This window comes from Clytia hemisphaerica, unplaced genomic scaffold (assembly GCF_902728285.1).
Source record: "Clytia hemisphaerica strain Z4C2 unplaced genomic scaffold, Clytia hemisphaerica genome assembly, whole genome shotgun sequence".
NCBI classification, from domain to species: Eukaryota; Metazoa; Cnidaria; class Hydrozoa; order Leptothecata; family Clytiidae; genus Clytia; species Clytia hemisphaerica.
In genome coordinates, this window is record NW_027103727.1 from 307,114 (window position 1) to 379,202 (window position 72,089).

Below are 72,089 nucleotides of genomic sequence, written 5' to 3' on the forward strand. Positions count from 1 at the left end.
ATTTATCTATTTATATGAAAGGCATCTCATTCGGTACAATTAAAATATTTCGTGTAATAAAACCAATAAAGCTTGCAGGTGTCACACTTGAGTAGCTTGTCAATAATTTTGTCAAAAAGGGTCACGTTGTCAAGAAAATGACAGGTAACGCTTACGTTATTAATAGCAACATCAAAGATGTTTCTTGTGGAAGAAGCGCACGCATTTCTTTTCAAAACTTAAAGTTATGAAATGCTCTGTTCATACAAAAATGAGCGAAAAGATGTGTGATTTGAGTGGTTACACAACTTTAGTCACAAAAAGTAAACAGTTTGGCTGGGTTTATCATGCTTTGCTTTGAGTTGTAAGCTATTTTTGTGCTGTTATTATTTGATAACAGGCTCTGACTTGTTTTTAATTTGCAACTCGCACTTTTAATTTTGCAACTTAGGAATTTTTTGTGTTAAAATGTAGCCTGGATATCCAAGCTCAAAATCTTAGAAAAAACAAAAAATATCTCACCTCTCAGTTCTAAGATTATAGAGCTCGGTGCAGGTAGATTAGTCTGACACAGAATGTTATAAACAGTCTGTGTGTGAACCCTTGTTGACAGACTTTCTGAACTTTGGAAACCCAGGCAAACACACATAATCAACTTACCATAAAATCTCTTTCACAAGCCCTAAAAACTTTCAAAACTACTAAAACCCACATCAAAACATCTGCCGCATGTAATTAGACTTCCAGCCAACAGCTATTTGTTTTCATTTTCATTTGTTTTACTTTTTTCTGCAGAGTCAGTTTTTCCATAAATTGTGCGTGTGCATCGGAATTATCAAAATGCGCGCGAAAGTACTGCTAAGTAATACGCCGAAAGCTGGACAATCAGCTCGAACCTGCATTGCAGGGAAAATGTCCCTGCAGGCTAGTTGCCTGTCCCAAGCGTTAAACAAAAATATCATAAACTAGACTGTGAACAAGGTTTAACGCTTTGATTCCCAGGCTAGTTAAAATGCAACTCGTAACTCGTAAAAAGTAACGCGCAACTCGTGGTTCTAAATGCAACTCGTAACACGTAACTCGTAACTTGCATATGAAAAATCCTCTCATGCCCGTCCTGTATACATCAGATTATAGAAATACAGGACGGATCTCCTGTCTAGAAATGATGCTGCAGACATTAGTTAAAAAACAAGAAGCCCGTTAGGCGTGAAGGCCCAGCAAAAGCGAAATTTTCGCGAATTTCGCGAATTTCGGGATGTCCAAAAATTCCAAAAAATGTTTAACAAGATTTCAAATTTCCCGCAGGAAAGGGATGGCCAAAGGCTAAAAAATTTTACTGCGTCGACAGGGGCGGATACAGGAATTTTTATCACTGTGTGAAGATTCCGGTTTACCCCGATTTTCCAATATAATCCCGATTTTTGAATCCGATAATTGAAGGAATACTCTACATGCCACACACATGTATATAATATCTTTGATTCACTCTACTTATAAGAGCACAGAATCATAGTTTCAAAATGTCCTCATGTTAGTTTATGTTCTTGTAAAAAACTTTAGATCAGACTCAGAAAGAGAGAAAACTTCGTGATTTGTTTACACGTAAATCGCGATAGTGTGAAGGGTATGAAAAAGTGGTTTCACACAGTCTGAAGGAATGAAAATTCGTGAAAAGTATGCAAAACTATGTAATTATCCTCACGAAATTCTGCCAAAATAATCTCCACCGTTGAGGTATGATAACAAGATGAATGCGACTCCTTCAGTAAACTTATTACGATGGAGAGTCTCTCTCACACAAACAAAAGTTTCTTTGACGTCATTTTTTCACAGAAAGTGAAACGTATCAACAGATGTACCTTTTGAACATTGTGTACAGAAAGCATTTATGTTTCTTTGAAAGAACAAAATATTTTTTCTATAAGAAAAAATTTATAGAAAACAATTTTAGTGTTTTTATTTTTTCGAATCGAGAAAATTGAGTGTGTGAATTCACCACATTCACATACTCTGTATCCGCCCCTGGTCGAGCAAAACAAAATGAAAAATAAGTCGACAAGGATAATTCTCCCTTTCTTTATTTCTTAGAACAGGGAAGTGAAAAAATAAACGAAACATAATGTAGTCAATCAAAAATTAATTGAATGTTGAAAGCTCGAAACTTTCTACCTGAAGGTGAACAATCAAATTCAAAATACCTTAAAGGAAGAAATTTTGGCGGGAATTTAATTTGGCAGATGGCCAAAAAAGTTTATTCAGAGGGAATTTAATTTGGCGGATGGACGAAAAAACTAAATTTGGCGGGAATTTAATTTGGCGGTCGCTTAAAAATTGAACCTTAAGATGGCGTCAAAACAGCGAAGAAATAGCAAAAACACCTTAAAAGAGATCATATTTTTAAAATGTTTAATTTGGCGGGAATTAAATTTGGCAGATGGCGGAAAATAAAACCATTTCTAACTATAAGGTGGAAAACTTTGACAAAAATTTCTGTGAGACGGAAATCGGTCTGAGACGGAAGAACTTTGATCACTGATGACTGAAGGGTATATGACTGGTTTCCATCTCAAAATTTCATAAATTTGAGGCTACCATACAATAAAAACATCCAAATTCAGGCAACAACTCACGGCTGTTTCAGTAAGCCAAAAATCGAACGTCTGGAATCGAACCAACACAAAAATTGACGAAAATTTACCTTACTCATTGATCTGTAGGTCTAGCTCTGAAGATCATTTTAAAATTCTGTAAAAAGCCTCTTGAAGCCGAAAGATAGTTCTTTCCGAATCATTTTACTTTGTTTTGATTCGATCACGCAATCTCAAGTTATAAGATTTCAAAGGTCTGCGAAATCGTAACATCCGGTCAACTTTGAAACCTTGTCGCAAAACGGCTTTTCAACTTAAGACCCTGAAATTTTCACCAGTCCCTCGCAAAATATAAGGTCGTTACACAGACTATAGTTTACGGGCCCGGGCCTGCCCAGTTTAGCCTGGACTACGAAAACTCGTGTTTAATGCCCTGTGGAAGCTTATGAAGACCTTTGACTATCGGTAAACGTACATGAATCGAAAGCTGAATCCTTTTTCTTTCAGAAAAAGTTTACTTCAAAGGATATAAAGGCAGCGCCATTATGCGACAAGCCATAGAAGAGACATAGGTTCACACAAAATTTTCCTCGCCTCGAGAAAAATTTCGTACGGCTTTTTTCATGTTTTGGTCACGTGATCGACGCCTTCCATTTCTCGAAAAACAAGCCAATCAGAGTTGACGATTTTCCCGCGGCACATTTTGATTGGCCGATTTCAGCGTAACGGGTGGCAACATGGTAGCCAAAGAAGCGATAATTTCATTCAACTTGCTATTTTGGTGGTGGATGGAGGTTTTGTCAAACTTTTTCAAGTTAAGTGAATCGATCTAATTTTTAAACTTCAAAAAGCTTTTTAGCAATTTGATTGGCTTGTTTTTAATGTTTCTCTTGGATAGAACCAGGGGTTGAGTGACTTCAAATCTCTAAGATAGCCCTTCAAACAATCTTACTTGTTCCCAGATATTTTCTAGAATTTCTGTTGCATAATCACCTCATCAGCCTCTAATATTCTGACTTGTGGTAATAGATACTAGATTAGAATTTCATAGCTAGATTTTGTTTTCCTTCAATATCTTTTCTTTCTTCTGTCTTCTTCAGGTCTGTGATCTGGGGGATGGAGGGTTCAACAACCAACAACTGACGACCGAGAAAGCTAAGTTCGACCAAAAAAGTTACACGAAATGAAAGACTTGACCCTGGATTTTAAGGTAGGACTTATTTGAAATATTCTTAAGAGAATTAAGGTACTATTAGTTCTTTTCAAGGCTGAGGGAAATGGTGATTGGGTATGAACTGATGAAAATAGACATAGTTTTTTTGTTGTTTTTTATTTAAAATGTTTTCTTCATTTTGTAGGACGACTTGTGCGGTCCTGCAGCAACATGTAAATTTATGGCTGGATAGTTGGACTCCTTGACTAATACTGCTCAGCTGCTTGCTGATTTCTCCATATCCAAGTGTAGAAGATGGAAATATACCTGTTGTCATGCTGGAATCGTATCAAGAAGACAGAGGCAGGAGATCCTCAGAGGCAGAAAAAGCGAGAAAGAAATTTTTCTGCTTAGTTCTTGTTAACTTAAAATTATCCATATTTTCTAAATAAATCAAGAAGAAATCATTTATTACATTAATACATACAGTTGTCTGTCAAATTACTTTCATGAGAGACTGATTTGGAACTAGTTGGAACACATTATTTAGTGAAATTCTCCTCTAAAAAATCATTAAATTCCCGGAAATTTATCCCAAGTCCCAAATTTGAATTTCTAAGGTAAAAACTGAGCTTTATTCAAAGTTTCCTGATGTTATATGGGTATTGATCATTCCCAGGCATGTCCTCTATCCTTCCAATGGAGTTATAAAAGCAAATAATGGCCTAAAGTCCTAATTATAAGCCTATATTTCCGTTGTAAACAAGTCCGAAAATTTTGAAAAATTACCTTCGGCGTCTTTGATCCCGATTTCTAAAAAGAGAAAAAGAGAAAGTGTTTATGAAGTTATATTTTTCTTAAAGCTCTATCCTTCCCTGAAAAAGTGTTTTTTACAGAATTAAAAAAGCTTCTTTAGTTGTTGAAATATTTGGGATTTTGTATGGGAAGGTAAAAATTTTTCGCAAATCTGACGTCAATTCAGTTTCTCCGCGTTGGAACAGCCGTGAACTACCAAGAAGTGGTGTATTTACCCCCTGATTTGCCCACAGTGACCCTGATTACAGACAATGAAAACCACAAAAAACTTTCCCATTGCTCCTACTACAAAATGACTGGTCAGAAATAAAATTGGTACTACACCATAAAACCGCTTTATGGGTGAAGTAGGTCCAAAAACGATAAAAATCGCCTAAAATGGGCATTTTTACCCCCTGGTTTGTCCATTTGCACCCTGGGTTTGTTAGTTTTAAGTCAGCATTGTCATCTATCAAGATATATTACACGAAAATCAAGTTTAAACTAGTTTTGATGACGTTTTTACCAAGATTAGTGGTGAAAATTGCTCAAATAAGGTAAAAACCCATAAAAATGGGCAATTTTACCCCCTGCAGCCCTGAAATAATACTAAATACTGTTTGTTTGAAATTTTTCTGATGTATTGTATCAAAGTCTATCATAACACCTAGTTTGTGTCTCATTAAAAGTTGTTTGGGTAGGTCCCAGACTTAAAAAGGGTCAAAATTTAGTTAAAATACCCAAATTTTCCCTCTTTTTCCCCAGGCAAACCTATAAAAATAATTTTTCACAAAAATTATTTGCCGAAAATAATCATCAGCCTACCTTGAAACTTTTTGCAAAGTTTCAAAGCAATTGGTCAACTGATTAACTAGATACAGCAAATTATATCATCCCTGGAATGGCATTTTCCTTAACAAATCCTTACAAAGGGTAAAAAGTACCCCCTAAACTCGGGCCCAGTATGAAAAATTGACCAGGAGTTAGCTTTGGGGACCGACCATTTCTTAAACTAGGATAATTGAGGATTCCAAAAATATATAGTTTATCCTGTAGAATCTTGGGTTAAGCAAAAGTGCTTATTTAAGGAGATATAGGATTTGGCTCCCGGACTATACCTTCTGTAAAATATACAACTATGAAAATCAAAATGGCGACAAGCATTTTCAGTGGATCATGGATTTTCTTCATCATCCAAAATTCAAATTTACAGCTTTCTACCCTTTATTTTCTGGTAGAAATTGGTGTATTTGTTTTGTTGAAAGGCTTATCTTTAAAATTCTCCTCATTATAGGCTCTAAAATTGACATTTTTCAATTATTATGCATTATGCATTATGCAATATGCATTATGTTTTATGCATTTTGGACCTGCCGTTGCCATATTCCATTTAATCGATATTTGAAATAATTCTGTGTCGAGTTTGAAAAATCAAGCCACCAATTCGTTAAACGAGACAGATCTAGAAATAACCATTTTCACACGTAGCATCATCGAATAAGTTCCAATCTTGTTCTAATTTACATATGAACTCCATTTTAGTGTCCATCAGCAAAATTCCAGAATCAGCTTACTTGAAATGATTCTGTGTCAAGTTTGAAAATCATGCTACGTCCTAGCCTAGATCTTTGTTCACAACGACAGATCCAGAAGTAACCTTGTGTAGCTTCAAGAAGTATGTTCCAATCTTATTCAAATTTACACATGAGCTGCATTTCTGTTTATTTATATTTATATTAGAAGCCATTATTTCGGGTTTGAACAAAAGCTGGCTCGCCAAGTTGGCCCGGGCCATTTGGCCTACCATATGGCCCACCTTTTGGCTCGCTGATTTTGCTGAATAAGCAGTTTTTAAAAAAGCGAGTAAGAGTCGATCGTCGATATAAGGGGAAAATTACGAAATTTATAGACCCGATTTATAAGGTCTATTATTTATTACGGCTTATTACGGCACAATATTTTAGGTCATTGAACACACGAGGTTCTATGTTCAAGGTCAGTTTTATAAGATTATTATATATATGTGAAGAAATTCAAAGAATTTCTGTCCAACTATCTTCTTTCAGGAGATTTGGGTGGCAGAGCAGCATATGCATTTCGTCCTTATTAGGACTCGTCAGCACTGCATACTGCACAAGGTAACAGCTGCCTTCCTTCCAAAAAATGTTTTACGCACAGGGTGAAAGGGACGATATTATTGTCCATACGTTCACAGGGAAGGGGTCAGTAGTCATGTGTCACGCCCATGTAAAGATATTTTCTGAAACAAGCTAATCGAGCTAAAAATCACAAGAAAGTATTCAAAGACGGAGGTCGATAAAAATTGAATAATTTCGAACAGGTCTAAGAAATAACGAATACACGAATGAGGTATGGAATGACCAATGGGACTTTAGTAATAGGGTACCGAAATTCATGCAAAGGACATGAAATTTTCTCTACCCTAGCCCGCCCTCACCCTAAATCTATATTCTGGAAGTAGAAAAATCAAGATCAGTGTTTTCCAATCATTATAATATCTTTAACACTATAACATTGAAGAATATGTAGTTTTCAATAAAAAACAAAAGCTACATCACATGTCTAAATAAGTATCAATATGAAGAATTTTAAAAGTTAGCCTCAGTAAGACCCTTAAACGTTCTGATGCTATACTCGAGCTTTTTGTAGTAAATATTATCCAAAGTCTAAAAATGAAATAAAAAATTTTGTTTTTGGAGACGAATAAGAACAGTATTTTTAAAACGAAAAAATGTCCCAGGGTGAATGGTTGTTAGTTTGCTACGCTGAAAGCCCAAACTTACTATGATTTTGACTAATAGAAAATTTGTAAAATGTTAGACATGACAACGGTAAATCAAATGGTCAAGACAATTTACCAACTGACAAAAAGCGTATACCTAGAATATGAATTAAAAACAAAACAAAAATACCTTACGTGGATTAATTTTCGTGATTCTCGCGAATTCTGGCCATTTTCACGAAATTTAGGCCACATGAAAAATCCGGGAACCAATGAATCGCAAAAATAAGTCAACGCGAAAATTAACCCACTAAAGTTAAAAACTAATCAAAACCTTTAACAAATAAAACAGAATAAATTTTGTAAAATTTTTACCTCCTTTCGTTTTTAGCAGAGTGTTATGGAATATTTTACAGTCTAAAAATATATGGCAAAAATAAAATAAAAACGAAAAAAAGTTTAAAAATCTTTGACAAATAAAATAAAATAAATTTTGTAATCTTTACCTTTTTTCGTTTTTAATAGTCTTATAGAATATTTTACAGTCTAAAAATATATGGCAAAAATAAAATAAAAATAAGTTTAAAAATCTTTGACAAATGAAATAAAACAAATTTTGAAATCTTTACCTTTTTTCGTTTTTAATAGTCTTATAGAATATTTTACAGTCTAAAAATATATGGCAAAAATAAAATAAAAATAAGTTTAAAAATCTTTGACAAATAAAATGAGCGTCAGCATTGTTATAAGTTTTCTTTTAAGAATTTGCAAATCCAGCTAATGTGTTTGTGTGAAGTTAGCATTCCAATGCCTTATCCTTCAAAATACAGTTGTTTGTGAAGGGATATTAATGTCCAGCCTGAGGACTTCTTACATAATAGATCATTTGGTTTGAGCGATAGAAACACAAGAGACTTTTTCTATGAAAACCTTATTACTATTCTATTGAAACTAACTTATTCTAATGAAAAACATCAAATGATAACGTTTGGGGAGAGCACATCAAGCGTTACTAAGATAAACAAAACATGTAGATTTTTAATCATTATACATGGTGTGGAAATATGTTAGCTGAATACATCGACTTGTAAGAAGGCAAAAATACTAGGATTTTGAAAAACTCGTCTTATCTTTTCTGAATAAATGTGAAAGCACTGAGACAAAATAAACAAAAGGGAGAAAATCAGAACACAGTAAACAGCACTGTTAAAAATCTACAAAAAGATAAAATGAAAGAGTGGAAATTTACCAAATCAAAACAATCGTTCACGGAGGAAATCTATCAGACTCTTTGTCAATGTAAATGGCAAAGCTGACAAAGAGATTTTACTTGGATCAAATGATGGGTTCCTTGATCGGATACACGCTTCGTTCATGTGATAATGTTTTGCTTGGAAAGTTTTCTTCCAGAATGGTGACTGTCCTTTTACCAAGAACGTGTCGCGCTCTTTGTGACGGATACACAGTTCCTTATCAAATTGAACAAGATTTTTACCCTCTGGACCATCGTTCAATCTACCAGTACATCCAGCACACACAGAAATTTTGCCGTGAATTTGAAGGAGTTCAAAATCAGTGGTTGTTGTTTCAACATACTTTGGCTTAGGGGGCAGCTTGTTTTTTGTAAAGAGAAGTTTCATCCCATTCGAAGAAACACTAAAATTATTTATTGTGGCCTCATCATTACATAGGATGTCACCAAGGGTCGACGAACCACCACTGAGAGGGTTACCAAGGGTCGACGTACAACCACTGAGAGGGTTACCAAGGGTCGACGAACCACCACCGAGAGCGTTACCAAGGGTTGGCGAAACACCACTGAGAGGTTTACCAAGGGTCGACGAACCACCACCGAGAGCGTTACCAAGGGTCGACGAACCACCACCGAGAGGGTTACCAAGGGTCGACGAAACACCACTGAGAGTGTTAACAAGGTTTTCTTTATTCGCCACAGAAGTTGATTGGTGCTGATGAAGATTGTCAGGAGATTTCGGTCGATTTCGTTTTCTTTTAGGCTTTTTTCTGCCGGCTTCAGGGTTGACGTTGAAGGTGGTGAGCTTTGTCAGGTTTCCAGTAAATTTCTTCTCCATGAACCAATGAATGTATCGAGGTACGATGTCTTCTTTCATAGCCACTCCTAAAGTATGAGCGCATATTTCTCTGGTACCAAACCCTAAACAATTTCGGTCACAGGATATACCTCCAGACATCAATACCTTTACAATGTGAGGATTGCGGCTGTCGGTGGCGCTTTTCACAATGAGCTCATTCTTGTTGAACCCAGGGCGTATGCCATCTTTCTGAAGGGCTTCGGCTTTATTTTTCAACAGCGATACATCTTTATCACCAAATAATTGACTGAGATTGTCGATGCATTGATGTGGGCATTCATTCAAGCTTGAACTAGATGCAGTTGGTGCAGTGTATTGGAACGCTTTGACCATTTTGTACTGAGCAGGGTCAACCAAAACAGATGCTTTTCTGATAGAATCAGGAGTGATTGGGCCATCACCAACAGGAACTTTCTTGGAGACATCTCTTAAAATAAATGGAGAATCAAGACCAACATAAGCACAGCCCACATCATATTGCTGTTTCTGGACAATGGATTTCATGTCGTCAATGAAGGATGCTATGTCTTTCAACTCAAAGTTCTGCCATCTTTTAATCTTTGCATTTATCGATTCTGAAAGATTGGTTGTTTGGATGCAATCTCCGAAGCCGTTCTTGCGACTATTCTCGAGAAGTGTATGGTTAAGCACATCTTCCTTTTTGTGGGTAATGAAATAGTTTGAAAATCTGGGTTTTCCATTTTTCTCAGATTTTTCAAGATCGTCCCATTTTGGAATGAGAAGCTCAACTCTCTCATGATAGGCCTTGGTGGATTCAGCATGGACAAGTCCATCTACTCCAAATATATCATCAATAATAACATCACTAAGTCCTTGTGATAGACGTAATGTGTCATTACAATACATGGAAATGTTCTTTTTCACATGTATAAAACACAGGAAGGCAAGTGATCGAGGGAACTCACGAGCAAGTGCATTTCTTAGGGCTTTTTCCGAGTCTGAACAGTAACCTTCCAAATGTTGACGGATTCCTTGTATTTTGGCAGTTACTTTTTGAAACAAGGATAGGTAAGTCTCCTCATCTTTCAGCAGACAGAGCATCATGGGACCAATCATTGCTGGTGAACTTTCAGTATTCTTCACATACAAAGCTGTATTTTTGTAAGAAGACACTAATAGGAAAAAGCTACCTAGCTCAAAAGTTATGTCTGAGTAGTACAATGATTTATCTTCTGTAGCGTTGCAACAAAAGTTTACAATATCATCAATTTGGCGATCATTGAATAATATGACTTTCATTGACTGGTCGTCGAGTTGATAAGTTCTGATGAACCGATCTGTGTTGCTTTCAACGTTTCTCATAGCATTGGTGATTTGATACAATGGATCAACAGTCTTAGTTTTCTCTTTGGATTTCTCATACTTAACTTGGCGAACATTACGCGGTAATTGACCAAGTGCACCAACTTCCTCCATCGAACTAACAACATCATAGTGGGCACGTGATGGATTGGGTATTGATTTTACTGATTTTAGTATCTTCCTGCGAGTGCTCGTGTAAGTGCGCAAAAATGGTATTGGGGCTTTTGAATTTCCATGCTTTTGAACTTTTACTTCGTGCTCAGGACCATTGAATTTGTAAGACAGAAAAACAAGATTATGAATTTGGTTGTTCATTGAAAGTGACACAAATGCTCTCTTTAATGTTCCATCTGATTTATTAACATAGGAACGTCGAGTAACGATTACCATGTCAGTGCTTGGATCATCTGCATCATTATCATACAAGGATATTCTGGAAACATGTCCTGATTTGGTGCGGTGGACTTGGTATTTCTTTGTAGCGGTTTTAGATTGCTTCCAGCTACCAAGGTCATCACAGAGGACATCAGCAGGATCTTCGAGTTTATCAAGGTCGACGATGAAAGCACCATTGTTTTTAACATTTCTTGGAACGGATGTTGACACCAAGTGATTGAACACAAAAGGGGTATTCATCAAGATCGGAACAACGGTATCATTTTCAACACAAGTCAATTTCTTGGGGTCAATAAGAAGGACTCCTTTGCTATTGTATTCAGTGGCTTTGACATACATTAAGTGCTCAGATGGTATATTCTTTATGCTGCTCCTAAAAATGATCAAAGGCATAGTGATAACTTTCCATTTTAAAGTATTTAATGAATACCATAAATTTCTCTAATGTCTTTATTTTTTATAACTGGTCTTGTAGTTCCTCATAGTGTCTTTAGGGGTCTTAGTCCCCTCCAAAAAAATTACCTCAACCCTTTTATCTTAGCCCTTCCAGAAAATCTAAAATTTCCAAGCCCCTCCCCTCCCCCGGACACATGTTTTGGGGATTTTGTGGGAACACTACTTCGAACCATCTGAGGTTGAAAATTACAGATCAATAAAAAAATTACTTACAATTTCCTGTCATTGATTAGTTCAGTTGTGTCATCAATTGGCAACGACATTGCATAGTCCAGAAAATCTGATTGCATGCTATAATATAAATTGATAACCTTTCAAGACTATGATTACAAGCTCTAACACAATAAGAAAGCTTAAACCTTTTCCTAACATTGACCTATTTAACATTTGGTGATGTATTTTTTATTTATTAGTTATTTTTGTAAAATTCCTTTTGAGATGAATAAATTAAAATTTAAAACCCTAAACTTAAATAATGATTCTAAGAGCTTTTGAATAGAAATAATCCAAGCAACCCCCAAAGTTGAAACCCAATAGGCAATTTTGTGAATTCTAAAAAGCCTCTAAATCTATGAGGGGTGGAACTTTTTAAGGAGCTTTCAACAAAAGGAACAAGATTACTCTTACCCAAGTACCCAGTTCTTTGCTCAAAAATCAACCCCCCTGAATCCAGGCGTAGAAAGCCTTGTCATACCCAAGCTAATAAAGGAAAAAAAATATTAAAAATTAGAGGGGAATTTACCTATCATCAGAGTCATATGTTCCAAAGAAACTAGGCAAATCAACTTCCAAGTTTACGTATCTGAAAAAAATAAGTAAGAAATGATATACATATCTGGATAATGTTCTACTTCCAGATCCTTGATCTGCACTTTCTTATACAGTGGGACAACAACATTGAAATAAGAATTAACTAGCAACCTTTTTACCCTATTGTTCAAAAAAAAATTCCTTGTTATATCTTTTCACTGGATAAATAAAATTAGCTGTTCAATTATTTCAGTCACCATTTAAGTTTTTTCACCTGTTACTTGAAAAGTAAAGTTGTTTCACTCTTCAATTTACCTTTTTGGTTGTTCATTCCTTTCCAAAGCATCATTGCTATTTTCAGAATCTGTGGAAACCAATATGACTTCGTCACTGCTTTGATTTTCCATTTATTGAAATTTGAAACTAAATGGGCAACAAGGTTACAGATTATTACATTAACGTCAGTGTCGTACTGAGTTCTACTTTATAACTTTAACCCAATAGTATAACTGGTGAGAAACTTGTCCCCGGCCCAAACAATAAATATTTTTTTAAATGAGATAAACAAACTTTCAGTCAAATTCAAGTATAAATTTTAAGGCCTTTTGAAATCTTTTAAATTTTTGTAGTTTTCGTAACTTTACAGAGGATAAAAATTCCTACCTATAAAGGGACCATTTTTGTTGTTTTTGTAACTCTCAAGGAGCATTTGGAATGTGTCCTTAGAGGGCTGAAAAAACAGGTCACCCCTTAATAGCCCTTCCCATCCAACAAGAAAACATCCATCAAGAAACAGGCCCCTCTTTGTAAACCTTGACTCAAAAATTGCAAACTTAACATGTAATTAACAATGTCGTAGCAACCGGCAATGCCCCCCCCCCCTAAATAATTTTTTCAAAAGTGATTTTCTGGAAAAACAGAATTTAATAATATTCCTTTTCTTCCTATATCACAACTATTAAGCAGCTATTTTGATGCATTCTTAGGCTAAAATTTTCAAAATCGCCCCTCCGGCCAAACCATTGTTTACCCTCGCAGTGTAACTGAACTTTAGCCCCCCCCCCAAACACAATTTCAAGACTTAATCACACACAATTAAGCTAATTAACTCTGCGGTTAAAGGTCCTTCCTTAAATCAGAAATTTCATCTACTGGGAGGTACAAAAAGGATCATTATAAATCTCCAAACTTTTGAAAATAAGAACATCTCTGTATAAATTCTATGTGAAAGAGTGTAAAACAAGATGATTATGACTTGTGTGGCCCTAACATTTTTGGGCCTCAAGCTGAATTAAAAGTTGGAAAGGCCCCCAAGCCTAGGAATGGCCAGGACCAAAATCCCAGCTGACGTGCATTTCAAGACTTAATCACACACAATGTTTCCCTGAAGTCTGCAGAGTTTTATTTTGAAGCCCCTGAACATGGTCCAAAAAGGCTCACTGTGGGTCGTGGATTAGATAGGGGTGGACAGGATTAGTCAAACTGATGAACTGATGATACACTGTACACTATACAGTAGGTCTTTTTTCAAGATCTGGAATATCTTGGAAAGTTCAACTTTCTCCCTCGTTAACCCAGGCTTTAGATAATTAAAACACCTACCGGTTAAGCATTGATTCAAAAAATAATAACAAACATGTTTCTTCGTCAGTGCTTTCCAGCGTGGACTTTTTGAGAAAATAAAATTAAATTCAGCAAGTAGAATTTTAAAAACATGAACATCCATAGAAGATTCTGATTGGCTAACGAAAATTAATCAACCAATCAAATTCGTCAAAAATGTAAACAAAAACCCGTATCGGGAAAAAGCGGGGATAATCGGAATAAAAACTCAGGGATGGAGTGGTCAATGGTCCTTAAGAGGAAAAGGAGCGCGAGCCAAAAGGTGGGCCATATAGTAGGCCAAATGGTCCGGGCCAACTTGGCGAGCCAGCTTTTGTTCAAACCCCATTATTTCCTAAAAATAAAGTCTTTTTGAAAACAAGAAACTAAAAATGAAAGTGATTTTAAGGTAGAATTTTCACTCAGAAAGCTTTATGCAAACTATAACATGAAAAAGTTTAAAAAGAAAAATCACTACAAAGTTTCTTTGGTTTGAAAGTCTCTTGACCACAAAAGCAAAGAAAATGTTCAAGAAAGTATGAATCAACACACAAAATCAATCTCCTCGCTTCAACCGCCATCTTGTTTTGTTTTGAAAACGTTTGTTGTTTAAGGAGCGCGGAATCAGAAAATATATCTTTTTTAGCCAGTACCCGACTTTCGCAAGCTTTTCCCTGTCCAGACCACAGATATCTGGAAAGCCCGAAGGGCTAGATTTGCAGCTTTGTTCAAAAGTGAAGCTCATCTTTGGAAGGATTTCCTACCAGAGTCACGTGACTAAAATATGCAATTTCACCGGTTTGAGAGATGTGAAATAGCGTTTGCCGCCTACGTTTTTTGATCTCGCGCTCCAAAAACAATTAAAATGCTAGATCCTATCCATCGGCACGAAATTTAAAAAGTCAAATTTTTGCTTCACTTTTTTTTGCTTGAGAAAGCTTAAAGTTGCAAATCTAGCCCTTCGGGCTTAGATATCTGTGGTCCAGACGGCAAAAAGTGTGTTACTGGTATTAAGCGCCGTTTCTACCAAAACGGACAGACAGAAGGAAACACGGACACAAAAATAGTGACACTCTCTTTAAAGGCCCACTCGCTAGCGCTGGGCCAAAAAAAAAGAAGATTGTAGTTGGATATAAAAGAGAGATACGGATTTAGAAAAGTTGGCCGAGAACCCGGTTCGGCGTCCCGTGTTAAGAATAATATGTCAATATTGTGTTTTAGTTTAGTATTATTTATTGACCCTGACTGAAAATAAATAGAATAGGATAGAAAATTATAAATTATAAATGACATATGTACCAAATGTAATGGAAAAAATAATAGTGTCTGATATATGTTTTTGTATATCAGGGTTTAGATGCAATTGGTTTGTTTTGGTCTAATCCGGACTCTTGATTTAGCCTCACTTTCATGCCCCTTATAAGGCCACAGATTTTCCACATGGGCCTTTTTCAGTTCTTCAGTTCTTCAGTGCAGACTGCTGTTTTTTTTTGCTGTTTTCATATTTATCTCCTGTTACTGTTTATCTGTCAAAATGCTTGCTGAAAGACTATTCTTTTCATAGTCCAGGAGCTGGAGCTCAACTACTTTTTGCCTTTGAAAATCTGATGGTGGAAAAAGTAGAGAGTCCAGTGGAACCCACAAATTATGTAACTGAAATTTTCAACTGCCACACCAAATTTGAATTTAAAACCAATCAGAATTCCCTCTCTTTTTAATTTATTACTATGGTGTTCGCATATTTAAGGGGGCTAACACCTTAATTATGTAATCTAAAATGGTAGAAAATAATAAAAAAATAAAAAGGGAAAGTAAATTCTATCTGTTTTAGCAAGAAAAAGTTGGAGAAAATAGCTCATAAAAGAATAAGTATTTCACTTCATTTCAATGTCAAATAACTTACGATTAACAAAATATCTTTCTCGCCAATTATTTCGAACATAAAAACGAAGAATTTTCTTTTAAAAATTGTAAATTGATCGCACTTTTCATTATCAAAAACAAGCATCTTAAATACCATCACCAACAGACCAACCACCATGAAAGGTTTCTTTTAAGCTCTTCCATAACTCAAGCTACCATATTTCCTTCAATCTCGAAATGGTTTATTTACATCCCCTTGGTTGAGTCTTCTAAATCTATATCTCTCAAATGTACTCAAAGCAAAAAAAACATTTGGCCAAACGCGTGTGGCCAATGCTTTCTCTTCTCTTTCGGTTTTTGACACAACGAGCGAGATCTATTATTTATCTTAACATTTTACCGTTTTAGTTTATAATTGACACTCCAACGCAAGTCTTTGAAAAGCAGCCGTGCCTAATCATAGCAGCCGTGCGATACTTGAAAACGAACAGCTGAGTAATCAGATCAGAAAAAAGTTTTTCTTTTGGTGCGAAGAAAATAAATTAATTGGTTTACAAACAATGAAAAAATGAAAACCTTAGGACAACCAAACACCCTCCAGTTTCGGGTCTCTTTAAAACAGCAAAGGCGATGTAAGTGTAATTGATCTAGAATACGTTGGAGATCTTGAAAATATAAAACAATAAGCAGACTGGGGACTAAGTTGCCTGACTGAAAACATGCATTTTCAATCCATGCGTTTTTCTCCTAAGTCAGTTTAGAGTGGCACTTCGAAAGGAAGAAACATGGTTGGAAAATATGAGTTTTTGCAAGTTATGTTTAGAGAAATATAAAACAAGCTCTGACTCACGATACAAATTAACAGATACAATAATAGGACGGCTCCAAAGCCAAGGAATTACTTTTTTAAATAACAATGCTTAAAAGAATCTACGACCGTGTGTAGAAATGTTACCGGGGAATCGATACCGTTGTGAAAGCTGAAACCCTTAAAAGGACATGGGGACGATCAACGTCTCAAAAGCGCAGGCACGTTGATCTAGATTCGGAACTCGAACCTGGTACATCAGAAATCCAGGTAACTGTGTGTTATAATTTTACTCTTTTTACGTGAGTAGGGGAATCCCACCAAGTCTTTGTCGGTGAATCCTTGTTAAAACAAATCGAAATTGAAATCATTACCTTTAATGGAACCAATTTTGGCGGAAATTTAACTTCGAGATGAGAAAACTGAACTCGAGGGAAAATTAATTCGGCGGATAGTGAAAAAAATTAATTTTGCGCGGAACTTATAATTTTCTTCCCGCCAAAATTAGTTCCTTTAAAGGTATTCAATCTTCGTTTCTTTAGTTGACTGAAAGTGACGCGGAAGATTTCAAAAAGAAAGTTGCAGACGTGTGTGAATTTGAGTTGGGTAAACTTGAAAAACAAAGCTTTGTAACAGACGTTTCGGTCGAATCCTTGGTATCTTTTGATGACGTTGCATATTACAAAGAAGTGGAAAAACTTTGTCCAGTACTGACACACGCCATAAATGGAGCAATCAAAGGAATTGGCGACCCAAACAAGTACGGAGTTATTTTCACTGTGGTATTTTTTTGAAATTTTGAATTCATGCATAATTTTAACATTTTGAATTTTTGTTGGTTGATCATTAAAACTTAAAACGGGGTGTATTTTAAAAATAATCTTCTTACCAAAGTTAATTATAAAAAAAATTGTAAATAAAGGTTGTTTTTCCAAATTTAAGGCACGTTGGAGCCCGTACTCTTTGCATTGGATTACTTTTTAAAGCGAGATATTTCAACAGTCGGTCAAACGTAGTGACACATCGCAATGATCAATTATTTTTTGCATCTGGTGCCAAGCGGAAATCGTTCAAATGGTTTAACCAAATGTGTGTCACCAACAGTTATCGAACGGCGTTGAAGAAGAATAAAGAGCTAGCTAAAAACCACGACGAGGAGGTTCTCGAATGGAAAAGAACAATAGAGGCCAGTCCCGACGAACCAGCATCTGTGGAATAGGCGGTAATCTTTCATTTATTTAAAGCAATTAGTTCAACTCATAGATTTGCTAAATCCTATCATCTGGACCTTTTCCAGAATGTTGACATTTTTACATTCAAACTGAGTTGATTTTTTTCTTCAGGATGTTTCCGATAATCTTGACATTAGAGTGACAGCGAGGCATCAAGGAAACGACAGTAGAAATCAAGATCTCCACTGGCTCCATCACATTGCAGTCAAAGATCGAGTTCTTTCTTCTCAAGGTAATCAAATGTTTTTTGTTTTAGACTAACGTGTTAACCCAACCTCTATAAGGATTTTGATATGAACTTGATATGAACAATTGATGGGAAATGAAAGTGAAACTCATTTTTACATTTAAGATCATCGACCCAAAGATTTTTACACAAGCTTTGGAGTATTACCGAACACAGAGACTTGTCAGCGTGTCAAAGAGGAATTTATTTTTCTGTGTCAAATGCGACCATCAACCGTTTAGAAACGAGCGAGAACGAAATTTACACGAAGAGATGATACACAGTTTTCATCGGTGAGGAAACTTGCTCGAAAAAATATATAATTTTGATAAAGAAATTTAAGTAATAAACATAAATAATAATAATAATAATAATACACAAAGGGGTCATAGTTAAAAAATATGGTTTTGAAAGAAATATATTTTAAGCAGATAAATAAATAAATAACAATTCTTAATTTTTTAGGAATCAAGCAACAGAAGCGAATTCAGATAAAGACCACATCCTCAACTATCAAGAAGCTTTATTCACAATCAACCTTCTACTCAGAAATATTCACGATGCCATCAGGGAGGGTGATGGAGAGCGGCTCTTGAATTCTTATAAAATTGTTTTGTTATATTTCAAAGCTACGAGGCATCATAAATATGGTCTAGCCATCTTGAAGCTACTTATCACAATCGAAAGAAAACCTGACAAAGCATTCAAATTCATTTGGGGCCGATTCGTCAACACCCACGGATATCGTGGAAGAAGTATATCACGTGACCTCCACCTAGAGCATTTAAATAGGTTTCTAAAGGGGCTTATCAAAATAATGTGAACGAGAAAAATGCCAAAAGAGTCGCATTGACTATAAAAAACCTACAAAAAATTGTAAAAAATTTTGAAAAAACATTTACAATAAAGGAAAGTAAAAGTTCTAAGCGAGCACAGTCATCTATCAACGATATTAAAAAACTAACACTTGCATATCAAGAAGCAGACACTTTTAAGAGAGAAGCTGGTAGGGAGTACGAGTCCTTTGGTAAGTTTAACAAAAAAATCTTATCAAATCTTAACGATAATTTCATGACTTGGTTTGCAAGAAAACGACGTGAATTCAAAGACAATATTTTTGTATTTGATGATGATGAAGAAGAAGAGACTAACGAGGACAGCGAAAATGAGGAAACTGACGACTCTGATATTGAGACCGACGACTCTGACTCGACTGACGACGAAGTACCTAATTCGAATCGTCTTTTATCATTATGTGACAATTTGTTAGGAGAAATAGGAAAACTAAAGAAAACATAAGGTTATCATATTTTTTGTAAATAGATTTTGTAAAATGTTCATTGTCTTAGATTTTTGTAATGAAAAAAAATTCACTTAAAAAATTAAAAAACAAAATGACAACAGCATTGGTCCTTATTTTTTGGTATACTGTATTAAAATAACATTTAAAAAAATATGTAAAATCCTAACTCCTAATCTTCATCAGTGCTACAATCAGTAAAATGGGCTGAAGCAAGTGAATCTTGATCTGAAAAATAATTCACGGTATCTAGGACCATGTTTTCTATGGGCTTATTTTCAATATCCAGTGTCATATCATTAGGGAGCGGTCATAAAGTATCTACTAGGGGGGGTGGAGGATTCTAGGGGGGGGGGGTTCGAAATTTTTTTTCGAGGGTTTAGGGGGGGGGTTCCAAAATTTTTTTGACGGTTTAGGGGGGATTCCAAAATTTTTTTGAGGGTTTAGGGGGGGGGGGTTCCAATTTTTTTGGGAAACTCAAGAGAAAATGTAGGAAGACTAATTTCATAGTTTTACGTTTGAAGATTTCAAAAATTTTTCGGCCTTACCGCCGACCATAATTGATCTTATTGGATATATGTACATTTCATATTGCCATTATTTGGGCATCATCGCCTTGCCCTTTTGGTTTGTAACATTGAGCTAGGTGAGGGAAGTAGATTAGTGGCTCTCACAGCTCATCAGAGTGGTTTGAAAAAGTACTTCTTAAAGGAAATTTGTCAAAACAAAGTGTCTTTTACCTAAAATGGAGGTGAAAAATATTGAAATTTTCGCGCGTCGGCGCAAACCATGGTATGAATTCTTTTTCGCGTAAAAATTTTACTAGTAGGGGGGGGGGGTGCGAAAAAATATTGGGCCTTATGAGGGGGGGGGTTCGAAAAATTTTTCCAGGTTAGGGGAGGGGTGCGAAATTTTTTTTGGATTTTTCAAAATATCCTCCACCCCCCTCTAGTAGATACTTTATGACCGCTCCCTTAAAAACCAAGTTCACAATTTGAAGTATTTTGTTAGCAGCTTTGTCATTCACAATACATAGTTTTTGGACCAGAAAGGTTTTTGAGTCCATTTTTTCCAGATTCTTAGCAATTTTGCTAATCATTTCAGGTGTTAGCCCATCAGCAATGGCAGGCGGTATACATAGTCCAATCGAAACACTTTCGACATAACCTTCCAATAACTCTCTTACCATTTGTCTTTGTTCAGTTGAAACAACACGAAACAATTTAATCTCTTCTTGTGGGGTATTCAACCTGAAGGAAAATAAGTGAGCCTCTTTAAAATATAAACAACTCTACTCAATTTCGCTTCATAGCTCGTTCACACTTCTAGTCTTTCAAATTTATTAGGTTCGAATGTTTGTTAAACTATAGAGCTTTATCTTTGTTTAATGATAAAATTAAAAACCTGTTTTCACAAGACCCTATTATAAAGATTATATTACGTAACAATTATGAAGTAAAATAATTAAAAAATACCTCATAATCATATGTAGGGCATTCCTCGCAATCACAAGTAATGGAACAATTCGAGCAGCAGTTGTGTTTCGGTTCAAGGGGTGGGATTGTTTTTTTATTGTTTTCATTGAAATCCGAAAACAGAGATGACCTGAGACAAAGTTGGGATTTCATTCCCATATAGTCCTTCATTTTCTGGGAAATGTGACGTTTTGAATTTGCATACTGGTATAAAATGGTATGGCATTGTTTATCTGTATTTCTGCCTGCACGACCAATTTGTTGACAGTAGTCAGTAGTGTCAAATGATGGTCCATAATGAATGACATACCGGACTCAAGGGCACTTGTGCAGATGAAAATTCTAGCCACATAATTTTCATTTTGAAATGACTCTTGTACAACATTTTTGCAGGAAGGAGATGTTTCTGCATGGAACCTTTTAATTATCTCGTCAGGTGAATTGGTATGGTCTTTGAATAAAGATATCAAGGCAGAATAAACCTTTCCTGACAAAGCAACTGAACGACAGTAAATAAGCACTTTGAAGTCTGTTTCAAGATTTATTAAACACCGCAATGACCCATAGTTGTCTTGACTTTTGATATTGACAATATTAAGTTTTATATTTGGTCAGTCACTGCAGGTCGATATAATTTTGACGTTCTTGGACAGCTCACAACTGCTCATGATGAGGTTGGTTAAGTCTGCATTTACAGTTGCACTGACAGCAAGCACAGGAAGGTTTGGTCGACAAAATGATCTCAGCTCGCATATACGGGAGAATGATTCTCGAAACGTTTGAAGCTTCTCCCCTGAAACGTAAGAAAGTATTAAATCGTCAAACATCAGATCCTTGAGAGACTACTGGTGCAGTAGAAATTTTTATTAAGTGTGCCTTTCTTTTAATCGAATATGTAATCAAAAAGCCAACAGTTTTCATTATACTGTATCTGTAACCAAAATATTCAAACGCTAGATTTTGAAAAAGGACCCTTACGTGGGATAAACTTTGGTTTAAATTTTTGGTTTTATAAGAGGTTTGTTTTTACTAGGTACTTTCAATCAACAAGGGGTTAAGTTTTGATATTATATATCCAAGATTAAGAAATGTTAAATGGAAAATTCTGATTTTTCAGCCCAAAAACTGGGATTGCATCGGAAATCCTGTACTTTTGAAATACTTCTTTCTATCGGAAAATCTGTGTCATCCACAGGGGGTAAAGGATGATAAAACTGGAATAGCCCAAGACAAAAATAAAGTCAATAAAAAAAACGGAAAGAACAACAAAAGAGGATAAGCATACCATGTAACTTTATGAACTTCATCCACAACCAAGCACATCAGGTTCTTCTTTGCAAAGGTCGATTGCAAAAACTATTGAGCAGAGCTATTATGATTCAGCCAAATTTCAGGAGTACCGAAGATGATATTGTACTGCTTTAGGGCTTCTGATTGGTGTTCTTGGGCAGCACAGGGTTTGAGATTCAGTGGTGACTGATTAGCTTCATAGATCTGATCTTTGATTAAAGCTACCAAAGGTGAAATCACGATCAACAGAGGAGATGCTGCCAAATGTAATTCTTTAGCCAAATTTGGAATAATCTGGTAAATCAAGCTTTTGCCAAATCCAGTTGGAAAAACACACAAAGTATCCTTCCCACGAACAATATTGTATACAGCATCCAACGGTTTTTAACGGAAATTAACAGCAAAAATTTCCACGTTTTAAACACACTTAAAAAAATGTCTAGATTCACAACCTAAAGTTTTCCACATGTTAAATGCACGTGGAAGAAAATGTCCAAATTCACATCCAAAAGTTGATAAAATGTCCTGTTTTTCAAGAATACAAGAGGTTGCATCTCCCATGCCAAACCAAACGAAGCATCAAATCCAGGAAAGAATAATAAAACTTCATCATCAACTATTTCTTGTAACAATCACACAAAAATCAAATCAATTCAACTCATTAAAGCATAATGCATTAACAAATTGAACAAGCAAGGTTAAGGTTAATGCATTAACAATTTGAACAAGTGAGGTTCTTTTAGATCTATGGCCACATTTGACTTTTCAACCGGCAAGTACAAAACGCCTACTACCTACTACTTAATACTTACTACCTACTACTTACTACCTACTGTAAAATAGCTCAAAACGGCTCGATATTACCTTTAAAATATTCAGCATGTTAAAATTAGCAAAATCTGAAACTTTGGTGGTAAAAAAGTTAAAACTTCTTCTTTTATCGTACTTTGAAGACTTCAAAATATTTTCTCTCTTTTATTTTGTTTATGACTTTTTCCCGCGCTTTTTCTATAAAGTTTACAGACGCACTTCTTCGTAGAAGAGAAAAATATTTCCTTCGCACACTTATTTATTCATGTCAGTTTTATTTATAAGAATCGACCAATCTAAAAAGTTAAAATACTTTAAGTAAGTAGAGCCCTATGTTTCACTGGGTACTTGCTGAAAATCCTTTGACATGTCTTTGACATTTATTGGCAAAATGACCCTTTTGAACCAAACTATTGACAGGGTCGTTAAATATGACCTTTGCAGACTTCATTTTATGTAGCAAAAATTCTTATTGTGCTCAATAAGATGTTTTCAATATCGCAAGGTAGAAATTTTCAGAGCTGTTTTAGAGGTGTCAATTTGACCATGTCAAAGTATTGACGAAATGAAATTTTTGATAAAAATATTGACACAGTTAATGAATATTAAAAGCTTTGCAAACCAATTCCAAGAAATATTTGGCAACATTTGATATGATGCAGATCATACAATAGGATAGAGATAGATTGACCCCCTATTTATATTACAGAGCCTTTTTAGACATTTACGTGTATTCTTATCGTCTTATAATAAGAGACATAAGAGGGAGTATGTTTAGGAAAAAGGAAAGTTCTTATAATAAGAGTCATAAGAGAGAGTAGGTTTAGGAAAAAGAAAAAATCAAGATAATGGCCTTTTGTTTTATACTTCAGTATACTTATATGAGGCGAAGAGAATATTTACTCACTACGTAAATATACTAAATATTATTTTAGATAACACTTTTTTCAAGTAAATATAAAGCAAAGACTTGTGTGTTAGCATTCAGATATTACAAAACCAATTTTTTTAGAAAAGAGATTTCGAACAAGAGAAGGAGAGCTCTGGTCTGTAAAGTATACAAACTGAGTAGGTAGTAGGTAGTAAGTAGTAGGTAGTAGGCGTTTTGTACTTGCCGACTTTTCAACCCTTTATACCAAAATTCCACACAAAAGTTTACTTGATGTGTTGAACACTCTTTCTGATTTTTGTTTTCAAGGAGGTGCTAATGATGTGATTTCTGTTTCTGGTACTAGTGCAAGACAAAGAAACGTAATGCCGGTGTAAAATTTTCAAAAGATCTTTTCAAGGAGGCCCTGTTAATATCGCTATGCGGAAACTCTATGGAATGTGGAAACCACTAAAATATTCAGGTGTGATCAAATTAAATAAATAGAGCTATTGATGTGTTAAATAAACATGATCGTTTGATACTTTTTCTTTTTTTTTCTCTCTGTCTTTTTAAATGCGTATGGTGTAAGCTCTTTTCACACTAGCTGGGAGACCCGTCTACTCTGTTCGTGTGATTTCAGAGTATAGCATTTAGTTAAAACGAATAAAAATATAGAAATAACAGAGTAGCCGGGTATTTTTGTAGATGCCAAATCTGGTCGCAGAATTCTATTGGCTGTCAAACAATTGTTGAAATCACGCGATATTATTGTTTTAATTGGAAGTGCGTGAACCTGATTGGCCAACCTTATCAACGGCTTTTTTGGCACGAAATTCAAAGCAAATGTAAACAAATTCAAACTGGGTCAAAAATACCATACTCTCAATGAGTAGTTTTTGATGGGATTTTTGCTTATGTGGTGTAAGTTTGAATAGAGAGTATGGATCTCCAGACTATTTTCACACTTGACACTTTTGTTTCGTGAACTTTCCCCCTTTTATTTGCCTAAAAATTTTTGGATGTTCTTATAAAAGACGTGTACTTTATCTTTCTAATTCGAGTCCGAATGATTCTTAATATTATTAGTATCTATGCTCTCTCTCTAATTCGAATGGTTCTTTTTATCAATTGATCTATGCCTAATTAATCTATATTTTCTCTGCTCTCTGCCATTTATCAAAGCCGTAATGGGTGTTGTCAATCTATTTTGTTACTTCCTGGTTCTTACAGAGAGATAATTTATTGAAATTCTATGGCTCTTGTTCATGAAGTTCTAAATTTAGAACGCCATGCTCTTGTTCGATTTATTGGAACAAAAATCATAATCAAGTAAAAATATGTTTGACGTTTTGGAAAATTTGTTTGCAAAACCAAATAACGAAAAATTCTTTTCTCCTTAGTATAATAAAACTATGGAAAAGAAAAGCGAACTAAAAATTATATAGCATATACAGTAAAGTGCAAATGGAGCCAATGACATAATGCGTAAAAAATCTCAAAATAAACAAAACAAATTTTAGAGCTTGAGCAGCAATTGCACAATATCTCAATATGAAAATCTTACGAAGACTTCAAATGCAAGTGAAGAGTAAATCTCTATGAGAAATCGCACTTAAAAAATCATTAATCAAAAGAAAATTTGAAAAAATCTAAATCAACAAAACTTAAAAAACCTTAATAAAATCAAGCAAAATTCATTCAACAAAATAAGTAACATCAAGAAAAGCAAGTCTCAAATCAAAAATAAAATAAGCAGAAAAAGATCAAAAAGGAAATTAAAATCAAAATGAAATGAAAAAAAAAGTAAAAAGATATCAGAAAAAAATCAAGACTGACTTATCTAAGATACGTAAAAGATACAACAAAAAAAATCGCTAATTTTTGTCAAATGTCAGACAAAAATAAAAACAACAAGACGACTTGTAAAGTCGAAAATTTCGCACAATACTTGAACATCAACGACGAAGACGCGTGAAACGTGACTCCTGCAGCATTATGCATTTTGAATGGAGCGTTACAGAAAATATAGAGAATGTATTGTACACACAGGTCATAGATACCATGTTTTTTTTATGAAAAATCTCAATCCATTAAAAAAGAAGATTCCTTAAAAAATGCTACTAAAGAATTCCATTCTATAAAGCCTAAACAAAATTTTTCAATTCAGAATAATTCATAGAAGTGCTATATACTTGAGAAAAATAATTTGAAAATGAAGAAGAAAAAATGAACTTTTCATTCTTTGATGCCAGAAACCTCTTTTTGTGCTTTGAAGGAACTTGTGATAATAAGACTTCTTTCACTTGCGCAAACTTCTTTCTATAAACAGTAGAATTTATCTAAAATTGAGAAAAATGGCTAGTCAGAAAAATCTGTTGTATACTATCTTCGCTTTCTGATATGAATGATGGCCCACCACCATAAAAATCATTGGACTTTTCAAGAAAAAAATTGAATATGGGGGGGGAGTTGAAAGATATAACATTTTTTGTAAATTTACCCCCCCCCTTGGACATTGTGACTTTTGATCCCCCGGACAGCAGGTCTAACCCCCCCCCCGCCCCGGACAAGCATCAGTTGACCCCATCGAGAGCAAGTTTACCCCCCCTCCCAGGACAAGGTAAATTTTGTAGATTGTTCACTTACTCCCCCCCCCTCCGGACACTATATCCTCCACCCCCATGTACGGACATTTTCTGGAAGAGCCCATTAAAGGCAAAAAGCAGTTGAGTAGTTGAGCTCCAGCTTCTGGACTAGAAAATGGCAGGGTAAAAACTAGCCAACTTTAAGCTTTAAAGAAATAATACTGCTTGAGATTAAACTTTGACATATATATAGGGGAAAGATTCCAGAAAAGTAACAAGAATCTTAGTGCGGAAATGGGAATCTTCTACAAACAATGGTACCATGATTCAAAATGAAAATCCTAATTAGCGAAAGGTGTATCAAGATCGGTAAAGTTTGATTGAAGCTCGATTAGTTTGATTTATTACCTTGTTGCTTGTTGTCCATTCTTTTTACATTCCGACGGCTTATTAGCAGACGCCCACGCTAAAGCTTAAAGAGCGAGCCAATATCTATCATCCCATCAGGGATGAAAAAATGGGACTTTTACTAACCAAACTCATCGAACACCATTCAAACTTCATCGGATAAAAAACTGTCATCATTAAAGAGGGACCGCTGTACATTGTGCGGTGGGTGGTGTACGGTGGGGCTGGATCTAAATGTCCTTTGTACGGCGTTGAAAATAGGTTAATTTTAAATCTGCTGTACACCCCACCGTACCCACCGTACAATGACAATCCATAGGTAGGGTCGTTTCGATTAAACAAAAATGACAATTGACATGATTTCTAAGAAATACTTGCTAAAACTGACTATTTGTCACAACTGGTTTCACTATTAACACATAATTATCTGGTGAAAAAAGGAAAAAAGGATCATACCTGTGCTGTTTGTAGTTTTGGTGAAGAAGAGAAGAGAGGGGAGGGTATAATGATGTTGTTGTTGTGGAAAATTAACTCTTTTTACTGAGCATGATCAATTCATTGGTGCATTCACTAACTACACAAACATAAAATACTTAGTAGTAAACACTCTACAAAAGACCAGAAAACATGAAAAAATTTATACAGCAGCAGAAAGTTTCCAAGTTTCAAAAGTATGTGCAACTGTGCAATCAAGAAACCATTAAAAAGTGTTCACAATGAATGTTTGCAAAAGCTTGGTTACACTTCTTGCACTAGTGTATTTTATTTATTTAGAAAAGCCCTGTTTTTTATCACTTTTTATCTTTGTGAGTGAGTCCACCTTTATAATATTTGCCGTAGTACGCCCGCAGCCAAACGCCCACGCCATAATTTGCGCCCCAAAAAATTTCTCGATACATAGAAAGACTATCGTAATACTTTCGCTATGCGAAATTAATAAACGAAAGAAAACCTGGCTTGGGGGGGAGGGGGTTTCATGGTTGGCGGAGGAGCGGAATCGGCCCTTTTTTCGGACGGAGTGGCGGAATTTGGACGGAATTACGGAAATTGGGTTCTCTTACGGATACGGAAAATTAGACAATTTTAGTGCGGAAAAACGGAATTTAGCAAAAAAATTTGCGGAATTTCGGAATAGGTAAAAGATTTTCAAAATTTGCGGAATTTTCGACAAAAATATTGAATTTCAAAGGAATTTTTGGTGACGGAATTTTGGTTCAATTTAAGACGGTTTGACGGAAATTGGAGAACAAATTGGCGGAATTACGGAGTCGGGTACCCCCTGAAAACCCCCCTGGCTTGTTGTCACCTTTAAAACTTACAAAAACCTTAGAAGAAACTATAAATTTCAAATATAATCTAATTACGAAGTAATATTAAAAGTTTTATCCAAGAATCCTTTGTAGAGGCTGAAGTACAAATCAGCTCGGCAACGAGCGAACTGCGTCAGCCCAACTTTTTCGATTATGTAAGAGAGGTTTTTATCGACAAAATTGATCCAAATCTCCAGAGGTCTTTCCAAATCTTTCACACTATCGTTATAATCATCATCATAATCTTTGAGTGCAGGCAGTTGATCAAATTGAACGGTATCACTCGCTTTACGAGTGAGTAGAACCTGTTCGATTTCCTTTTGGCGATTGTTAAGAAATTTTAAAAAACCTGTTTCGATTTCCGGGAGAACGTCTGAAGGGGCGATTGCTTGTTTTCCTTTTGGTTCATCATCTGCGCTGTCAGACATTCCAGAGCAATCAGCTATCGTTAATGTGTTCACAGGTCGGGTTTCTTCAATTTCCAATTCCGAACTCTCATCACTTTCTACTTCCCTTTCTGGAGAGCTTGCAATTGAACTTGCAGGGAGTTCTCGATAGTCAATATCAGGCTGTACTGATTTACATAGGATGTATGGGGTGCTAGCAGATTCCCGAAGGTTCGTCAGCGACTTCTTAACGTAAACAACGAAACCAACTTTTTGCAAGTCCAAGTATTCAAGCTTTTCCATTTTCATGCACAGTCGTTTTAAACTGTCATACTTAAACCAAAAATGATCATTCGATTTGATTTTGGCGGTGAAATGTGTCGAGGACTTTTGGATCGTAATAAGAACAGCAATAAAAACGTGAATAATTTCTCCGACAGTCAATGTTAGAAAAGTTGGTATTCCCTCTCCAAATCTGCAGTGGTCTCCGGGCACTATGATTACAGGAGGGAGATTGTTTATCTTGTCTTGTCTGTCTCTTCCGCATATAGAGCATGGTTTGTTCTTTGGATTTAATGCTTCCTGAATTCGGTCCTGCATGGGTGCGTAACCAGAATTGAATAATGGTGTGAAAAGTCGATGCCTTGGATATTCATCGGGCATCTCATTTGTCGGACAGCCATCGGAAGTGCAGATGCTTGATTTCGTAATTTTTGCAATAGGTGAACGCAACAAAGGTTCGAAGAATTGCTCCGCGGCTGAACCATAACAATTCAACGGCTTTTCGATATCAAGTTTAGCAACATTTCTTAGCCATGCTAACTTTGTATCTGCATCGTTCCTTCTTTCCAAGCGAGTGTTAACCTCAACGAATCCTTCCAAGTTATCAACCAATCCATCCTTCAAATTTTCATAAGCTTTAATAGCATTCAAATGCCATGTAAGTGGACCATCAATAGGACAAGTGTTTCTAAGTGACGCCCGTTCTTCCTCGGAATAGCCTCCCCAGGTCAAGTGAGGCAGTGTAGGCTGCGCTGAAACATAGTGTGCCTGGTCGACATTTCCAATCACCAAATGTTGCATAGCAGGATCTCTAGGTGTTATGTGGTTATTGGTTAGATAATTTTGTCTACCAGTTCTGTCTGATGTAATTATTTCTATCGATATCCTATATGCGTTTGCCGTTGCTTGGATCATCAAATTGTCTGCATATTCTCCGTCTATCCTATTTTGTCCCAAGAATCTCTATAGCGAATCAGGATCTTCTAAAGATTCACCGAAACCAAGGAACTCATCAGGATGGTTTGCAATGTAGCGGATAGCACTTTCTCTAACTTCAACATCACGACCTGGATCTCCAAAAAGTTGATGCGCAACGGCATGGTAGAAGCAGTTTCCATCCCCAAGATTATCGTAAACCTCAAGATCACGCTTAACCATTTCATTCTCGATTTCTGTAAGATCCCATTGGGGAGAATTTTCTGCTCTGGATTTTTCGATTGCCCGTTTTAAATCCCGCTGATATTGTTGGTAGTTTCCATCTAAATCAGCGTACGTTGTTAATCTCCTTTTCCTTAGACAGTCTGTGCCACTAACTCGATCGGGAAGATTCTTCCGAAATGGGAAGAACCTTCCCGAACGGGAAGAACTTACTCTATTTTTTTCTGCCCGTTTTGGAAGATTCTTCCTCTTTGGGAAGTTGAAAATTGACTGAATCTCGGCGAAGCTGTACGATGACCGGCGAAAGTTGAAACTTTTTGGAGGTGAAGAAGCATGAAATTTTAAGGTTTCTCACCGAAAGAAAAGTAGACTTTACCGTAGAAATCTTGTTAAATTGTGAAAAAACTGCGTAAACTTCCCAAACGGGAAGTTCCAACCCGATCGAGTTTTCCTTAGTTTCTCGCTTCTTCCCGATCTGGAAGTCCGTTTACCCGTTTGGGTGTTAAGTTAATTTCCCGTTCGGGAGGATTCTTCCCATTTCGGAAGAATCTTCCAATTTTGGAAGAATCTTCCCGATCGAGTTAGTGGCACAGACTGTTAGATTATACTTTAGGCGTTTCTATTTCCGTTTTGGTGGTAACTTGTTTTGACTTAGTGTTTTGTTCGGCTGGTTGCTGTTCATTCCTTTCGGGTTCCTCTGCACTTGATTTATTCTTGCTTGACGTTGTTTTTGGATTTCCTTCGTTCTCGTTTCCGCGGTGACGCAAGATACGGGCAGCCATCTGGACGTCAACTTTCTATTTTCTTTATACTCAACAACGTAGCCATCATTCTTTCGTTCTATTACTCGTGCTTTCGTTTTAAAAATAGTTCCTTTTATTTTTTTTTTGCCTTTCTGGATCTTAACGATAACAGTCTCGCCAATTTATACCGTGATGGTGGATTTTTTTGACGATGACGATCAACCATCTTTTTGAGATTGCTGTGCTCTTCGCATCCGTTTTTTCTCTGATTTCAGTCACTCTCCTACACCATTCTTGCAGGTTCGAATCCGGATTTCGAGCATCAACATCATCTTGCTCGGTTTCAATTTCTTGAATGCGATCGTTCAATTTCCTTCCGTAGAAAACTTCGAAGGGGGAGATTCCTCCAAGCCCTTGATGTGCACCGGTGTTGTACTGGTGGGCATACAGATCCAATTCATCGCACCAATTTCCTTTAGAAGATAAAAATTTAATTATCTGGTAAGTAGCTTGCAATACCGGGAAGGGACAATTTCTCCTCGACTTAAGACCTTAAGACTAAAAACTGTTTTTAGGTAAAAGAGGAAAAGGAGCGCCTAAATTAGTTTTAAAAGTGTTTTGAAGGTCTTCTTTTTTCGGCTGTTAGCTAGGTTTATCTATAGAATTCTTAACAAAAGAAAAGATGTTTAAAACTAACAGCTGATTGGGTTACTTCGAAACCCTCTAATTTTTCTTTCTAGCAGTGATCATATCCCGAAGATAAGAAGTTTTACGCTCGAAGGGAAGGAGATTATGACGTAGCTTATTATGAACTATTTTATTATAAGCTCACCTAAATTATTATTGCTTATATCATATACTAATTTCTTCTTCCATGTTGCATGAGAACGCTCAAGCTTCCCTTGAGACTGTGGGTGGTAGGCTCTACTTGTGGGTCGAGGAATATTCAGCTTGTCGCAGAGACTGTTCACGTATCCTTCAATAAGAAAAATTAAATCAATGTAAAAAACTTTTTACACATTTTCCCAAGAAGCAAATTTGACGTGTGGGAATTTAGCCCCTTACCGCAAAATCAAGTTTCCGATCGAAAAAGAAAATAAAAATCAGTGGCCAAATAGTTCATAGAACGGATTTTATTTTCTCCAAAGCCAAAGAAACCTTAAAACTTGATTCCTCAAAAGAAGTTTCAAAATAGCTCTCCGTTAAACTAGTTCCCACAAAAATAAGTTCCCTTAAAATGTTTGGTTAACTGCTTAGCCAATCTTGACTCCGCAGAATAAAGCCGTGAAATTTCTGCAGTAAATCGAAGAAGCAACAAAGCAAATAACTAGTCTAGCAATTTAAATACGATGAACACAAGTGTAGGTCACTTTGTTGGCACCGCGCTCAGACAGCCAAGACGCACTATTTAATAATGTAAACTTCAATTAAAGATACCTTTAAATTCATTTCCACGGTCACTTTGAATTGTTTTCGGATAGCCAACTGATAAGAATATGTCGATAAGTTTGTCCATCACAGGACCAGGCTCTTTTGATTCAAGTGGATGGAGGAAAACAAAGCGAGAGAAAACGTCAAGAATCGCTAAAACATATTTGAAACACTTTCCGTCCTGCCTGTACGATGGTGTTTTCTCAAAGACAACCAAGTCAATCTGTACTTTTTCCATCGGTGCTTTTGCGATTACAGGTTTCAAGCGATCCTTATTCTTGAAAAGAGGATTTTGTTCACAGTGACGTTTGTTTGAATTGATCCAAGCTTGGATTGTTTCCTGAGAAATACCAACATAATGATCTCTGATGCGGTTGAATAGCTTGAGAGCATTTTCTCCTTTGAAGTGTTCATAAAAGTAATGAATGATTCCGTTTACCTCTGAAGACTTTGGTACACTAATCTTTCTACCATCAACAACAGCCACCTAAGTATTAAAAACACAGTAAGCACTTAGTACTGGGTTTGAACATGCTTATAGTTAACGTGGTTTCCGCATTTCAGAATACCACACAAGCGCTTAGAATGAATGTTTCCGCATTACAGAATAGCGTACGGACACTTAGAATAAAGGTTTCCGCATTACAGAATACCACACAAGCGCTTAGAATGAATGTTTCCGCATTTCAGAATACCACACAAGCACTTAGAATGAAGGTTTGCGCATTACAGAATAGCGTACGAACACTTAGAATGAAAGTTTCCGCATTACAGAATACCACACAAGCGCTTAGAATGAAGGTTTCCACATTACAGAATAGCACACAAGCACTTAGAATGAAGGTTTCCACATTACAGAATAGCATACAAACACTCAGAATGAAGGTTTCCGCAATACAGAATACCACACAAGCACTTAGAATGAAGGTTTCCGCATTACAGAATAGCACACAAGCACTTAGAATGAAGGTTTCCGCATTACAGAATAGCATACAAACACTTAGAATGAAAGTTTCCGCATTACAGAATACCACACAAAAGCTTAGAATGAAGGTTTCCGCATTACAGAATGGCACACAAACACTCAGAATGAAGGTTTCCGCATTACAGAATAGCATACAAACACTCAGAATGAAGGTTTCCGCATTACAGAATAGCATACAAACACTCAGAATGAAGGTTTCCGCATTACAGAATAGAACACAAGCACTCAGAATGAAGGTTCCCGCATTACAGAATAGCACACAAGCACTTAGAATGAAGGTTTCCGCATTACAGAATAGCATACAAACACTCAGAATGAAGGTTTCCGCATTACAGAATAGCACACAAGCACTTAGAATGAAGGTTTCCGCATTACAGAATACCACACAAGTGCTTAGAATGAGGGTTTCCGCATTACAGAATAGCACACAAGCGCTTAGAATGAGGGTTTCCACATTACAGAATAGCACAAAAGCAATCAGTATGAGGGTTTCCGTATTACAGAATATGGATAATATGAATAATATTTTGATTCGAGAAAGAAAAGATTTATATACTTACAATTCGTCTTTCTTTCTCCTTTGTGATGTAATCAGTGATATGATCGACAATGAGGTTCTTCTGTTTAAGCCTCCAAAGTTTCTTTTGGAACGAGTTATACCCTTTAACGAGCTTAACTTTTCCATCAAGCTCTATGAACCTCTCATAAACATCGTCATTTATAGGGCGATATCTATTTTCACAATTAACAACATATATTCCAATAAAAAAAAGTAACAGTATACACCAAAACGACCGAAACATTTCCATTATTCTTCAAACGTTATAATATTTCACATTCCTATTTTGATGCTCACATTTTCTTACACAAATGATTTACTTTGCTTGGCCTTTCCGTTTTTTTTCTCCAAATTTTAGCGTTATAAAAAATGATTGTTTGTTTAAGAGTCTTTCTGTATGATACATCGAAAGAGGAAAATAAAACACATGTATAAATATACGTGTAGATAGGCCTTTATATTTTGTGATCAATCGAGGATTTTATTTACTTTTTAAAAAAAAAGGAAGAAAATTCTTGTGTAAACATAATTGATCTTTTACTTTGGTAGAGTTTCCGCAAAGCGACATTAACAGGCCCTCTCATATCTCATGGGGAATTGTTATTTCACGTTTGGGGTTAAAATTTTTCGTCAGATCATTGGGATACCGATGGGGTCTGACACAGCTCCATTTATGGCTAATCTTTTCCTTTATCATTTTGAGTCGAAGTGGATCAAGAGCTTGAAAAAAGAAAATCTTCAAAAAGCCAGACGATTTCCCTTAAGAAAATAACTGAAGTATGCACAAGTCTGCATCAAGTATGAGAAATGAAGTATGATTTGTCTCAAATGCATACTCAAAGTTTCAGACTTGATTTAGTATGCATACGTGCATACTTGAGGATGCAGACTTGCATACTTGATTTTGGCAGACTTGCATACTCGATTTCGGCAGACTCGGTATTTTTTAGGCAGACTTGATTTAAGTCTGGCCAAGTCTGCATTTGAGACAAATCATACTTGAAAGTCTGCAGCAAAAAATGCATACTTGTGGTGAAGTATGCCAAAATCAATATGATTGCTACTTGGATATCAGACTTGAGCAGATTTGCGAGTTGAAAATAATGGCGTACTCAGGCATACTTGGCAAGTCTGCAATGTTCAAATGTATACGAATGATGTTCGTCAGCTCGAATGTACACAAAATGCTCATAAAAGTTTGGAAACTGGGAAAGAAAATCAAGCTTTTTATTTGAAATTACATTTTGTTACTTGTATTCTGAAGCTTGAAAATCAGGTGACATTAATAAAATGAGGTACAAGGTGAAAGTTATAACATATATAAACAGCATAGAAAAGGTTATGTTGAAAAAATAAATATAATTTACTGACTTTCCTCGTTGTTTGTCGTTTGTATTTCTATAAGTTCCTTTTTAGGTCTCCTCCTTGCCGGTTTTTCTGCAAAATAAAGAAGAGGTACCCGTCACGGTCAACGTTCTACCTACACGTTCTTCTAGCGCGGCGCACTTTCTAGCGCATCGTCGCTGCTTTAGATTTATCTTTCTTGAAGGGCGTTTAGGCGGCAACGGGCGTTTCAATTTTTTTTGATTTGTGTACTTTACAGAATCGCGCTAAGAAAGCGAGTTATTCTCCAGAGTGAATCATTCCGTAAAATAATCAAAATAGAATGTTTATATCGACCCAGTCTACCTCTTAAACGTGATCTCAAAGTCGAATCTTTCTTCTCGGGAGCTCAAGACGCAGAAGTTCAACAAAATGGAGTACATTAATTCCACGATTATCATTACAATCAACAACTTCTAAAGGAGCATACCTGATGCCGGAGGTTTACGTGCTGATCCACATTTCAAGTTTATGACACGATTGATGTCCTCATCTCTACATCCGTTGGCTTTCTCACCTTTAGTTGCTGGTGGGATGTAAGGCCACTTCATTTTTGCATAATCTGTGAAACAAGAATGGCACAACCAGCTAAACCTCGAGGTAAATTTTCTTATGAAATTGGATTTACCTGACATTGACCATCTCCATCGATTACTTAAGCAGACCTCCTCCAGCACAAAAAATCATTAAATCTGAATGACTTACAGTAAATGATTTCAGCTTCTCATTTCTCTATAAAACTCAATATCGTAAGCATAAAGTTGTCTGAAGCATCATCATAAAAATTTAACTTACTTTTCAAATCAGCTATTAGCGTGGGGTTGAGTGGAGGTCTTTGATTACCAGTCTTTCTATCCATGGACCCCATTGCACATGACCTATTGTGAGAGTTTTGATTGTAAAAACTTAGAAATCTTATCATTGCATTACATCGCAATCACAAATAACTTGTGTTCAAGTGTTATTATTTGCGTGCCCTCATGGGTCTCTTGGTTCGTGCCCTTGCCGGTGGGTCTGAAGCCATTGTGGTTCTCGTGGCTTTGTGGGTCCAAAAAAAATTTCCTCGGGTATTTCGTGGGTGCAGAAATATATTACGTGGGTCCAAAAAAAAATTTGTGGGTCCTAAACAACTACGTGGGTATCTCCTGGGTCCAAAAAAATTATGTGAGTCCTTATAATTTGACATTTCATTTTTACGAATTATTAAAACAGCGGCAATCACAAATATCTTCGTTTTGAGTCCCCCGTAATTAATACGTAATTAATTGAACCAATCGAACGGTATTTTTAATCGAACTTTGTTGGTCGATTAATGTTCGACTAAGTTCGGTTGTTGAACTTTAATCGAATACTCACAAATTTCTCAAAATACAAAGGGGCCGTTCACGGTGGTACCCAAAGGAGGTCATTTTTTTGTTGTCGAACTTTTTCGAACAGAGTTTATTGTCGAATTTGTCGAACATTTCTCGTTGTTGAACTTTGTCGGACTTAGTATGTTTTGTCGAACTTAATCGAATACTCACAAAGAATTTAATCAAACTTTTGACGTTCGATTAAGTTCGACAAAGTTCGATTAGTTTGGTAATCGAACTGTTCGATTAATTACGTCTGGTTTTAGTAGAATTGAGTCAATGAGGCGGTAAATTTGTCGGACTTTCTGTCAATGACCTTTCCTTCGTTCAAAAAATTATTATTGCCAATTTTTTGCGAACAATTTCTAGCGCATTCGCAGCATTTTGACTTTTTTTATCATTACATGCACCATTTTGGGGTCGGAGGTCAGTGTTAAAAGGTCTGGGTTTAACCACCCATCACACGCGTTTGAATTGGCTGCTGGCTGGCTGGCAGTTTCCTCCAAAATGGAAACTCGTAAATTTTTACGACCGACCAACCAACTCACTTTTTAGACTCAACAAGGACGCGAAATGAAGATATTTGTGATTGCCGCCTAAACGAACCTAACCGATAGCGTCTGATCTAAATTTGGTTTTATTATCTTGATCCCGAGGCTTTTTTCTTTCTACAATTTAATTAAGTAGGATTATACCGCAGATTTTTTTCCTCGGTGGATGGAGGCTGTAATTTATTTGTAATAAAAAAGTATTCACACTTTTGAGGAAATAGATTAATATGTCCAATGACTAAACTGAAAATCAAGAAATTTACTTTGCTAATTCTTCTTTGGTGAATAGGATGTCCAGAATTTCATTGAGGAAAGGTCGCCATTTAGTAAGGTTCGAAGACTGGATCTGTAACCTTTTCATGTCATCTGGTGTCAAAATAATGTGTGGAGCAAATTCATTCAATTGTTTAAACTGAAATAGAAAATAAGTGTTGATTTATAAAAGCATCAGGAATTTCCTCAGCATTAAATTTTTGTACGCAAAATTGTTTAAAAATGGTAATTTGACACTTCAGCTTAAGCAAGATTTTAGCATTTTACTTGTACAATTGGAAAATACGCATGAACTTATTATTTTTGCAAATCAACATAAAAATGAATAATGGCCACATGAAAATTGCAAAAATTAATCCACTTAAGGTATAGGGATGTACTATTTTCATTTTTGATTGAAAAGTGAATAAATAACTTACCTTTGCCCCTATTGACTGGGGACTTTTAGAAGAAAGTTGCTTTGGAGCGGAATATGCAGGCTGCTATAAAATAAGTTTTTAGGTGCTGAAATGATTTGATCTTGGCGCCTGATTTCTTTGAAATAGAAAACCTTGGCCTAATTTTTATGGATTTTTACTGCTTGTTTATATTGGCTCCTTTTTTGAATTAATAGAGTTAACAAAGTTCTACAATGTTCTCTCACCTCTACTACCGAGGGGGTTGTTTTTCGGATCATTTTTGGCTTGTTTACCACACTAGGTCTTGGCGTTGACGTCTTATTGGAATACTAGGAAAAATGAAATAATTCCTAAATGGTTAAACCTTTCTCATCTGATTTTTAAAGACCTTTCACATATGACCATTAAAACATTAGAATACAATACTTAATGAAATAAGTGCAAAAACAGGACATTGGGTTTAATACTGATAATAAACATTATCATACCAAATTAGAATCGGGCAGTTCTTCGTGTCCATGGTCTGATTCTTGACTAACTTCAACATACTGAAATTAAATTGACATTGTCAACTATATACAATTTTCCACTCAAGTTTTATGTGATACAGTGCCAAAGAAGCAGGGTATAACAGAGGCTAGAAAGCATTTGTAAAATTTCAAGCCATTTTACATAATTTTGACAAATTTAATATTTACTGCAAAATATATGAAATTATTATCCGACGCGAATAAATAGTGAATAAAAAACTACCAAGAAACCAGATTTATGAGCTTATAAATATAAATTAGAATTAGGTTTTGAATGGATGCAGTCTCGTCATATTGCCATGCATAGATAATGCATTAGATTCAACTTTGTCCCAATAACTGCTTAATGTATTTCATTTGTACCAAAAATTTCTTTAATTTAGATTTTAACTCACTGGGTTGTCACTTTCTGCATGGTGCGTAATTTCTGCAAGTGATGTCAGGATATCAGGAACCAACTTCTTAATGCAATTCAATTGTTTATCTAATCAATGGAATATGGAATATTTTCATCAAAAAGTAAGGAATTTTATTATTTTTTTAACATATTAATTTGGAAGCAATTCTGAATGTCATCTCTACTATATCTCCTTGTGTCTTGTTTGGTTACGTAAAAAACTATTTTGAGTACATAAAGGAAGACATTTTGACAGGGAATTTAATTTGGCAGTTAACTTGAAAAATCAAATTTAGTGGTCAAAGGAAATGGCACTTATCTTCCTTTGATGTACTGTCACTCTGTCTAAAGTCAAAGTTACCTTTCTGTTTAAGTTTTTCTTTCAACTCTCTCAACTCCTTGTTTGTTGCAAGACATTTGCTACAAGACACTGTTAAAGAAACAGAGTTAAGAATATTTTTTTTGTAAATAAGTAAATGGCAGGGCTCGAAATAACAGTTGGACATCAGGCATTGTCCGACCCAAAAAGCATTATGTCCGACCCAAAAATTATAATTTTCAAGCTAAAGCAACCCTGATCGGACATTTTGTCCGACCCACTTGGAATCGTTATTTCGAGGCTTGAAATGGCAAAGGAAAATTGATGGTAATGGATTTAGTTTAGGCAAATTTTATAGAAACAGTGAAGCCTTTATGGATACTTTTGTTACATTCTTAACAATGATTTCTACAAGTCAAGCTTTTTGATGATACATACCTTTTTTTGCTTCCATATGGTGATAAACAGGTGATCTTTCTGAAAAGTGAAATAAGTTATATCACTGACTATTTTGACAACATTTAAATGAATTAAGAGTAAAGGGTCTCAAAAAACACATTGAAAAGTTTTGGTTGGATAAGTATTTACCTCAAGAGCTTTTTTTTTGAAAGAAAACTTTAACATACCTTGAACAGAATCAGAATTTGGTAGTTTGAGAGGAGCTGGCGAAAGATCCCTGCTTCCTAAAATAAAAAATATAATTGATATATTGAAAATTTTGAGGAGTGAATAAAAACACCATGTACACAAATTAAAGCACCTCAGTATTCAATGCCTACATATATTCTGATCTGAGATGATTTTCTCTATGAAAATATATCGGTTTGAATAGCATCAATTTTGTAACTTTTCTTTTGAACAATGGGATGTTCCTGTTAAGTTCTGTTGGATCTTTTTAATTGCTTCTAAATTTCATATCAGGACAGTGTTTTGCTATTGTTGATTATGCTGAAATAAATGTGAATATGAATGTGAAAGAATTATAATAACATCTTACTCTGAGCTTCAGTATATTCCTGGTGATTTCGGAAGGGTGGAGTTGCTTGGTTAGGTCTGAAAGTTGCTTGGTTAGGTCTGAAAGTTGTTTGTTTATCTATTTGTGGCTGTTGTACTAGTTTTGGTGGTGGTGTTTTAATTTGTGTCAATTCTTGTAGTGAAATATTGAATTGGGAATGTTGATATGATGGCTGGTACTGTTTAGGTGGTTGAAATTTCGTGTTTTGCTGTTGGTCCGCATTGGTTTTGGTTATTTCAAAGTCTGTGAAAATAGTTTATTTCATTAAGTTAACTTTCAACATTTTAAATTGATTTTATATTGAAATCATTATATTCTTGTTCTCCAATTATATTGTACTGGTGAGCTACATAATGTAAAAAGTTTGTGTCAAACATCCAAATTACACCAAAACAAAAAATCCGAGGGGTGCGTGCAGTATTATTTCATTCAAATATCAAAAGTTACCTTCAGAATCATTCATGTCGTTAACTTGATAGTTAATGTCGTCCATGTCAACAAATTTATCTAACAAATCTCCACTTAGATTTATTTTGATTGATGCTTCTGTAGAAAAAGAAAACTGTTTCAAAAATGTGAAATTTCAAATAAGTTGTATAAAATGGCTAATGAGGTTTTCTTTGTATTAATTAAATATTAATTATAATATTTGAATCAATTTGAGCTATTCAGTATAGATTTACTTTCTAACCTCTGATAAGTTAATTATACCTTTCTTTTCCAGAATTTCTTGTGCAAGCATCTTCGTTGCTTTTGCCTTTGCCTGCTTGGTTTGGTTGTCTTTGGCTAAGATTTAAGAAAAAGTAATGAATGGGATGGGGATAGAGAATTTACCATTTTCTTACACAAATACTAAAATACTTGCACAGAGACTTAAGTTCTTAATGATCATAACGTAGGAATGTACCTTTTTGTTTTTGAGCTGTTATGGCTTCAACGTCACCTGTTAAAAAAAATTGATAAAAATTTTCTTGCCAATCCTTCTACTTTATAAGGATCAAATTATGTGGGTGTTATCTACAAAAGGTGTTATCTGCGAGTTATTTTCAAATAAGTCAAAACATGTCGAAAACTTTCATTAAAAAATGTTTTAAAACTTTGCTGATGAGTTTAACCGCAAAATTTAATTCCAAAAAAAATTTATCCCATTAAAGTATAAGGTGCTAGCACAATTAGACATTTATTGTGTACTTAAACAGAAATAATTTCATTTTTATTTAAAGGAAACAAATTGATGGAACCTGGTTCATTGTTGAGATTTTTTTCTACTTCGATGCCAGCTTGCTTCTTTCTTCCATCGACTTGTTGTTTGAATTCATCTAGAGATAGAGGTAATGGAAGTATGTTAAACTAATACAATATTGACTGATTGGTGAGCGCTATTCTGGGAAATTTATCCAAGGTTAAGTAACAAGTCTGTATTGATCGAGGTGGGCATTTCGCAGAACAGTCCGAAAAATTTGGTAGTATTGTATCTTTTAAACAATTCCTTCAGCTTCAATTGATTTGTCTTAATTCATTCAAAAAAATTGAAAAAAATTACCACTATTGCACTTTTGCTTCTTTTTCTTTGGTTTGGTTGTCTTTCCTGAAATATACAGTTTTACTGAAATTTAGTACCAGAAATGCCTACAATTATCTGCAACTGATTAAAGCTAGACGAAAGTATCAAAATAGTTATAAAGTCAATTTAATCTCCATACATCTTTGAAAAACTTTGCTTCAATTGGAATTAATATTAGTAAATTCCCATTGTTCAACATTAGGCCAAAATTCCACTGTATCATCATAGACGAAGCCTCTTCCTGGAACTGGCATGAGAAGTCTACTTCCTGTTCTTATACATATCTTTAAATTATTTATAGGATACCTTCTTGTCTTGGATTATGACTTGCAGCAACATCGGATTCGTTAAGCATCTCAAGACTATCTTCCGAAATTGGAATATCTTCTGAAATTGGAAGAGGTATTTGTATTTGATTTATTGATTATGAAATAAAGTGCTTATGAGACCTGGAAATTAAATTGGTTAGGTAAAATATTTTACGGATTGTCAAGAGTATTTTTTGATATTTTTATCCGATTTCGTCTTTCTGCGATTTTCAAAGCTCTTATGATAATAGTTTCTTTATTTTTTATTTTCAGGATAAACGGCTTTAACATATCTGTTTATTCGTATGGAAAGACCTTCGTTCGTCTCAACAGTAAACATTTTACCTATGATGGTCTCAGCATGTTTTGATGCTATATATTAAAGCTATACACCGTTGGAAAGGTATTTGTGAGGAGAAAGATGGAATAGGTTTCAATTTTTTGAAATTTGAAAAATGAAAAACAAGATGAAATTAAATTTTTTTCTATTGGTTCAAAACCATTTTTTACTGTATGGTTGAATAAAGTTACAGCCCTTTGAAGTATGTTTATTTCAAGTACAAATGACCTACTTGACAGTGTAATTTGTTTTAAAGATAGATACGAAAATCTGAACACAGATTTGAAATCAACAAGGTTTGAAATCAACAACGTTTAAATATTCTTAGAACTCATGATATTTTAAAGAAAATAATTTATTTTTCATCTTCATTTCCAATCTAATTTTTTTTTTAATTCATTACTTAATTCTCCTTGAAAACATCTTTACAACGGTGTATATATTTTTGATTGGGAGGTAAAGTGTCCACAGTATTTTTGAAACACTTAAAAACAACTCCCTTCAAAAGCTGAACTTAGTTATTCAAACAATGATTTGTACTGCTTTAAGAAATTGCCTCGAAATAAATAAATGAAATAAATATGATGTTCAATCAAACCTGTTATCGTTCTTTTTCTCTTCTTAATTTCCATAAGGATGGCTTCATAATATTGGTCGGTGTGGGGGTATAAAAAGTTGTAGTGGCGCAGTTCAACCAAATTTTCTGAATGTAGCTCCTCGCCGGTAACTAAGCATTTTGGCTTCAGCCTTGAAAAGGGTAGTGTCTGCTGCATCCTTTTACCATTACTCTCCTCGATGGTGTACAAAATTTTGAGCAATGGCCCAGTGTCCTCTCCTAAAAGAATTAATCTATTATTTAGTGCTGACCATGTTAAAGGAAAAATCTGTGCCTTTTCGCGAAGACCAGATTTAACAAATCTATTTCACCGGATCAAAAGTCGAAAAATTATTAGCTCTTCAGTAGATATGAGCGATTTAAAATTACAATCATCTTACCGATATTGTCAGCGAGTTTGGCTGAGGGTTTCCTTTCTCTTTGTGTACGAACCATGATGAATTTTATTCACAACTTTAACAAAGTAATTGACCAAGAATAGCAAAGAAAATTGACCAGTTGCGTCCGATTTCAAAAAAAATTATGGGTGACTTTAAATTTTAAAAAACATTTTCGAACGTCAATTCATTCGAAATTCGAATTATTGATTCGAACGTCAAACATTCGAATTATTTGATTGAGAAGACAGCTCAGGCGCCATTTTTCGTTTCAGTAATGGCGTCTGGTCAGGGCGGTAAGTCGCGTTCCACATATTACAGGAAAAGGGAATTATTTTTAACTGACACTAATGAAGTCTTTCATGACTGCATTGATGTAACAGACGTCGATGATGTTCACGTAGATCCTGTTCAAGATCACTCGAATGATTTTGAGCTCCAGAGTGATGTAGAGATGGTAGACGAATGCAGTACGTCAGCGTCAGTCGAAGAAGAATCATACAATGATGACGATGCGTCAAATCTACCAGATTTGGGTGATGTTTTTGAATGTAAGTGTTTTAGATTTGCAGTTTGGGACCACCAAAATAGTACGTACGAACTGGAGGGGAGAAGGGTGCTTGACAGAAGTGATTCTTCCAGGGCTCGAGCATTGTTGGGAACTGACTGGTTGTATTATTATTATTATGTTGTATATGGGTGGACCTTTAGCTCGACCCTAAAGCCCAACGACGCGTATTTTGCATTTTTATCGTACCCCCCCCCCCCAGTGAAAGTCGGTGTTCTTTTAGACGGGATGTGCCTAAAATTGTAGCCTGGAAAAATATATTTCTTCAATGTTCTGATTCCCTGATTTCCGATTCCCTGATTTCCAGGGAAAACGTAAGATACAAACCTCCGAAATGTGATCCTTATCTCTGATCCCGTCTTTCTCTTTCTGACTGTCTGAGTTTCTTAGTTTCTCATTTCTGACTGAGTTTTCATACCTGTCAATCATTTGTCCATCAATTTCGACCAGTCTAATTTTCGCACCGAGTGGGATTCGAACCACCACCAAAGAAAGACCTTCAGATTCGGAAGCCAGCGCTCTATCCCTTGAGCCATCGCCGCACAACAAGATCCCACAATTCATAACATTTTATACCAAACTGGCAAAATACGGGGGTAATGTTATTATAATATGGGTAAAAGTACCCCTTTTTTAAACCTGACTGAAATTCGAGCCGTTACTAGCAACCCTGCGGGGCCCAAGGCGCCGAGTATGCACCCGGCACAGTGACAAGCCGTTACTAGCAACCCTGACCTAAACAATCCCAAACAGCAAAACCTCCGGAAAATTTAAAATGTCGGAATGAGCAATAGCCGATCACATTTTGGAGGTTTGTCTTTTATGTTTTCCGATTTCCAGAGGGTAAATAATAAAAGAAACGAGCAAGGAGCAAGGAGGTGTCGGCCTGAGAGTTGTATTATTACATTGTTGTGTAATGAATCAACGGATCCTGCACTAATGTACTTCCCAGTTCTCTCAAAGGTAACGAATCGAGTGGGGATTGAACCCACGACCTCTCGCTTGCCGGGCGATTGCTCTCCCAACTGCGCTATCGGTTCGTTGCTATTACACTAGTTCGTAGTAGACGAGGGGAGCACATGCTCAATGTTCACCATCCGGTACCTGAATCCTACTAATCAATGGAATTGCCACGAACTGAGACACAGTCAGTGCTCAATCTCCAACCAACCCGCTAACTTTGAGTGAACTGTTAAGCTGTGTACATTGGGGAGAGGAATTAGCCCAACGGAGCCCCGATTTCGGACATAGTCCATCAACAGTCACTGTGTGAAATCAAGTGCGTATTACTAATGTGTAATGAATCATTTATTATATTACATTGTTGGCATTGTGTTTTATACATAATGTATTTGCTTAATGTACACATCATATTGCCTTTTTAGCTTATGTAACAAGCCATTATGATGATACAAATGTGGAAGATCTGGTGAAAGTTTTCAAGTTACAAGATGAGTTTGCAAGCATTGCTAAATTTTTGGACGAAAATGATGACACTGATTCTATTTACTTTGACTGTGATAAATTTGGTGAGATTACAATGTTTTGATACATATTATAACTATAATTTGTTGTGAAATTTTACAAGATGTAAGGAGAGTACATGTATTTTTTCTTTGATAAGCATAATACATAATTAAGAAGCACATGAAGGCTCAGATTTGCAGATTTCGTAAGGTAAGGCCAAGATCACAAATGTGTTTCGCGTCATTTTCAGTTCCAAAATATGAGTCGGTCAGTTGACATTATGAGAAAATATTCAAATGGAGGAGAGCTACCCATACATTTTTTCATAACTCAGATGGTCACGTAAAAATCCGTCGTTTTTCTGACTTCCGACTCGAAAGTGTCGGAAATTTATAACTAAAATTATAAGTCGTCGGATGACGCGAACACAAGTTATTTGTGATCTCGGCCTAAACATAACATAAACAATAAGACCTAAGCCGCTAAGTCAGCCTGAAATATTTTTTCAAGTCAGTTGTCAATTTTTCTGTCAAAAAGGGTTTGAGGTGGTCTTAGTAAAAAAAGACATTCCAGTTATAGTTCATAACCCCACCTATGGACGACATGGATTTTCCATAACAATTTACCTTTGAAAAACTCCAGGATTTCCGTTACATTCAGGATTTTTTAGGGAAAAATTCTGGATTGTCTGATACCTGGTAAGAAAATAAAGCAAATTTTATGGACTTTCCGATACTGGATGACTGAATGAGGAGGAAAAACCCTGGATTTTTCATATCCTCTTTTATTTTTTTTTAGGATTTCCAAAAATTCCTCTCGTCCACAGGGGGGATGCTCTGAAAGTATACACAAGCCTGACCAAAGGGGGCAGACACTTGCTTATATAAAAAAAACATATAGGCTGGGGCAAAGAAAAAACAATGTCCTTTTTTTCAAGCCTTATAGTTTTAAAAATACTTTCTACTTGACAGATGAACCAAATGAGGAGCAGCAGCATGACGACATTCAAGAACAAGCCAATATGAAAAGCCAGTTTTCCTCAGCACTTTACCCTGATGCCACAGTAACACTTGGTGCTGCTTTAACCATGGTGATTGCATTTTCACAAAAATTCAAGCTTCCTGGTGTTGCTCTTTCTTCATTAATTCTTCTTTTAAACATCCTTTTACCAGCAAACCATATTTTTCCGAAATCCTTGTTTATCCTAAAAAAACTACTTGCTTCACTTTCACCTGATGTTAAGACGCACTATTTTTGCAAAGAGTGTTTGATGAAAATTGATAAGGCTGACAAAGTTTGTTCAAATACTTCTTGCTGTCAGTCAAGCAACTCTGGAAAACCTATTGCAAAATCATATTTTATGGAGTTTGACCTCAAAAGTCAAATTAAATCAATTTTTTCTCGCACTGGCATGCTTCAGAAATTAAAGCACAGGTTTACTCGTACCTCTTCATCTCCATCAGACATTTATGACTTTTCTTTGTATAAATCTTATTCATCATTTTTGAACAATCCTTTCAATATTTCGTTTATGTGGAATACGGATGGTGTACCGCTGTTCAAGTCTATTAAATCTTCAATTTGGCCTGTGTTTTATACCATTAATGAGTTGCCCTTTCAAGATCGAAGGAAAAAGGAAAACATTTTAATCAGTGGCCTGTGGTACGGGGAGACACATCCAAACATGTTACTGTTTTTGCCACCACAATTTGAGACAATTAAAGAATTAGCATATTTTGGAACCAAAATCAATGATGAAGTTACTCTGAAATGCATTTTGCTTTGTGGTACCCTTGATATGCCTACCAAAGCTAGTGCATTGAACTTTCAACAATTCAATTCATTTTATGGTTGTCCAAAATGCCTGCAGTCTGGAGAAACAGTGAAGACAAATAAGAATGGGAATGTTAGAGCTTTTCCTTTTGATGAATCGAATCCAACTGGTCCTCATAGAACACATGCAGGTACTATAAAGCATGCTATTGAATCAGCCAACTATGACAGTTTAGTTCATGTTAAAGGGGTTAAAGGACCTTCTCCGTTAATACTTTTACCAGAACATGATATTATTGAAAACCGTTTGGTATCACTAAAACCACCAAATTATATATCACGTGCACCCCGAACAATAAAAAGTAATCTTGGCTACTGGAAAGCCTCAGAGTTTCGTTCATTTTTATTATACTACTTTGTTCCCGTCATGTCAAACCTTTTACCCTCCATCTATTTTGAACACTTTTATTTGCTTGCCCATGCAGTTCATTTATTACTGAAATCAAAAATTACCCCAGATGATATTGTCACTGCCAGAAGATTTATTTTTTTGTTTTGCTCCACTTTTGACAAGCTATATCCACGTCGCTACATGACCATTAATATTCATTCTTTGAATCACCTACCTCAAACAGTCTTGGAACTTGGCCCTCTTTATGTATACAGTTTGTTTAGTTTTGAGGATAAGAATGGTTATATTTTAAAACTGATTCATGGCACACAGAATATTCCATTTCAACTAGCATGTGCAGTTTCAGCATCTAACCATCTTCCATATCTAGAAGAAACCTGTATTGAACCTGGCACAAAGGAGGATAAGTATATCAAGCAGCTGAAAGGAGCTTATCATAAACATACTTTTAAAATCAATCTTAATCTGACCGGTATTGGCGCCTTTTTACCATATGCTGTTTCAAAAGAAGAAAGTTCACTATTTACCGATCGCTTTATGTCAATTTATTCTTCTACTTTCACATTTCCATCTATTAAGCTTGGTGGCTTCATCATTAGATCAAGCTGTCGCACCAAGGAGACGCGTAGAAATAGCATATCTGTCTCCCTAACCACAGGTCATTATTTCTCAATTAATCGCTTCGCTTGTTTCAAGACAGATGATGGAAACAATTTTTATGTTGCTTTTGGTAATTATTTCGATGTTCAGCCTTTTCAAATCTTTCAGCCATCAAGTAGCTTCTTAAAATGTTTTAAGCCTGGAGAAAGAAAACCATTGGTAAAGAGAGTCCAACTTCAAAATAAATTAAGTATAATAAGTATTACCGAAATCTCAGAGCAATGTTTATGTTTGGATATTGATGGTGGATATTCTTATGTTACAAATTTTCCTAACATTTTAGAGTCAGATTAATCATTTTCACATGCTTCACATAAAGTTTAACTTTTATGATATTTTTAAAACATTTCTGAAAGTACAGTCTTTATTGTATTTAACTAATAATTAACCTTTAGTGGACAAGATTTTGCGAATTAGTCCGTTTTTCCCCTAATTTCTCTGATCTTCTTAAGTTTTTTAATCCTGATTTTAAATTTTTCACAAGAGCTAAATTTTGCAAGATTACCTGAAAATTAACCCTTGCAAAATTTAATCCACTTGAGGTAACTTCAGCATTATTATTATTATTATTATTATACAGATTTACAAGCTAGGCTCACGATGGGCCTCTAACCGATCTTCTTTCACATTCCTCTTGTAACAAATTTTTGTGGGTGGTTTTTCCATGCATCATTCAGTTTCTCTTTAAACGACTTAATCGATTGTGCGGATACAACTTCTCTTGGTAGTTTATTCCACGTTGGCACACATCTATAGTAAAACGATTTAGTTTGGGGTCCATTGAAGCCGTCATTAGCAAAGTTTGGTAAAAGCTCTTTGGAATGTCTTCGTTTAGGACGTGCACGGCTGATTAGTTTTGAAGGTATAGTATCTTTGTCGTAAAAGGAAAGATGTTTATAGACCTGCACCATATCACAAAACTGTCTCCGAAATTCGAGGGTTGGTAATCCAAGCCTTTTTAGCCTTTCACTGTACGGGAGGTGTCGATATATTGGGATAAGTTTTGAAGCTCGTCTTTGGACTCCCTCGAGCATGTTCACATGTTTGCGTAGTTTGGGTGACCAGACTGACTGCGCGTACTCGAGGTGCGGCCTCACAAAGGCGGAGTATAGTGTCGTTATGGTCTTTGGAGTAAGATTATTAAACCCCCTTCTGATAATACCAAGTGTCGAATTCGCTTTGTTTACCTGTTTGGCTATATGTTCTTCAAACATCAGCTCAGCATCCACCAAAACTCCCAAGTCTTTCTCCTCGAAAACATGCTCCAGTTGATTACCAGCGAGAGAATAAGGATGTGCGTGCAGTGTTTTTTCCAAGCACCCAAATGCCCCCGTTAGACGGTGGCATTAAACTCAATTCAAATTGAGTTCATTGATAAATTCTATAAATTCATTCAATTTTAACCGTTAAGTGCTAGTCACTAGTTAAAGACAAAAATATGCTCAGCTTTCTGAATCCCCCACCAGGGCTAGCCCTGGACCCACAGGGGGCTCAAAGCGCCCCAGCCACTGATATCGCGATATTACGCCTTTGTTAAAAACTCAATTTGAAAGTACAAACGGAGGCATTGCTTTGTGCTTGGAAAAATCCCTGGCGTGCTTTATGTTAGCTAGTTTGCCAAGTGTTAAAACATGACATTTATCGGGATGGAACTTTAAGAGCCAATCTTTAGACCATTCATTCAATGTGTCTACATCCTTCTGAATGACAAGAGAATCATTGATGGAATTGACCTCTTTGAATATCTTCGTGTCATCTGCAAAAAGTAATAGGTCGGAAACAACTTTGTCAGGAAGATCGTTTATATACAGCACAAAAAGTAGAGGTCCTAATACACTTCCTTGTGATATACCGCTGATTACATCGTCTAGCTTTGAGTGAGATTGGTTCACTTTCACTAGTTGCTTTCGTCCCTTGAGAAAAGATGTTATCCAATTTTTGGTTGTTCCGGTGATTCCATATCCTTCTAACTTTTTGCAAAGTCGGCGATGGGGCACGGTATCAAACGCTTTCGCGAAATCGAAATATATGCAGTCGACGACTTTACCTTCCGACATACTTTCACAGCATTTGTCTATATACATCAGTAGTTGAGTGACAGTAGAACGTCTGCTGATGAAGCCGTATTGCTTTTTGGATAGCAACTTTAGGTTTGTAAGGTATCTTGTGATATGCTCTCTTAAGATTGACTCCATTAGTTTACAAACTACTGATGTTAGACTCACTGGTCTAGTTGTTGACTGCTAGATTATGAGCACCTTTGTTTTTGTAAATAGGAGTAACGTGGGCAAGTTTCCAATCCTCAGGTAATTCTCCTTCAGTCAAGGTCTTGTTCATTATACGGGAAAGAGGTTCTGCGATCTCGTCTACAAGCTCTTTTAGCATTTTCGGGTGGATTTCATCGGGACCGAGTGATTTATTGGTATCAAGCTCCTTAATTTTCTTAGATAGCATTTCCTTGGTTATGACGATATCGTCAATAATTTCCTCGGTCCTGCTTGGAAAATCAGGGACTTCACCTTCTGGTTCATTAGTGAAAACACTGCAGAACTGTTTTTGGAGAATATTCGCCTTTTCATTATCTTCGTGCCGCAGGGATGATTTATCTTTTGGTGTTTCTAGAAGAGAGGAAACTCCGCTAGCAGATTTCATCTTACTTCGCACGTGTGACCAGAAAACTTTCGGATTGGACTTGGCTTTGTTGCAAATGTTTTGTTCGTAGTTTCGACGAGCTCTTGTCATCATGCGATTCACTCTGTTTCTTGTTGTTATGTAGATTTGACGGTTGCGTCTTTTTTCAATGGGGCAAACCGATCTAGCCCATTTCCTGTGTAGTCGTCGTTTTTCACTTACTTCTATCTGTAGGTCTCTTCCTATTGGTATCGATCCTTTTCTTCTCCAACTCTGACGATCAATTTCTTTCAATGGCACATAAAGATTCCTAAGCTCCAACAGCTTACTTTTGAATAAATTCCAAGTTTCCCTTATTGGCATTTGATCTATGCCTTCAAGAAACTCTCTAGACCATACACTAGCTTCTTGTTTCATGGTGGCGTAGTCTCCCAGGTTATACGCATAACGTTTTGAGTTTATTGATTTGCGCTCAGTGTAAGCTGTGAAGTTGAAAGCTAGAACATTATGGTCGCTTCTTCCAAGCGGGCTTAGGTACTGTAGATCACGAACTTGATTCTTTTCATCTGTAAAGATTAAATCGATGGTCGACGGATCATCAGATCCACGGCATCTTGTCGGCTCATCGACATGTTGGTGTAAGAAAGAATCACGCACCGCATCCAGAAATTGTTCTTCCTTACTCTCCTCGTTATGGGGTGTGGTCCAATTCTCCCAATTGATTGTTGGATAGTTAAAATCACCAATGAGGATTTTATGAGAGTACTTCTTGTCCAGGGAGATGGACTTGACAAGAGAATTCAGCTTGGCATTGTTTTCGTCAGACGATCTGGTTTTTGTTGGGCTACGATAAAGACAAGCAAACACCAACAGATCTTTATCTGCAAGACGAACTTCGATAGTGCAAGCTTCTTCAAATTCAACTGTTGAAGACCTGACAATTAAATGCTTGATGGAGTTATGCGATAATATGATGATACCACGTCCCTTGTTAGTGTCAACATTTGTTTGATTAACGAGCGTGTACTCCCCAAATTCGTATTCGTGTAGATGTTTCAGCTGGCCTACTTTCGTTTTCACTTCACATATTGCAATCAGATGAGGTTTTTCTTTCTGTACATGGGTTTGTAATTCAATTAATTTTCCAGATGTAAATTGATCGGCGTTAGCATAGAGAATTCTTATGTCTTTTTGAACTTTAATATTGTTGGTAGGTGTGATATTAGCTTGTTGTGTCCTTTGATTTTTTGGTATGTTTTTGGTTTTGCTTCTTACTTCTTTTACGGTTTTTTTTGTTTTTTGTTTTTCTTTTGTTGAATTTATTGTTGATTTGGGCCGTTGGTCTTTACCCTCTTGAGGCGGAAGCCGTTTTTTGATGACCCACGGACTCGCCAGACTTCATCTTTTTCACTTTGATTTCTTTCCTTGGCTTCCTGCAGAAGGTCTTTGAAGTCCTTCCTTTGAGTGGGGGTTAGATCTTCACAAATGCTGACACCTTTGTATTTCGCATTCCCTTTCAAGACATGTAGATTTCCAAATAGGCTTTCTTTTTCTTTTTCGCTCTTAAAGGTAACAAGTATTGGTCTACTCTTGTCGTCAGCTTTAGATCCGAGTCTCATCATATGTTTGGTGTTGATTTTCACACGAAGATTTTCGATAAGTTCTTTCACCCAATCCTCATCCTCCTTGTTAGGATCCTCTGTCGATTCTTTGACACCATGGATTATAATGTTATTCGATCGTCTAGATTTATCCTTCTCCTCCGCTGCTTCCTCTTCATGTACTTGTTTGACTGCAGTTTTTATGTTGTCATTTGAGGGAGCAGATGTTCCAGCAGAAGCGACTGCAGCGTACGATTTTTTGTGCTCCTCCTTAATGGTGGACAGTATTTCGGTGCGAAAGTCTTCTAACTTCTTTTCGAGCTTATTCTCGACATATTCTACAGTATGGAAGGCTGGATCATCTGATAACTTCTTCTTTAGTTGTGAAAGCTCTTCTTTTTGTGTTTCTACGATTTCGAGTAGATGATGTTCATTTGTCTTTAGTTTCTTTATCGTATTCTCGTTTTCTTTGATTGTTTCTTTCAGTTTCGATAGCTCTGCCGCTGTTTTTAAAGAAGGTTGAGATCTAGGGATCAAGGCCAGCAAATCCTTTGACACCGACACACAGTTCTGACATACAAAGTTACAATGTATTCTTCGGTCGTCGTTAAAAGCAGTTATCATATACGCTGGTAGCCTCGAACATAGATAGTGAACTAGTCTGTTACATTTTGAACATGCCAGGGTCCCGGGGGGGGTACTAGGTTTGCGAGGTGACGGGTATGTCCGAGCCGAAAATCGAAAATCGACCCTTTGAGAGACAAAATTTTGGTGATTTTGGGACCCTTTGAGAGACTTTTTCCTAAATTTTGGTCCATTTTTTCCAAATTTTGGTTTGATTTTCACCAAATTTTGGTCAAAATTCTTGGAAATCGTGACCCTTTGAGAGAGAAATTTTTGATTTTTGTGATTTTGGGACCCTTTCAGAGACTAACTTTAGAATTTGTACCCCTTTGAGAGACTTTTGAGGAATGAAAAAAGGTACCCTTATGGCTCGCACATACCCGGCACTCATTTTGCCTAAGTACCCCCCCCCCGGGGCCAGGGTGTCCTCATTCTTGTCATCTGCACATGCGTTGCCGGTACAAAGCAGGTTAGGTGTGTTTCTTTGTCGGTTGGACGTCATTTGTGATGTATCAGGATGCTGGTAGAGTGTTTGATGGTGGAATAGAGTGTATTTTTGAGCGATTTTTATAGATTTTTCAGAAAAATTCAGATTTTGTTGAATTTGACTGTCGCTGCAAAAAGACCTCTTCACTCAACTTTAATTGACGTCAAATATTTTAATTTAACTATTAAGTTACCTTTATTTCTTCCTTACCTTAGCCTGTTCATCTCTGCTATATTTTCTTTCTTTTCCTACTGTCTTTCTCTTTCTTTCTGTCTTTCTCTTTCTTTCTGTCTTTTTCACTTTTTCTGCCTATTTCGTTTCCTACTGTCTTTTTCTTTCGTTCTGTCTTTTTCCGCCTATTTCGTTTCCTTTCTTTGTTTCTTTCTTTTCTTATACAAACATAATTGGATTTATTTAACATTTGAAGATATTTTGTTCTTATTTGATATGCTGTTTTCACTTGATCTCATCTTAATAATTATAATTTGAATAATGAATAATTATAAGCTATGAATTTTTACATTTCATAAACTTAGGCTTCGCTTATTACTTATATGCTATGCTTGAATTCACTTTATTCAAGCTCGCAAGGTTTTCTTAAATATTTTAGTAACCTGTGAAATCCATGTTTATAGCCTGTTACGTACAGTACAGTACTATATATCGAAGTGATTGTTTGAGTTTTACTCTTAGATCTTACAAATCTTATTAACATAACGCAAGGCCACCTTCTTATATATTGTATCCAAGTTTTCAAAGGCTTTATAGGGGGATTGAGAGTTTAGGTAGGCTGTCAACAAATTTATTAAAAAGAATACTTCAAATTAATATACAAGATTTTATAAAATAAACTTTTTATTGTACTTGAAGTTGGTAGTATATTGTATTAATAAATGGTTCCTTCATTTTCTATACTGCACATTGGAATGTTCTGGCATCAAGAGTTAATTTAAAACGTTATTAATTGAGAAAAATACTTTCAATTTATATAGTTCTTAATTTTATATCACTTTCAATTTATTTATAGTTCTTAATTATATAAATCTTTTTTCATTGTACTTAAAACGGCTTAGAATTGAGATTAGTATGATTTCTTCCAAATTAAAAAAAACTTGGACTAAAATTGAAGTTCAAAGTCAACTTAAAAGACTCCTTTGGTATACTTGAAGGATTATTAAGGCCACTTTTTTTTTTGAGTTGACATTACTAAATAATCAGCACAATCAACTAAGGAACAACAAACCAAAATCTGGTCTTATTCTTTTTGTGGAATTTCTCTTACAAAACAAGCTTTTTTTATAAGAATACTGAACTTTGGCTGAGGGTGAGCATTTTTCTATTTCTAAACAATAGGCCTATTGCTCTAATAGAGTTCTTATAGAGTTATTCTTATAAAAAATAGTGTGTATGTCAAGGGCAATTCACTCAAACCATGGTGTATTTCTTTTAAGTTCTGCTCGACATAGTCGTTTTGAATTGTTACTCAACTTTATATGTCAACCTTATTTGAATATTTCTATTGCTTCACAAGTTGCTTAGACTCTTCTTTTTATTGTCTATTATTTCTTGTCATTTCAGTGTAATTAATTAATAATGTTTAAATATGGTATACATGTGGCATCCTGCAATTTGGCTGTTTGAACTTGGTTTCCAATAAAAGCCCAAGAAGTAAGATTGTGCTTAGTGAAAATTTAGTTGCAAGTACTCAAACACTCGAAGCAAAAAAGTAAGTTTTTGTTCTTATACAGGCTCTGAAGAAAGGCCAACTATAGGCCATTATAGTTTAAACATAGCATTGTCTTTCATTGAATAAGCAAAGTGTAAAATTATAATTAACAGGCCAGCCCACAACTCTTATCTAGTATTGACAGATTGACTGAAAAATTGCTATTTTACAGACCGTAATGTAGATTTCGGATTTGGTCTGTAAAATATCCACCGTTTGATGAATTGATATGAAAATTCTCAAAATGATGTAGTTTTGTGATCTTAATATTGGTGCCTAATTTTGAAGCTCTAGCACCAAGAACTTGCAAGTTTTGGAAATTAAGATGATTTTCAGACATTTTTGAATCTGGTCTGTAAAATAAAGTGTCTGAATAAATTTTGGAAACATCAAAATTTGGATTCTTTAGAAACTTTTCATTCAATAAATTTTCAATATGTGAAGTCTAGCTAAATTCTATTGGCTAGAAAAGTCTCCCTGTGAGAAAATATAAAGGTATATGATATATATAATGGAGGTTTCAAATGAATATATATTGCCTAAAGAGGGTGGGAAATTATAAATCACAGACCAGCCCATAAACTTTTAATGTAGTGAATAAAATTTAGCCAAACTTTGACCAGAGTTAGTGGATGTTGATTATTTTTGAAATATTGAAAGATTTGACAGAAATGGCTATTTTACAGACCAAGAGGGACATTTCGTTTTTGGTCTGTAAAGTACACACCCTATGACGTATTGAAATGAAATTTTGCAAAATGATGTGATTTTATGATCTTAACATTATTGCCAAATTTCAACTTTGCACCACTGGTAGTTTTCCAGTTTTTAGTGTTATGGTGAATTTCGGACATTTTTCATAATTCATTCTGATCTGTAAAATACGCCATTGTCTGAAAATTGAAACATCTAATATAGCTAATTTCGATCTCCAAACGGATGTACTTTCAAAAAATGTATAAGAAATACTCTTACTAAAAATTTCACAAAATGGCCTCTATGGAAAAAAATTCTCATTTTAGTCTGCAGACAGTTTTTAGTAAAGACCCTTATTTCAAGTATGCAGATATTTCAAGTATGCAGACTTATTTCGAGTATGCAGACTTATTTCGAGTATGCAGACTTATTTCAAGTATGCAGGTATTTCAAGTATGCAGACTTATTTCAAGTATGCAGACTTATTCCAAGTATGCAGACTTATATTCCAAGTATGCAGATTTTTAGTCATACTCAATTTATATATGTGCATACTTATCTCAAGTATGAATGTTTCCTTGCATACTTGCAAGATATGCAGACTTCTTGTCATACTTGATTTTAAGTAGGGGGGGGCGTACGGGTTTGACGGTGTGACGGTATTAACCCTTTTTTCTGTCGGTGTTTCGGTTTTTGAAGAAAAAAGTGACGGTATTTCGGTGTCAAACATGCCATGCGGTGACGAAAATAAGGATTTTACCAAATTTTGCTGTCGGTATTGGCGGTAATCCAAGAAATATGCGTCGGTATTTCGGTGTCTGCGAGCCCCGTACGCCCCCTCTAAGTATGCATATTTCGCTTGCAGACTTGCCTTCAAGTATGCAAATTTACTCATACTTGAATCATACTTGTTCATACTTGATGCATACTTGATCATACTTGATGCATACTCGATTTTTTCATAAGGGTTAGCAACACATTTCGTTTTATACATGACCTTCTTAACATCAACGATAACAATCTCTTCATGGAAAATTTTGAGTCAATTTATCCTCCAGAATTAAACAAAAAAAAAAACAACAGCAACAACAATAATGGCTTGTGCAATGATCAACAAAAATGAAAATAATGAATTGGAAGACCTAGAAAAAGACGAGGAGGTGACATTTAAACAAAACGAGACACAAGAACCGAAAAAAGATGACACCGACAACGACGAAAAATTCTTTGACACAGCAGAGGAACCAAAAAAAGATGATGATTACATTACACCGACTACCCCAACACTCAGAGACATCTTCAACCAAAACAATACCATCCTGAAATCAAACCAAAAAATTCTGAAAAAACTTAGTGACCTTGAATCCAAAACGGATAAGTTAGAACAAAACTATCTAAAAACGAACCAACAGATCACTAGCATAATATCAAACATGGACACAATGAAGAAAAATGTAGATGGGGTAATAGAATCCCAAAAGCTGATCAACACTGAATTTGAAGACAACAAAAAAACTATAAAGAAACTTGAAAAAGACATTGCTACCTTAATCAAATCTGTTAATAACAACAAAGCTGATATCAAAAACAACGCAAAATCCCTGGGTGATGTAAAAACTATTGCAAACAAATCAAACGCTGGTAACAATGATTTAGAGCAGTACGGAAGAAGAGCCATGGTAGACGTATGTGGTATCCCAAAGATGAAAAATGAAAATACGGACAAGGTAGTGATCGATGTGGCAAAATTAATGAACATTGAACTGACCCTCAATGATATTGAGATTAGTCACAGAACAAACCAAGAACCTAATGCTCCCATAATTGTGAAATTCCTGTCAAGAAGAACACGTAACCAATTTTTTTCAAATAGAAATAAATTGAAGGGTAAAACTGTAAAGGACATTAATTTCAAAGGTTGCGACAACAAAATCTACGTAAATGAAAGTCTAACAAGACAAAATGGCTATGTATTCAAGGCTGCGCGAAACCAACTCCGGCCTAAAGGTTTTAAATACATTTGGACAGTAAATGGTGTAACCTTGGTGAGAAAAAATGGACAGTCTGAAATAATATCTATCAAGTCAATCACAGATCTTAACAATCTATAACTATGAACATCCCTACCATTGAATCAGTTATCTGCCATAAGTGCAGAAAACTCTGTCTTGATGACTGTATACTGTGCGAACTCTGTAATACCTGGGTTCACGCCAAATGTTTTAAAATCACAAAACGTCAACTATCTCAACTATCTAACAATAATCATCCCTACTTTTGCCCTGTTTGCACCTCTGACTTGATCCCCTTTAGCCACGTCACTAATGCACATATCGATCAATTCAACTCATCACTCAATCTAAACACCCTAATCTATAATTGTAGTTGTTGTAATAAAGCCATTGCACACAATGATAAAATTGAGTGTAAAATGGGTAAACACTTTTTGCATAAAAAATGTATTAAATCTACCCCTTTAAATGACATTAACCGTTCCATCTGGTCATGTAACGACTGCTTAAGATTTCCATTCAACTGTGTAAATGATAACCATCTCTTACCAGAAATTCTAAGCAATGAAACTGAACTTAACCTTAAACGTATAGATAAAATAAAACTTAATAAAAAGATCTCTGAACTAAAAATGTCCTTACCTAAAATCACTGTGTCTGATCCCTCAAGTCATGAGAATGGAATTGAGATTAACTTTAACTACTATGAAATTAATCAATTCATTAAAATGTCTTCATTGCTAAATCCAAATGATAACTTATCTTTTTTCCACACCAACATCCGTTCCTATAACAAAAATTTTGATGAGCTTAACACACTCCTATCTAAAATTCCTCACAAGTTTGATTTCATAGGTCTGACTGAAACCTGGGATTCACCTACAAGCCCTACAAGTCCTGTCAATGCACAAGACTTACCTGGCTACCATCCAATTGAAGTAACTGTAGGTTCATCACAAAACGGAGGAGTCATTGCATACATCAAAGATGACATCACCTTCCACAGAAGAAAAGACCTTGAAAAAGAGCTTAAATCAGGTGAGAATTTTGAATGTGAATCAATCTTTATTGAAATAAGAACTGAGTCAACGCTGAACAACTATGTTATTGGGGTCATTTACAGACACCCATGTAATAAAATCAAATTTTTCAATGAAAGAATGGAAAATCTTCTCAAAAAACTTAACAAAGAAAATAAACAGATGATTTTAATGGGTGACTTTAACATTGATCTGCTCAAAACAAACAAACACAGGGAAACTAGCAACTTTGTCGATCTCATGTTTCAAAATTATTTGTTTCCTTACATCACCCATCCAACAAGATTCAACAAAGAACTTAATTCCTCTCTTATTGATAACATATACCACAATAATGTATCAGGTGAATTTGTTAGTGGTAATCTCATCTCTCATGTTTCTGACCATTTACCAAATTTTCTTATACTACCTTCGGTAAAATCAAAACCAAAAATCAAAAAAATATTCAAACGAAACTTTGACAACTTTAACATTGCTGAATTTCGTCAAGATCTCATTGGAACCAACATTGAAAATAAACTTAAAAAGATGAATAATCCATCCAAAATGTACGATCTCTTCCACAACACCCTATCGATTCTTTTTGACATGCATTGCCCAGTCAAACCTCTGTCACAAAAGCAAAAAAAACGCTTAAACAAACCATGGATGACAGATTCTATCCTCAAAAAAAGCTCCAAAAAAGAAGAACTTTATGGCATATACTTGCAGACTGGAGACCGTGAAATCTTTAAAGATTACCAATTAATCAGAAACACTATCAATAAAGAAATCCGGAGGAGTAAATTTCACTATCAAAAACAAAGATTCGAAAAATTCAAAAACAATACCAAAAAAATATGGAAAGAGGTCAATCATCTCCTCTCAAGAAACACTTCTAGTCGTCCTATCCCACAATTTATGACTTGTGGTAAAAAACACATTTCATCAGAGCATGAAATAGCACAAAATTTCAATCAGCATTTTTCACAAGTAGCACCAAATCTTCTCAAAAAAATGCTACCTGGTGACGACCCTTTAACAGCTCTAAAAAATCAAAATCAAAGCATGTTCTTTGAACCAGTTAAAACATACGAAATCAGTGAACACATTGACGATTTAGATTTAAAAAAAGCCATAGATCTCTATAAGTTTCCAATCTATGTAATCAAAAATATTGGTGATCTCATTTGTTCACCTCTCACAATCATTATCAATAAATCTATATCACAGGGTATCTTTCCTGAAAAACTCAAAATTGCTAGGGTAACCCCTGTTTTTAAAAATAACGGAGACAAGCATGACATCATCAACTACAGACCCATCTCTGTATTACCCATTTTTGACAAAATATTTGAAAAAACCATAAATCACAGACTCAAAAACTACCTGATTGATAAAAAAATATTATCTGAGAACCAATTTGGTTTCCAGATAGGTAAATCTACTTCAGATGCTGTTCTGAAGTTGACAGACGAAATTCATTCAGAACTCAAGAAAAATAAAACATGCTGTACAATATTATTAGACCTAGCTAAAGCATTTGACACTGTCGACCACAAGATCCTGGTAAGAAAACTCAATGCAATTGGAATTAGAGGGCCATTAAACAAATGGTTTGAAAGCTATCTCACAAACAGAAGGCAGGTTGTTAGTATTGGTAATGAAGCTTCTGATGAATTAGAAATGAAATTCGGGGTACCCCAGGGATCAGTGCTTGGACCCACCCTTTTCCTAATTTACATTAACGATTTACCACTATCCTCTTCAATATTTTCCTTTACACTTTTTGCAGACGACACCTCCCTTCTTCTTAGCCACGAAGACCCTGTTATCCTTGAGCAACTAGTAAACCAAGAGTTAAAGCTTGTTCAAACCTGGCTGACCAACAACAAGCTATCCCTAAATATTAAAAAATCTTGTTTTATTATTTTTTCAGGTAAAAAACAGGTTGGAAAATTCACTATTACAATATCAAACAATCAGGTAATGAGAACTAGCTTTGCAAAGTATTTAGGTGTATTTATCGATGAAAAATTGGACTGGAAAGCTCACATCGATCATGTCAAAACTAAGATCAAACAAGGCTCAGGCCTCATACGTAAGTTGAGTCATTTAGTTTCACCGTCTTATATAACTTCATTATATTATTCATTTATTAATCCACATTTACAATATTGCATAACCTCCGGGGCTCACCGAGCACCAAGGGAATAGGTAAGTTAAATTGTGAAATAAGTAATATAACAAATAAAATCAATAAAATTTTTAATAAATCAAATCTTGGGACATTCAATACATTAAAAGTTAACTCCCTATACAAATTAGAGTGTGGTAAGCTCATATTTAAACATATAAACAAATTATCAGCTGACTATTTAAACACAATTTTTAGTAAGCCATCTCATGGGTTTGGTACCCGTCAGCCTACTAATGACTCTTTAACAACTTTGGTATTTGGTGACTCGCCATCTCCCATACGATTTTACGGTCCACATCTCTGGAATCAACAATGTCTTAATCTCAAATCCACCAGCTTTTCTGTGTTTGCTCGAAAACTCAAATCAAAATTACTCAATGATAACTAATTTCCCATCTAGTGTCTTATTCAACCGCATTTATTATCATCCACAAACCAAGTGTAAATATTTTCGTATTGTATCTCCTGTTGTTGTTTATCTTTTGTTGTTTTTTTCTTTTCTCTAGTTAGTATCTCTTGTACATTATTTCAATTTCAATTTCAATATCTTTTTATAACAGTTAAAAATGAGCTAAAAGATACAATTCCATGAATAAAAATATCCTATAAGAGGATTTCAAAGCTATTCACAGTAAAAATAACCTATTATGGAATATAGGTTACAAGGAAAAACATACTATATACGTTATTTTACAGTTTACTATTAAAAACAAAATATAAACAGGGAAGAAGGACTATATAGATTGTCCCATGAAACAACTAAGAGAAAAAAAAAGCATTTCACCAATAAAATGTGAATTTAGAAATACTATATGTTATGTGGATAAAAAGCTCCACAAGGTTCAACAACCACAAGGTGTCAATTAAAATTATATATAAATCAAAATGTCTAGAAATATAAGAGATTATTTACTCATTTTTCAAATCTTTCTTCAAATGAGTAGAGAAAGCTGTAGAAGAGTACTCAGCTAATTTATAACAATTCCTATGGTTCCAGAACTGAGGCCCATGGAACATTAGCGGACAGAGAGCTTGGTCAAAATGAATAGTACCAACATTGTTTTTAGAATTTTTCCTAGCAATCATATTGCCAGTTTGAGATCTTTGGAAGAGACAAATCAATGAAGATGGAAGATGATTGTTTAGGAATTTATGTATGAGTTTACATGATTCAAGCTCATATAGTTGATCTATATTAAGTGGGTTAAAGATGATCTCATCCTCCATAGGAGGACAGACCTTGTTAATATAATTTTTACATTTAAGTATGGATTCATTAATTTTACCCAAGCCATTGGTTACAGGGGAACCCCATGAAGTTATACCGTATGTCAGATGTGAGTTCACTAAGGCATAAAAAAGAGATATCATATTCTTTCTAGGAAGAAACCAGCCAACTTTGTGTAGAATACCTATATTCTGCTTAATTCTTGTGTGCAGTCTCTTGAGATGTTCTCTCCAGCTCAGTTTATGATCAATGACTACTCCAAGGTATTTAGCTTCATTGACATGGTTCAGAGTCTGACCTGAAATAGAAATGTTGAAATTAGTTTGTTTGTGCTCACTGAAGATCATATAGTTGGATTTAGAGATATTTAGAGTAAGTTGATTAGCTCCTAGCCAGTCTGAAACCTTGCCAACCTCAACATTAATAAGATTTTGAAGAGCTTCAGGGTTTTTATGACTCATAAAAAGACACGTATCGTCAGCAAACAACGTCTGGGAGAATGATGAATTCAATGGCAGGTCATTAATATAAATCAAGAAAAGAAGGGGACCAAGCACTGAACCTTGGGGGACCCCGTGAGACATGGGTAAGGGTGTTGAATTAGCGTCGTTGCAGTAAACGCTTTGTTTTCTGTTTGCAAGATAACTTCGAAACCATGATAGAACAGGACCCCTTATTCCAATTTTTTCGATTTTTTTTAGCAGTATTGCATGATTAACTGTATCAAAGGCTTTTGCCAGATCGAGGAAGATTGCACAACCAGTCTCTTTGTTTTTTTTGCATTTGTAGATAAAATTTGTGAGATGTAGGATTGCACAAGAGGTAGACTTACCTTTCTGGAACCCATATTGACCATCAAATAAAATTTTGTTCTTGTCTAGAAATTCAGTAATTCTCTCATGGACAATTTTCTCAAAGATCTTATCGAATAATGGAAGGACTGATATCGGTCTGTAGTTTTTTATATCCGTCTTATTCCCACTTTTGAAAAGAGGTGTAACTTTTGCATGTTTCAGAAGTTCCGGGAAGACACCTGTGGACAGAGATTTGTTGATTAGTATTGCAAGTGGATTGGAAATTAAATCAGCAGTACCTTTGATGATGTTTATGGGGAAATTGTATCACTCCATATATCCTTTCGAACTCGAAAGCCTCTTAGGGTTGTTTTTCGCTTAGGATTTTTAAATGTAAATAGATCTGAAAAAAGAAATATATCATATCATATCATATCAAAATTAAATCTTGAAAGTTCTGGTGATCGAATTACTTTTTTAGACATTGAATTGAGAAACATCAACGGTCGTCTAGATGTTAGACTTTTTGATAAAAGGGACTTCCTTTGAGATTGTGCGTCTTCCTTTTTGCACTAGTAATTTGCCTTCAACCATGTTTTACTCTTGTTTTGGTGCTGAAATCATCCGGATAGCACGGGTTAGTTCATCTTTTTAGCTTGGCGGGTAGAGTTTTAATGGACCGTGCTTTGAAACAAGGCGAAAAAGTCTTTTGTTTACAAAAGACATTGAAAAAAATATATGGACGCCAGCAGGTATTCCATTCCCTTGCTAGCAATATAACACTATTCCTAGAAAGTCTTTTCTAGTTTAATTTAATCATCATCATCATCATCTAAAACATTTATCGGATTTGTCGTTTTATTTTAACATTTTTAGTTTGAAAATTGTGAATGTCTCGTTTGAACTTATTAGAAAGTCTAGTGGTTGGTAGCGCTCCACTTGTTTGCAAGATATGTGAATTAGCGACTCACATTAGTAAAATTTTGGTTAAAGAAGTTCACATGTATTGATATAAATTTGTGTGTTTTTTGTTTGAAGTCCTCATTTTCTTCTTCTTATTTACCGTACACCACTCGGATACGGCACGCCGAACCGGGCCCTCGACCAACTTTTCAAAATTTTCGAATATGCGTCTTTCTTTCTAAATCTTTTCTCTTCTAGATTATGCTTGATCAACACTTTCTAACCTTTGGTTAGATGACGGGTGACTCTAGAGTAGCAGGGCAAGCGCACTCATGGCCACACCTGATGCCAGACTTTGCTCTTCATCTATCTGCACTCAATTTATTTCTCAACTTTCTTTAAATTCACTTACCGGTTTTCTCTACGCTAATTCAATTCAAAACATATATTTACCCGAAGGAAGGGACACCAAGTTTAGAAACCTAATTACAAATTGTGCAACCTAATAAAAAAATTAAAAGTTTTAAGTAAAATAAAATAAAATAATATAGAAAATAATATAATAGAATAACACAGTAATAAAGTTTTAAAGTATCCTATATATCCTAAATAAATCTTTTTGTATTCACATTTTTGTTTTTTTTTTCATATAATATATACAGTTAAAAACAAAAATAAGACTCTGGTATGAAATTACTGTTGCTGAGGGGGTTCCTGAGGGGTGTATTTGTTGAGGTAAAATTTCTGAATATGTGACAATAAATCTAGTGGTTCAATGATTTGTAGATTTTTGTCATCAAGATGCTCTTGTAAATTATTCCATTGACGTGAAGCTAGCTGTGTGAGAGAGTGGAGGCCAAAGGTGGTTGTATTGACGTTCCTGACAAAGTGGAGGCTGGGATGGTTAGCTCTAGTCCCAATGTCATGAGGAATTGTAGAAAAGGTAAAAGTAGAAAGACAGTGAGAAGGAAGGTATCTGTTCAGGTAGCGGTATATGAACATAATGTTGAGTGTTTCAACGAGATCAAAGAATTTTAAGATTTTAAGTTCATTATAGGTGGGAGTGACAGAAGCCCTTGGTTCTTGGAAAGTCATAATCCTGATGGCAGTGTTTTGTAGGACTTGGATTCTGTGAGTGACAGTGTTATCACGGAGGCCCCAAGTTTGACAAGCATAGCGGATGTGAGAGGAGAAGATAGCATGGTAGACATTGATAAGGTTTGGAAGAGGGAGATAGTGACTGAGTTTAGAGCCCCATTTGCACGACGAAGTTTTGCAGCAACAAAAGCAACATGTTGTTTCCAAGAGAGGTGTTCATCGAGATAGACACCTAAATGTTTAATGGTTTTACTTGGGGTTAAGCGCTTACCCGAGATTTTCAAGACGTCGCCTATTGGACCTAAAGATGATAAATTCGGTCTTACTAGCGTTAAGTGATATTTTGTTAGCATTCAGCCAGCTAACAAGAACTCTGAGAGTTCACTCTCCCGCACAGAGACCAAACAGTTTGAGAGAGATTTAGTAAATGAGTGTCGTCAGAAAAGTGGTAGGTTTCTGAAATTTTAATACAGTAATGGAGATCGTTAATGTATACAAGAAATAATAATGGACCCAGGACAGAGCCCTGGGGTACACCGTGTCTGATTGGTTGATGTTTTGATTTTGTTCCCGAGATTGAAACATATTGGGACCTACCCGAGAGATATGAATTGAACCAGGCTTTAGTATTTCCTCGGATGCCATAGTGGTCTAGCTTAGATATTAGTATTTCATGATCCACAGTGTCAAAGGCCTTTTGTAGATCGACAAATACACCACAAGCAAACCCACCATCGTCAAGGTGTTCTCTAATACGTTCTAAGATGTTCATGAGGGTATGTGTTGTTGAATGACCTTTACGAAAACCAAATTGTCTAGAGTAAATTTGATTGAAATGGTTTAAAAATTCCACGACCCGCGAATACATAATTTTTTCATAGATCTTTTCTATGTTAGATAAGAGAGAAATTGGGCGATAGTTTGAGACATCGAGCGGGGAGCGTTTGTTTTTGAAGACTGGGAATAACCTTCGAGATTTTTAGTACTTCAGGAAATACCCCTGTATGATAGGATCGATTGATTAGAATCGAAAGCGTTTTTGAGATCTTATCTGGAAGGATTTTGAGGATTTTTATGGGGATACTGTTTGGTCCAGATGACTTTGAGGAGGAAAAGGATCCAATTATTTTTGCGACTTCATCAGGTGATGTAGGTCTGAGAAAAATGGAGTTTTGATTTTTGTGTTTGAGGAAAGAAGAGAAGTGTTGATAAGAGGGGGGATCTTCTCCCTGATGTCATCAGCAATGGAAGTGAAAAAATTGTTAAAATGGTTAGCAACTTTGTCAGGCTTCGATTGAATCTGACCATCAATTGATATGGAGATATTGGAATTAGTTTGAGTTTTTGATGAAATAACGTCACAGATCCCGGACCAGACTTTTTTCATATTATTGGAATATCTTTGAAAAAAGCTTGTGTAGTAATTTTTCTTGCTTAATTTGGATAGATTGACTATTTGGTTTCGGTAGGTCCTGTAAAGGCTGCCAAAGTGATTTGCAGTTGCTTGATTTTTTGATTTGAGAGATTTCCTCTGAAAGAAGTCCCTCTTTGACATTGATTTAACTATGCCAGACGTTATCCAAGGCTTAAGTTTAGATTCAACCTCTCTCTTGGTAAGCCTGACTGTGGGAACGTGTCGATCTACAAGTACCTTCATTTTATCATTGGAAATATTGAAGCATGTGTTAGGATCCAAGTCGAACCTATCGAATAGGGAATCCCAGTTGATTGAGGTGTAATCTTTGATAAAGTTATCTTTAACAAATTTAGACCAGTTTTGTTTAAAAAAAGGACCGGAATCCTTGATTTTGTTGTAGTTGAGTTCGGGGAAAAGACAAAACTGGGGTAAATGGTCAGAAATAGAATAGCAAAGGTTACCAGAGATAGTCATAGAAGTGGCAGGGCCTGAGAGAATGTTGTCAATAAGGGTTTTAGATTGATTTGTCACTCTTGTGGGAAGTAGAATTTGAGGAAGTAAAAGGTTAGAGCCAAGATATCAAGGAAAGAGTTTACTGGTTCTTCGTCACATTTCAAAAGGTTGATATTGAAGTCACTAAGGAGAAGAATTTGTTTTTTTTCTTTCGAGAGTTTGTGGATGAGAGGCTTCAGAAAGTCAGAGATAAAAGAGTCTATCAACATGCACGGATGTCAGTAAATGGTACCAACAACTAGGTTAGTTTCAGCTGGTCTGGGAATTTCAACAAAGATAGATTCAAGATTCTTGGCTAGATAGCAGATGCTATCCAGATCCTTTCTTGGTATAGTAACGAGAGATTTAGAAATATATAAAGACACTCCACCAGCTGAAGATTCAGTTGGAGTAAAGAATTTTTTGTAATTTGTTAGTGGAAAATCTTGTTCCCTCTCTGTAGAGGGAGCGAGGTTCTCCTCGTCGATTGTGTTTCTAGATTCTGAGATACCTATAAAATTAAAGTGAATCTTAAGTTGATTTAAAAGTGTATGGAGGGCATCATAGTGTTTAGACATGGAGGAAACGTTAAGATGAAAAGCAGAGAGACCTTCAGATTTAGGAGAGAGAAGTGAATTAAATTCTTCACAAGTTACATAAGAGCAGGAATTAGATTGAAATTGTATTTCATCAAAGTTTTCGTCGTCATCATTGGATGTTAAATCTGAAACTATGTTGTTGAGATCAGAAAGGATAGATTTAAGATTTTCATTGAGATTAGAGCCAGTATTATCAGGATTTTGAGGATTTTCATCAGGGGGTAGGGGGAGAGCATTATTGATACAGCATGGGCAGTACCAGTTGTCATTATTGTTTGGTTCACACAGAGTTAGGAATTCTTCACGACTTAGGTCAGAGCACTTTTTATGATGGACCCAGAGATTGCAGACATCACATTGTATAGAATTGGAGTTGTCATTTACAGGCTTGTGGCAGACAGAGCAGTAATACATACAAGAGCCTTAAAGTCAAATGTAAAATGAGAGAAAAAATAAAAACAAGTATAAAGTATTCTTACGCTCCAGGGGAATAAGGCGGGTTTGTGGAGGTCAAAATTCTTGCAACGTTACAAATCATTTTCAGAAGCTCGTTTAGGGCTCAAACGAAGCGTATAACTAATTAGAAGAAGATTCAGTCTAGGCAGATGTTTTATCATTTTGAAATTTTGCGTAATTCGCAAAAATCCTCAATTTTGCGCTATTTTGATGACGTCATAAAAATTGAAATTCAAATAACTTTTAATAGAATCATCAAAATAATTTCAAACTTTCACCAAAGATGCATTTCAATGCAAATTTTCAAAAAATTTCAAAACATTTTCAAAATCTTGATGACGTCAGCATTTTTTAAGGATTTTAGTTTTTTGCCTTAAAAGTGATGACGTCATCAAATTTCATTTAAATTTTTTCTTAATTCTGAAAACATTAATAATATGCATCTTTGGTCAAAATTTGAAATTATTTTGATAATTGTATCAAAAGTTATTAGGAGTTCAATTTTTATGACGTCATCAAAATAGCGCAAAATTGAGGATTTTTGCGAATTACGCAAAATTTTAAAATGAAAAAACATCTGCCTAGACTGAATCTTCTTCTTAGTTATACGTTTCGTTTGAGCCCAAAATGAGCTTCTGAAAATGATTTGTAACGTTGCTAGCATTTTGACCCCGCCTTAATACCCTGGAGCGGTGTTCTTACGTAAGATCAAGGGGCAGTCCAGTTTGAGTTTGTTACTTTTTGTGGACATTTTCAATATATTGTTGATGATAAGTTAGTCTTCTCCAGGAAAATCAGAGGAATGTTCATAATGTAGAATTAACTCTCTAAAGTCTTCTTCAGTTTCAAATGCGTGAATACTACGATTCTTAAGCTTTTCGTCAACGACTTTCAAGTTCCCTTCAATATCACTAAAAACAAATTTGATGGATGAGATACGAGCAGCAGATTGTTGGCAGGTTTTGAGGGTTGCAGGTCTGTTTTTTGTCAATGAAGGGCGCACCTTGATGCCTTTTTTGATGTCCTGTCGGTTCCTGTAGATCCTTTTGACGATGGAGTGCTTGTTGAAACGCATAATATAAGACTGTTTGCCTTCTTTGATAGGGCCAATGGGATGGGCCTTGTCGAACGATGTCACAATTTCCTCATCATCAGGGAAGTTTTCAGCGAGAAGAGTCTTGGCAGTTGTAGTCTGGATGTTTTGGTTATCACTCCTTTTGGATGGGACGCCATCGAAAACAATACAATTTCTGCGAGAATATTGTTCCTGCTTGTCAAGTTCCTTTCTCAGATTGTACGAAGTTATTTTGGAGATTGCAAGGGCAGCTTGATTTTTAACAAGTTCATCACATAGTGTGGAGACTTCTGTGTCTAAATTGTCAACTTTGGTTCTTAGCATTTCAACTTTAATTTGTAGCATTGATACCAAATTTTTCAGCTCTCTTGGGTTGTTTGTGTTTACAACACCAGGCGAGAGAGGAGTAGACTGAGGATCATAGATGGAGCTCATATCCAAATCCAATGTAGGGTCGAGTCTTGTGGTTTTGGAGATGATTTGATTTGTTTTGATGAAGCCCTTGTTATTGTTTTAGAAGTTTGAGTTGATGATTTTGAAGAAGTGTTTCCTCCAGCCATGTTAAGTAAAATTTGTAAATTGTAGTGTTGAGTTATTTGATAGATGTTAGGTTTTTCTAATTTAAGAAGATTGCGTAGAGGCGATACAGGATTCCTCAGATTGAAGCTGATTCCTTTGGTGTGTAGCTGGAGGATGTTCTGGAAGGTTCAATTTGTCCACAAAAAAATCTCACAACTTACTCCGCCATCTTTACTCGTCGGCGCCGTAAATTTTTCAAGCTAAATTTGTAGATTTATTGTTTGTCTATTGTAAGATTGTTTATTTGTGGGTTTTTTTGGTTCTTTGGTTTTATTTTTTTGTTGTTGTTGGTTTTAAGGTTTGTCCCTGTTTTGTTTTGTTGGTTTTCAACTTTTGCCCTTGTCGCGTTAAGTTGGTGAAAATGATTTCTCGCTCAGTTTGAATGTTTTTGATTTTTAGTTTGACACACGTTTTCTGAATTTTAATTAGCCTTTTCAGATAAAAACCAAAGAAAAATAGCGAAAGAGCAGTAGCAACCAGTTGTTTATTTTTACCGCCATCTTTATTTTGACTGTTAGAAAGCAGCATGGTCCGATCAAAAATGTGTCATCACAAGCGATTTGAAGTACAAATAAAACGGAGCGTTCTTGAGACGTTCCAGAACGTTCAGAGACGTTCCAGAACGCTTGAGAACGTCCCGGAACGCTCGCGAACGATTTTTTGAGTCCAAAGGTTAATATTGACTCATTAAAAACGTTATGGAACGTTTGAGAACGTTCAGGAACGCTTCCGAACGTTTTAAGACATCCTTAAACTTGTAAATGAAAGGGAATGACCAGGAATGTTTAAGAACGTTCTCTAGCGTTCTTAGAACGTTCCTAAAAGTTCAAGAGTGTTCCATTTCATTTGTATTTAAAGTTGCTTGTGATGACACAAATACGCTTACGAACCGGGGGATGTTTCCTGATCGGCAAGGAGAATTGAGTACTGTACGCATGTTTTCCGGTGACGTGTCTCAAAATGGTCAAAAGAAACGTACTCCGCCTCGAAAAAAAGAACACTCTACTTTTTTCCCGCTCGAAGCTCGATTTAAAAAGAGACTTGGAAAAAAATCCATATTGGCCACCCCACGGATCATAGAGAATTAGACTTTTAGTATATAGATTTGTTTTCAGTTTGCTGTATGCTACAGCTTCCTCTTTTCTTCTCAGTTTTTATGAAACACTCAGACAAGTCTCACGAGTTTTCTTAAACATGAAACTCGAGTGATTGAAATTTTGATAGATTAAATTAATATTTGAACTCGTATAGAATTGTTTTCATTTAAAATTTTCCTAGAGGTTGTACGAATTTCTAGAATATTTTTTGAAACACAATATTAGTAAACAATATCTCTAGTCTGGATAATATTTGTCTTTTCATTTACTGGTTGTCCAAGAAATCGCCATAAAAGCTGGCACACATCTGTCTGTATGGAATTTGTCTTACATCTAATATCCCAGTGTAAGTTGAAAGAGCTGTCTAAATTAAGCCAAGACGACAATAAAACGACCCAGTTGAAAAAAGCTTCCTTGCCTTTAGATCTGCGTTATATCGTTTTAAATAAAATTTCAGGTCTGAACACTGTTTTCTGCCCACCACGCTATAGCTCTAAAGTTATGGGTGAAAACGAACAACCTTACGAATTTGATTCCTCTCGGGTAAGTTATGGCATGTCTTAAAATTACCATAATTTTTAGATCGCATTAGCCGACAGAAAACGACCAAACAAATGACTGAACATGAAAGGTACTTTGATGTAGTTTCTAACCTGATGTGTAACCTAATTGTCTTTTCGCCGATTTTCGCGAAAAACCGAAAAAACTGATTATAACGTCATAATCGATGACGTCATAAAAACTAAAAATTGAATTTCTCAAGGGCTTTTTATACAATCTTCTTCAAACTTTTACCAAAGATGTATCTCACTAAAATCGATCATTTGAAAAAAAAATTATTTCGAAATTCTGATTACGTCAGCAAAAAATAAGATTTTTTCTTTTTTCCTAATTTCTGCTGACGACATCAAAATTTCGGAAAATTTTATGTTTCAAATGATCGACTTTGGTAAGATACATCTTTGGTGAAAGTTTGAAGACGATTGGATAGACCATTCTTGAGAAATTTAATTTTTAGTTTTTATGACGTCATCGATTATGACGTCATAATCAGTTTTTACGGTTTTTCGCGAAAATTAGCGAAAAAACAATTAGGTTACACATCAGGTTAGAAACTTCATCATAGTACCCTTCATGTTCAGTCATTTTTTTGGTCATTTTCTGTCGACTAATGCGATCTAAAAATTATGGTAATTTTCAGTTTTTGAGACATGCCATAACTTACTCGAGCTTTCATGGAAAAATCATAAATATTTTTCCTTAAATGGTTAATTTCAAGGGCGTTCTGAGGGTTACAGCTGTTATCACTTAAGGATTGTTAGAGTAAAGTAAACGGAGCCAGTACTTTCAGTTTTGATTTTAACAATTTGTTTTTTGTTTTTTGTTATTTTCAATATAAAAGTTTCTAATTAAAACAATAATAAAAACTAG

The 72,089-nt window shown here is 35.5% G+C and overlaps 4 protein-coding genes, 1 long non-coding RNA gene and 1 other non-coding gene across 6 annotated transcripts; 2 read left to right on the forward strand and 4 right to left on the reverse strand.

Moving 5' to 3' along the window:
- Window positions 1-2,609: 2,609 nt before the first annotated feature.
- On the forward strand, window positions 2,610-4,203 carry LOC136804860 (uncharacterized). Its single transcript, XR_010846304.1, has 3 exons — window positions 2,610-3,384; window positions 3,671-3,780; window positions 3,929-4,203. It is a non-coding gene; the product is annotated as an uncharacterized lncRNA (long non-coding RNA).
- A 4,311-nt stretch (window positions 4,204-8,514) lies between these two features.
- Window positions 8,515-12,819, reverse strand: LOC136804848 (uncharacterized). Its single transcript, XM_067061367.1, has 4 exons — window positions 12,613-12,819; window positions 12,290-12,349; window positions 11,761-11,838; window positions 8,515-11,464 (listed from the first exon to the last, which is right to left on the reverse strand). Exons 1-4 carry the CDS (start codon window positions 12,702-12,704, stop codon window positions 8,515-8,517), a joined length of 3,180 nt encoding a protein of 1,059 aa, XP_066917468.1. The 5' UTR covers window positions 12,705-12,819.
- A 16,889-nt stretch (window positions 12,820-29,708) lies between these two features.
- On the reverse strand, window positions 29,709-30,685 carry LOC136804849 (uncharacterized). The gene is made up of 2 exons (XM_067061368.1): window positions 30,512-30,685; window positions 29,709-30,074 (listed from the first exon to the last, which is right to left on the reverse strand). The coding sequence occupies exons 1-2, from the start codon at window positions 30,683-30,685 to the stop codon at window positions 29,709-29,711; spliced, it is 540 nt and encodes a 179-aa protein (XP_066917469.1).
- A 120-nt stretch (window positions 30,686-30,805) lies between these two features.
- On the reverse strand, window positions 30,806-32,315 carry LOC136804850 (KRAB-A domain-containing protein 2-like). The gene is made up of 3 exons (XM_067061369.1): window positions 32,084-32,315; window positions 31,479-31,622; window positions 30,806-31,119 (listed from the first exon to the last, which is right to left on the reverse strand). The coding sequence occupies exons 1-3, from the start codon at window positions 32,313-32,315 to the stop codon at window positions 30,806-30,808; spliced, it is 690 nt and encodes a 229-aa protein (XP_066917470.1).
- A 347-nt stretch (window positions 32,316-32,662) lies between these two features.
- LOC136804851 (rootletin-like) lies at window positions 32,663-34,242 on the forward strand. The gene is made up of 2 exons (XM_067061371.1): window positions 32,663-33,676; window positions 34,171-34,242. Exons 1-2 carry the CDS (start codon window positions 32,663-32,665, stop codon window positions 34,240-34,242), a joined length of 1,086 nt encoding a protein of 361 aa, XP_066917472.1.
- A 10,337-nt stretch (window positions 34,243-44,579) lies between these two features.
- On the reverse strand, window positions 44,580-44,652 carry Trnaa-ggc (transfer RNA alanine (anticodon GGC)). The gene has a single exon. It is a non-coding gene; the product is annotated as a tRNA-Ala (tRNA).
- Between the last annotated feature and the right edge of the window lie 27,437 nt (window positions 44,653-72,089).

Excerpts from the sequence above, each read along its gene's own strand:
- LOC136804850 (XM_067061369.1), bottom strand. The coding sequence starts at position 32,315 with ATGGAAAAAGTACAGATTGACTTGGTTGTCTTTGAGAAAACACCATCG. Across the intron at positions 31,623-32,083 it reads CCGTGGAAATGAATTTAAAG|GATACGTGAACAGTCTCTGC; the intron begins GTATCTTTAATT and ends TTCTTATTGAAG. Across the intron at positions 31,120-31,478 it reads TATAAGCAATAATAATTTAG|GAAATTGGTGCGATGAATTG; the intron begins GTGAGCTTATAA and ends TATCTTCTAAAG.
- LOC136804849 (XM_067061368.1), bottom strand. The coding sequence starts at position 30,685 with ATGGCTGCCCGTATCTTGCGTCACCGCGGAAACGAGAACGAAGGAAAT. Across the intron at positions 30,075-30,511 it reads CGGAAATAGAAACGCCTAAA|AATCTTCCCGATCGAGTTAG; the intron begins GTATAATCTAAC and ends CCATTTCGGAAG.
- LOC136804848 (XM_067061367.1), bottom strand. The coding sequence starts at position 12,704 with ATGGAAAATCAAAGCAGTGACGAAGTCATATTGGTTTCCACAGATTCT. Across the intron at positions 12,350-12,612 it reads AGGAATGAACAACCAAAAAG|ATACGTAAACTTGGAAGTTG; the intron begins GTAAATTGAAGA and ends TATTTTTTTCAG. Across the intron at positions 11,839-12,289 it reads ACATATGACTCTGATGATAG|CATGCAATCAGATTTTCTGG; the intron begins GTAAATTCCCCT and ends TTTATATTATAG.
- LOC136804851 (XM_067061371.1), top strand. The coding sequence starts at position 32,663 with ATGAATGTTTCCGCATTACAGAATAGCGTACGGACACTTAGAATAAAG. Across the intron at positions 33,677-34,170 it reads GTGATATGATCGACAATGAG|AGTTTCCGCAAAGCGACATT; the intron begins GTTCTTCTGTTT and ends TTACTTTGGTAG.